General features: G+C 44.0%; 2 protein-coding genes and 1 long non-coding RNA gene across 4 annotated transcripts in view; 2 read left to right on the top strand and 1 right to left on the bottom strand.

Annotated features, from left to right (window-relative positions):
- LOC116461233 (uncharacterized) overlaps positions 1-4,882 on the top strand; it is a 15,061-nt gene extending 10,179 nt beyond the window's left edge. The window contains exons 3-4 of the long non-coding RNA XR_004246017.2: positions 3,750-3,867; positions 4,462-4,882. This is a non-coding gene — a long non-coding RNA (uncharacterized LOC116461233). The remainder of the gene's footprint in view (positions 1-3,749; positions 3,868-4,461) is intronic.
- An 8,920-nt stretch (positions 4,883-13,802) lies between these two features.
- On the top strand, positions 13,803-26,633 carry WFDC2 (WAP four-disulfide core domain 2). Of its 2 annotated transcripts, XM_058433089.1 has the most exons (6): positions 13,803-13,843; positions 13,989-14,124; positions 14,699-14,758; positions 15,287-15,430; positions 25,078-25,230; positions 26,472-26,633. In XM_058433089.1, the coding sequence occupies exons 1-5, from the start codon at positions 13,823-13,825 to the stop codon at positions 25,227-25,229; spliced, it is 513 nt and encodes a 170-aa protein (XP_058289072.1). In that variant the 5' UTR covers positions 13,803-13,822; the 3' UTR covers position 25,230; positions 26,472-26,633. The 2 variants fall into 2 exon arrangements, with proteins under 2 accessions (XP_058289072.1, XP_031998566.1); XM_032142675.2 differs by lacking the exons at positions 13,803-13,843; positions 13,989-14,124 and having other exon boundaries at positions 14,650-14,758.
- A 30,825-nt stretch (positions 26,634-57,458) lies between these two features.
- Positions 57,459-60,631, bottom strand: SPINT3 (serine peptidase inhibitor, Kunitz type 3). The gene is made up of 2 exons (XM_032143286.2): positions 60,542-60,631; positions 57,459-57,860 (listed from the first exon to the last, which is right to left on the bottom strand). The coding sequence occupies exons 1-2, from the start codon at positions 60,615-60,617 to the stop codon at positions 57,667-57,669; spliced, it is 270 nt and encodes an 89-aa protein (XP_031999177.1). The 5' UTR covers positions 60,618-60,631; the 3' UTR covers positions 57,459-57,666.
- Positions 60,632-71,167: the final 10,536 nt, after the last annotated feature.

The raw sequence follows: 71,167 nt of genomic DNA, 5'->3' as shown, positions 1-71,167 counted from the left end.
GTTTTTAAAAATTAAACTATCATGGAAACTGGTTTACCCACAATTTTGGTCCATAGCCTGCATTGGATTACCTATTGGGGAAAACAAAGTTTAGCCATGTAAACAGGTTCCAATTTGTCAAAAATATAATTTAGATTCAACCATCTTTTGTAAACTGGTAAGTTTGTGTTGCTGTCTCATGGCTAGAGTTCCAAGGTAAAAAAGATAGGGCCTTTGTGCATGTACCCATGTGTTTTGTTTTTGTTTTTGTTTTTTTGTTTGTTTTTTTTGTTTTTTTTTTTGAGATGGAGTCTCGCTCTGTTGCCCAGGCTGGAGTACAGCGGCACAATCTTGGCTCACTGCAAGCTCCACCTCCTGGGTTCATGCCATTCTCCTGCCTCAGCCTCCTGAGTAGCTGGGACTACAGGCGCCCGCCACCACACCTGGCTAATTTTTTGTATTTTTAGTAGAGACGGGGTTTCACCATGTTAGCCAGGATGATCTCAATCTCCTGACCTCATGATCCGCCCTCCTCGGCCTCCCAAAGTGCTGGGATTACAGGCGTGAGCCACCATGCCCAGCCACATGTACCCATGTGTTTAACTGAAGGTTCTTACCTAGGTGAACAGGCTATTAAAATGGTTAACAAGGAAATAACTTGAAATGATGACTAGTTTTGTCTAATATCTCAGTTCTCATAGTCATCTAGATAAACTCCTAAAAATAAATACAGTAAATATAAATGGGATAAATGCTTGAAGGTAAACTTTTTGTTTAGTTTAGAAATCTGACAGTCATTTAAAATTGGACATAGATGTCATTGGACATCTGGGTGATGTCCAATTAAGAAAGGGTTATGATATGGGGAAACATTTCTAAGAATTGTGGAGTTGTTCTCATCTATAAAATGCTGCTGTCTAAGTACAAAGCCCTAGCTGATAACTCTTTCTTTCAACTTTAATGTCAGCTCCTGTAATTATTTTTTCCCTTCAGTTTCTAACCACTGTTGTGGCCTGATGCTAAAACATTTTATTTCAAAGGTCTAGAAAATCAATGATTTTCTCCAGGATAACTTGATTCTGTACTCAGACTCAGTTCAGCATTGCTTGCATCCCAGTTTTTTGCTAAAATTTAAGGTTACTAAGAATAAAAATTCTAGCTAATATATAATCGCTTTTTTTTTTTTCAGAGCAGGTGTGGAAGTTTATTTTTAAAGGTTTTTGAACAGTAAAGAAAGGAAAACACACTTGGAAGAGCCCCAAGTGGGCACCAAGGTCAAGTGCCTATAATTTTGTATATAAAAAATGTGCCAAAGATGATGTTCCTTTTTCTCCCCCAAGATGGAGTCTTGCTCTGTCATGCAGTCTGGAGTGGAGAGGCATGATCTCGGCTCACTGCAACCTCCACCTCCCAGGTTCAAGAGATTCTCCTGTCTCAGCCTCCTGAGTAACTGGGATTACAGGTGCCCACCACCACGCCCGGCTAATTTTTGTATTTTTAGTAAAGATGAGGTTTCACCATGTTGGCCACGCTGGTTTCGAATTCCTTACCTTGTGATCCACCTGCCTCGGCCTCCTAAAGTGCTGGGATTACAGGTGTGAGCCACCAAGCCCAACCAGATGTGTCTTTTTTTAAAAAAGGAATTATAAGAAAGACATAAAATATGTTCTTTTTTGAAAAAAATAAATGTCTAATTCGGAGGTTATTTAAAGGTTATTTATAAAACAAGATAGGAACCAGTAAGTAGGAGAGAGAGATGTGAAGAAAGTTATGAATATGAAGGTGAATTTTTGGTAAAAAAGTTATAAAGAAAGGAGAATAATTTTGTATGAGAAAGGACCTTGTATGGCAAATTTTTGTCCTAAAGTGAAATGACTGGTTAAAAAAGAGAAAGTATTGGGCAAATCAGAAAGTCCAAGTTGCAAATGGTCTGTGTAAGTCATGATAATGTTCATGAAAGGGAGTTTATGAAAGGAATTTTGTACATGATTATGTTGGCTATAATTAAAGGGAAATTATTTATGATAGTCTCTCTAATAATTGAGCTTTAATATTAAAAGTACAATACTGCAAAACTAAAAAGTATTGGTTAAAAGAAGGTTTTCTTAAAATATTAATTTGCTCTTAATAAAATTAAAAGAGGTTTTGACTTTTAATTCCATAACCTGTTTCTTTTTGAAAACTTCTCGGATTTATACCTCAGAGGTTCAACTTTTGCTGTGTCTTGCTGCTTTCAACTTTTTCTTCCCTTTCAGCCTGAGTTGATAACTTTTTTCCTCAACTTTTTCATAAGCTCCTGTAACTTTTTTTACTCCAGGTCTAAATGCTATTATGGCCTGGTGCTAAAATATTTTATTTTGAAGGCCTAGAAAAGCAATGTTTTTATCCAGGATAATTTCATTCTGTAACTCTTGGCTTTTCTTGAGATGTCTGAATTGTTCCATGTAACCAGGAAACTTCTAGTTTCTAGTTTCCTCTATAATATAACTTATGTTCATAACCCTGGCCATGTTCTTCCTGTGTCTGATTAATTCAAATACCCTTTGCATTAGGTTTGACTTCCAGGTTATCTAAATGGGTTTCCCATAAGGAAAAGCAATCACACTACAGAAGGTTTTTCTTTGCCTTTTGGTGACTGGCCTAAGAAATAAAGATTTTACTTTTTTTTTTTTTTTTTTTTGAGACAGAGTCTTGCTCTGTCACCCAGGCTGGAGTGTAGTGGCATGATCTTGGCTCACTGTAGCCTCCACCCGCTAAGTTCAAGTGATTCTCCTGCCTCAGCCTCACGAGTAGCTGGGATTACAAGCTTCGCCACCACGCCTGGCTAATTTTTGTATTTTTAGTAGAGATGAGGTTTCACCATGTTGGCCAGGCTGGTCTTGAACTCCTGAACTCAGGTGGTCCGCCTGCCTCAGCCTCCCAAAGTGCTGGGATTACAGGCGTGAGCCACTGTGCCTGGCCGATTTTAAATTTTTATGAAGATAATTCTTATGACGGAAAAACGAAGCAGGCAAGAAAAGGAAAAAAGAAGAGAATTCCTGTGTTGTCTTTATTAGGTTTTTCATTACTTAGGAAAACTGAGCTTTACAAGGGATAAGGTTTTTATACCCATGTAACTTTTTTGTTGCTCCTTTTGCTTTTACAGTCTTTTGCTTATCACTCTTTGGTTAAATGAATGACTATTATTTCACAACGACCTGTGATTCTGTTTTGATCAAATTGAGGTTTTAACATCTTTAATAAATGTCCTCAAAATCAAAATCCTAAATTAAGTCTCTGACTTAAGACTTATTACTGGGGACTTGTCAAAGCTATACACATTAATTTTTGCAAGGTTTTACAGCTTCTGATCAGGCTATGAACTCTAGTATCGCCACCTCCATCCCCATTAAAAGGGTCCTTATCAGGTGCTGTTAGCTACTTTGTGCTTTTAAGTTACAGGGCTTTGACTCCTGAGTACAAATATCTCATTTAAAGAAGGCACCAACTTCTGCCAATATCTCACACCAAACTCACGTTAACCAAAGCCTTGCTTTCAGACTCAGGAGAAGGTGACAATCAAAGTAAACTGCTTTCATGAGACACAGGGCCAGGCCTGTATTCAAAGATTCACTTGATAATTTTGCCTCTATCTGAATCCTTGATAGTAAATAATTTAAATATTTAGCTACCTGTGAGCTTCCTTTTTCTGTCATTCTCAGAACTAGGCAACACTTATGACCTTTGTATTTGAAATGTTGCTAATTCTTTATGTTTTGTTTTGTCTCCAGAATTTGAAAACTATTCAATCCCACTAGGTAGATCTGTTTTCCACCGCCAACAGACTGCTGCTAAAGCTATCCAATATCAAGCACCATGCCTCTAGGCCCAGGGACCATTGCAGAAGAGGTGAGCGTCTGAGATTGTAAGAGGCAGTTTCAAGGGATAAAATTAATTCAGACGCTCCAAACCAAAGACAGGCACAAGGATGCCTAAATAGGGAATGGCTCAATACATAACACTTATAGATAAGTCGATTTTGTAATCTTGCATTTTGGCTTAGGTTTTTTTGCTCTTACCTTGTTTAAAAGGTTTTAACGGTTAATGAATGCCTGCCCACCTCCATTCCCATCTGGCCTAGAATGTTTAATTGACTATAAGTTGTTGGACTCAAGCATCTTAGCCATTGGGGACCCACTGAGGGACGTGATGGACTGGGCTGCTATTAACTAATCCAGAATCCAAAATAGAGATCATAAGACAGACAGAATGGACTCTGTGGCAATAAGGTACCAAATTATAAACAGGACCAAAGGCCATGCCAAGCAAAGGTTAAGTCACACCCCTTCACACTTCAAGAATAAGCTATATTCTAACTGCTGCAAGATTTTTCTTTTTTTTCTAGTAGTAGAACAAGCACTAGCCTTGAGATTGGCAATATTAAAACAATTAGAGCTCATCTAATTCATAGACACTAACTGACCCCCTCTTCCATAACTACAGCTTTGATTGGACAAGAGACTGACTTCAATAACTTTCTCCGGATAAGAAAACCACTGACCACGGGCTGGTTCTGGCTGGTTTACAGAGATTACGCATTTGCATGCCTCTGTGTCCTGAAAAGACCTTTCAATATATAGGGCCTGACTGTAATACATTTAAATGTTGTCTCCATCTCAGAGTGAACCTGGGTCTTATATTACGTGCATGTTTGTTCAATACGCATGTGTCAAAAGCACCTTCATGAATGTTCATGGTCTTCCTGTAACCTGTTGAATATGTATGTTTAGCCAAGCTGTTCAGCATAAAGCTCCTACCCCAACCCCTCCTCTTTCAAAGTGTCTATTTCCCATCTTTGCCGGAGACATGCTTCCAGCCTGCGAGATGACCACCTGCCAGGCTGTAACCCTTTACAAAAAATAAAGTTTCCTCTCCTTTTCTAAATTTCTAAATTGCATGTGTGTGTGTGTGTGTGTTTACGTGTGTGTGTGTTTAGGTAACAGTGTGCAGTCTATCTCTTTCCCTATGTGACGCACAAGAACTTTATTGTCATTGTGTTTACTTGTCGCTTTATAAGATGACAAGCTCCTAGAGGGTGGCGCCTCTGTTTGGCAGTGTATGGGTATGCAGTAGGTACTCACAAACGCTGGTTAGACACCTGCAGGCTTGTACTAAGGACCAGGCTTGGCAAACGTCAGTGTTTGAGGGAGTCTGATTTGAGAGTCTAGAAGTTGAGAATCATGGCAGGAGATGGACTCTGCTATTCAGCTACTGTGAATCAACCTTGGTCCCTGTTCTTGGGGGAGACCACAGGCCAGTGGAAAAAACAGAGATGTAACTGTAATTGCTGGTAGAGTTATGAGTAACTCTGTTGGGTAGGCCATTTGGTAGGAGGCAGAGAGCTGGAGACAAGGCCTGTGTACTTGCAGAGAACATTGTTAGCAGGACTGGCCTAAGGGCACCTTTCTCCATTCATCAGAAAGGATCAAAGCTGCTGCTAGGAGAGGAAAAGGGAGCTGGACCAGCCCTGGCTGTAACCCTTTACAAGAAATAAAGCTGTGAGAGAACCTGTGGAATCATTTTCAGCTCAGAACACGGAGCACTATTTTTACTCTCTCTTATGGGTGGAATTGTGTCCCCTCAAATTCATATGTTGAAATCCAGTACCTTGGAATGTGGCCTTATTTGGAGATAGAGTCTAAATAAGCAATCAAGTTGAAATGAGGTTATAGGGTGATCCCTAATCAAATATAACTGATGCACTCAGAGAGACTATCTTATTTTATGTATTTAAAAAAATTTTTTAAATTTAAATCGTTTTTGGGGAGCAGGGGTTTTTTTGTTACATGGATAAGTTCTTTGGTGGTAATTTCTGAGATTTTTGGAGCACCCATCACCCGAGCAGTGTACACTGTACCCAATGTGTAGTCTTTTATCCCTCACCCCCTTGCCCCTTCCCCCCAAGTCCCTGAGTCCATTATATCATTCTTATACCTTTGTATTATCTTAGCTTAGCTCCCACTTATTAGTAAGAACATACGATATTTGGTTTTCCATTCCTAAATTACTTCACTTAGAATAATAGTCTCTAACTCCATCCAGGTTGCTGCAAATGCCATTATTTTGTTCCTTTTTATGGCTGAGTCGTATTACATTGTGTATATATACCACATATTTTCTTTATCCACTCATTGGTCAATGGGCATTTAGGCTGGTTCCATACTTTCGCAATTGCTAATTGTGCTGCCTTAAACGTGTGTGTCCAAGTGTCTCAGAAAAAGAGAAAATTTAAAGAGACACACATAGAGGCAGAAAATTGTGGGAAGATGAAGGCAGAAATCGGGGTGATGCTCCTACAGGCTAAGGAACAGCAAGGATTGCCAGAGAAACTTCCAGAAGCTAAGGGAGGGGCATGGAACAGATTCTTCATCACAGCCCTCAGGAGTCACCCATCCTGCTGACACTCTAATCTTGGACTTCTGACCCCTCAAACTGTGAGAGAATAAATTTCTGTTGTCTAAGCCACCCAGTTGGTGGTATTTTGTTACAGAAATCCTAGGATTGCTTTGCAAAATATTCTCTCTTAATCTATGTTGAGCTAATGAGGCAAGAAATATCTTCATGTTGTAAATAAAAAAACCTGAGGCTTAGAGAGGTTAAATAACTTGCCCAGGGTCTCAGAACTAGGAAGTGACAGAATTGGGACTCAAACAATGTCTTCTCGACTCCAAATCTCAGGCTCTTGCCAGTTCTTATGGGATGGGTAGTAGGGGCAATTTGACAAATAATGAAACTACTTTTTTGTTTCTTCTTCATGTCTGTTACAGATTGATTTCTGTGGGTTAACCTCAGTAATTTACAGCCTATTCTAATTCTGTATAGTCTCCCCACAGGTCCAACAGGGTTATAAAGAACCTCACCAACAATCTTCGCCTGCTGCAGTTACCTATTGCTGCATGGCAGCAAAGCATCCTAAAGCTGGTGTAAAATAGCAATCATTTCATTAGACTCATGGATTCTATGGGTCAGAATTTTAAACAGGACACAAACATGAGAATGGTTCATTTCTGTTCCATGATGCCTCAGGTCTCAGCTAGGGAGACTCAAACAGCTGGGGTGACTCGATGACTGGGAGCTGGATCAGCTGGTGCCTTCTTCATTCACATGGCTAGCACCTGGGATGGGATGACTGAAAGCCTGGGCTCAGCTGGAATTGCTAACCGTAGCGCCTACATGTGGCCTCTCTATGTGCCTTGGGCTTCCTTATGACAAGGCAGTCTCAGGATAGTCAGGCTTCTTCCATGGCAGCTCAGGGCTCCAGGAGCTAGTGTTTCAGTTAAAAGGGTAGAAACTGCACCATCATTTATGATCTAGCCTTGGAAACCATATAGCATTACATCTACTAGACTTTCTTGGTTGAAGCAATCACAGACCTACTCAGAGTCAAGGAATGAGATATAAACCCCACTTCTCTATAGGAAGGTGATATGGTTTAGCTTTGTGTCTCTATCCAAATCTCATCTTGAATTGTAATCCCCAGGTGTTAAGGGATGAACCTGGTGGGAAGTGATTTAATCATGTGGGTGGTTTCCCCCATGCTGTTCTCATGATAGTAAGTGAGTTCTCACAAGATCTGATGTTTTTATAAGTATTTGGAAGTTCCTCCTTCGTCCACTCTTCTCTTTCCTGCTGCCTTGTGAAGAAGGTGTCTGATTCCCCTTCTGCCATGATTGTAAGTTTCCATGATTGTAAGTTTCTGCTATGATTGTAAGTTTCCTCCCCAGCCATGCAGAACCATGAGTCAATTAAACCTCTGTCTCCATAAATTACGCAGTCTCAGATATTTATAGCAGTGTGAGAAGTGACGAATATAGAGGGGTATAAAACAATTGTTGTCATGTTTAAAAACTGCCACAACACTCTTGGCCTCAGGGTAGGAAAATCTCATGGGTCTCATGCTTCCCTTTGGGATGAATATGGCTTTCATGGCAGTTGTGGGTACCCATCCTTTCCATCCTAGGAAGGACCAGAAAAATTGGGTTGTCATCCTGCTAGTAGATGAATTAGTAACCATGGAAATGAGTCCAAGCTCATACTACTCACTGCATGACATCCAATAAGTTGAGAGAGAAGTTACTGGGGTACAGAAGACAACTTTATTTCAGAAAGCCAACAAACTGAGAAGATGGTGAACTAATGTCCTAAAGAAACATCCCAAGTTAATAGAATTGTAGGTTCTTTTTATGTTGGGAAGGGGAAGAGAAAGGAGGTTGAGATCAAGAGGTGATCAAGGATCACAGACGTCTGGGTGGCAGTGAGGGTCCAAGGGGGTGTGATGAAACTTCTTTGTCCTTTGTCAGGTCACAGTGCTCCTATAAATCATCTTTAACACAATATTGTTACTTGTGTATACACCCTCCTTATCTCCTCAGGGGTTAATTTGGGGAAGGGACTATTAGCAACCTTGCTTTAAACTATAAACTAAATTTCTCCCATAGTTAGCTCAGCCTATGTGTAGAAATGAGCAAAAGCAGTTAACCTAAAATATATCACCACAGGAGTGGGGTAGGAGTTTGGGGCAAAATAGAGCTAGTTTTTGCTAAGCCTCATTTTTCACTGCTACAACCTCACAGCTTCTCCCTGTGACTTTATCTTAGGGTGGCAAGTCTAATAAATCAGACCTGTCTCCCGATGTGATGGACTGACCAGTACCCAGTAATTCATGATCTTTTGCCTAATAAAAGGAACCACTACTGTCAATCCTTTGCTAAGACAACTGCAAAAATCCTCTTACTACTGGTCCAGTTTCCATAGCTGTCCTCTTACAATGCATTCTTCAGAGCTGCCAGAGGGATTTTCAAAGATTATAAATCAGATTATTTTGTCCCCCAGTCTCCCAGCTTTTACTGGCTTATGACTTCCCATTGCACATAAAAGATATGTTGCTTTTCATAGCCTTCAGGGCCCTTGATGATCTTGTTCTTGCCTAGCTCTTTGATTTCATCTCCCTTGATTTTAACTCTGCTCCAGCTATGCTGGTTCTCTTACTCTTCTTGGCATTCATCAGGCTTGTTCCTGCCTTAGGATCTTTGGACTTGCTTTAACCTTTTTCTGTAATGCTTAGCCCCAGATGATGTTGTAGATAGATGTTACACATCATTCAAGTCTCAGCTCAAATGTCACTTCCTCATAAAGCCCTTTCCTGTGCTCCCCAACTCCTGACTTATAATTTTATGACCTTGCTTTATTTTCTTTATTGCATTTATCCATATCTGCAATTATATTTTCTATTTACTAACTTATTTGCTTATTTTCTTTACTCAAGAGTATGGTCCATGAGAGTAGATAGTCTTCTTCATCTGATTGATCACTGTTCTGGTTATCTATTGCATGTGTAATGCAGTACCCCAAAACTTAGTGGCATAAAACAAAAAGTTATTATCTTTCATGGTCTTATGGGTTGACGTGGATCAGCTGGTGGTTCTTGCTTGGGTTGTCTTATGAGATTGCATCAGCTGGTGGCTGGGGCTGCTGTCATCTGAAGGCTTGATTGGGATGGATGTCCAAGATGTTTCCCTCCAAGACTAGCATCCTGAGGCTGGCTGTTGGCTGAAAGCTCAGCTGGGGCTATCAACAGGAGCACACATATGGCTTGAGCATCTCACAGACTAGTGGCTGGATTCTAAGAGGGAATGCTCCGAGAGGCAGGAAATGGAAGCTGCCAGGTCAGTTAAGGCTGCCCCCTGCAACTGGCACCATGTTACTTCTGCCATATTCTATTGATCAAAGCAGTCAGAAGACTTGCCCAGATTCAACTGAGTAGAGAAATAAGCCCTGCCTCTTGATGGGGGTAGCTAGGTCATATTACAGAAAAGCTGTGGGTTCGGAGATATTGTCATGACCATCTTTAGGAAATACAATCTGCCACATGGTCTCTCCAACATCCTCAACAGTGTCAAATGTGTTATAGGACACAATAAATATTTGTTGAAGGAGTAAATTACTCCTTGAGGCAGGAGGGAAAAAACTTTCTGCAGAAGAAAATTTCCAGTACATAGGTTGAAGCCATTTAATCTTTTTTAACCCTAGCCCTCAAAGTTAGATAATAAAAAATAGAACTTAACTGTTGCATCTTGCAGATTCTGCTCCAAAACAGACTTTTCCTATACATTCTGGGGGGAACCTGACTGTCAGCATCTATGTACTGGCCACTAGCGGCTGTTGAGAAAGAAGACTCTTGGGGTGAGCTTGATCAAGGAATGTTTGACAAGACAATGAGCCCAGGGAAGGTTTGTGCAGCATGAAGTAAGGAATGTAGCTGGAAATAAAAGTTGGGATCAGTCAAAAAGGCAGGCTAAGGAGTTCAGCCTTTATCCTGAAGGCAGTGAAGATCCAGTAGAATTTACAGTCAAGGAATTAACTCGACAAAGTGCACTGTTCTAGGAAGATTATTTGGTTTGGGGCTGGACCTGAGCCACTTCAAATAGAGAAGCTCTGCTTTTCATGGGTTTTTGTGCAGAGACCATGTGTATTTTTTTTTTTTAATGAGGATTTGGTTTGAACATTATTGCGTGTATGCCACAAGGACCTTAATTGTGAATTAGAAGAGAATGAGAGCTAAGAGAAGGCCACTGGATTTGGAAATGAGGAACCTGGTGGTTACATTGGTATAGGGAGTAAGATCTCTTTGGTTACTAGCAACAGAAACCAACTCTGGCTATTGTAAACAGAGAATAAATTTACAAAAATTGTGTGAGGGATGTAGTGAGCATCCATTCTCCTTTCCTAATAATATCTTTAAGTTAACCAGAGTCGAAGTCTACTGCTTGCACCCAATAGCACTAATTGACTTAGTTTAGCTCTCAGAACTGAAGGGAAGGCTAAAAGAACATAGCTTGGAAAGAATGGTAAAGTCAGAACTGAGTTCTTCCCAGGACATCTCTGAGTTAGCTCCATAAATTTGCAGGTCTTTTATCATTCATTGCTCAAGATTACAGTTCTAGGAACAGTATCTGATTGGCCACTCTGCCTGGGGGTGGGGCAGACACATTAATTGACAGTCTCCCTGGCCCCACCTGTCTTGGTCTGGAGGAAGTTATTTCCTCCAAAGCAAACTCAGGGTGATTTATCAGAAAAAGGACAAATGGATGCTAGGTGACAAAACAAAATAGTCAATATATCAAAGAGAGAGGTTTCCATGAAATGAAAGGAAGTTTGACTGGGTCCAAAAGTCTAGCAGGAGAGGCCCATTGCATGGTTAAAGACACCTTTTTTGTTCCTGGAAATTTCTTAAATCTTCACTGTTAACTTGTTTACAGTCATTTTAGAGTGGGCATGTCTACAGCTAACTGACATCATCTACCACTATAAACTTTTCCTTCTTTCAGCTTCTTTTCTTCCTCCTCTTCCCTGATATATATTTTTTTACACTCATAAAGTCATGTCCAAAACTTTGGATGCATCATCTATGTTAATCTCAGATAGATCTGTGTGAATGTGTATAATATTGAGATAACTGGGACAACACAAGTAATTTGGCAAGAGTCTTCCCTCTGATTTACTGGCTGTGTTTCCTCCAGCAAGTCACTTTGCTTAGCTGAATCTCAGTTTCTTAACCTGTAAAATGGGAGTAACAATACTTAATCCATAAGATTGTTAAATAAATATAAGCTACCTTTCACCAAACACTTACTATGTGCCCATCCCAGAGGTCACAAATTTAAATGCCCTCCTGGGGTCAGGTGAGCACTGTGAATGGAAGTAGTTGCGGAGAGGGAGGATGGTGGTGGGAGGGATTATGGGAAACTGGAGGGACCGCTTCCCTCATAGAAAAGGAGTAGCTCTACTCAGGTTCTGGTTTTCAAAGTATGGTCCCTAGCCCTGCAGCATTGGCATCACCTGGAAACCTGTTAGAAACGCAAATTCTCAGGTTCCAGACCTACTAATCAAAACTCTGCAGACAGGGATCCTGCAATCTGTATTTTAACAAGCCTTCCAAGTGATTCTGATGTGTGCTTAGGCTGGGTGCGGTGGCTCACGGCTGTAATCCCAGCACTTTGAGAGGCCGAGGCGGGCAGATCACCTGAGGTCAGGAGTTCGAGACCAACCTGGCCAACATGGTGAAACCCCGTCCCTACTAAAAATACAAAAATTAGCTGGGTGTAGTGGTGCCTGTAATCGCAGCTACTCGGGAGACTGAGGCAGGAGAATCGCTTGAACCCAGGAGGCAGGGGAAGGGAAGGGGAGGAGAGGGGAGGAGAGGGGAAGGAAGCCTGGGGGGACAGAGCAAAACTCAGTCTCACAAAAGCAAAAACAACAACAAAAAAATGATTCTGGCGCATGCTCAATTTTGAGACCCGCTGCTCTAGCTGATGGTTGTTAGATGTAAGATTGCAGGACTGTGTTGCCAGATCTTTTACTTTTTCCAAGAGAAGCTAGAGGTTTATTTTTATATGAAATTCCCTACTTTTAAATCTTGGCAACTAATTTAAAATTGTAAAACATACTGCATAGTTAATAATGTATGTGCTCTAGCCAGATTTGCAACCTCTGATTTATGCTTTTTCCTTTAGCCCTTACAATAATCTTATAAAACCCTTATAATAATCATCCAAGACTGTTAAGATGATACACAGTTTATGCAGGAAGAAGATGCAGGCCCAAAAAGTGAAGTGTTTCTCTAAGTCACGTAGCCAAAAAGTGGCCATGGATGCATTGTCCCTGATTGGGCGTGGATGCATTTGGTTCTAAAGCCTCTGCCCTTTTAAATGATGTAAAGAGAATATATATAACTATACCTAGCACAGAACCTGACACCACAAAAGCTAAACTTCTGATGCCATTGACTGATGAAGATTCCTTCCCCATCCTTCTGCCTGGCCCTGCCACCCTCCCTCAGTCTGCATTCCTGTAAGAGAGAGTCAATCAACAGGGCGCTCATAAGGGCCTGGGAGGGGCAAGGCTGGGCAGTTTCCTGGCCCAGGAAGCTGAATAGGGCCCAGAAGAAAGCTGTTGGCAGCAGTGCCTGGGGCTGAATGTACAGTAGCCAGCTGGGTCCACGGGCTAGAAACCGGCTGCTCACCCCAGTGTTTTCTTTGTGCACTAGACTGGATTTCACTAGCCTGTTATGGGCTGTGTCCCCACCTGGCTCCTGCCCTCATTGTTGACTGAGCTCAGAGTAAATAGCCCTGGCCCCTCTCGATAACAGCATGTCCCCAGTCCCCAAGTTGAGCATGAGAAGCTGGGGGAGGTGTTCTCAGCATCCATTTTGGGGACAGTGGCCAGAGGTACTCACATCACCAAACCCTACTCACCTGTCACTGTCATCCCAGTGTTCACTGCCCCAGGCCTCCTCTAGCCTCCAGCAGCAAAGACCTCCTGGGGCTTCTAGAACCTCAAATCATTGGAGCAGGAAAGATGTTTGAAGGCACTTCTTGTCTAACTCCCTGGGTAACTCTGTTTTGGCACTTAACCCCCTGGATTCTAAAGCTTGATTTATACTTATTCGTCTCCTTCGTCACAGGAGACATTTATGGAGCACTCATGGCCATGTATCAAGTACCTATCATGGGTCAGGCCTGGAGTCCCTGTGTCAATCAGTGTGGATCTACTCTCAGTGCTCCCAGTGAGTACATGGTTGTTCCGTGGCAGGAACATTGCATTTGTGTTCTCACTGAAGTCCCATGTAGGTGTCATTGTCACTGATGACGTGGCAGCTCAGATCCAGGAAAGGATTCATTCCAGAGCCCTCAGGTGGGAAGTGGTGGAGGTGGGAGTCAGACCCCAGACCCTGTCACCCCTTCAAGACCAGTGCTGGAGGGCCCCTTTTGACGACTTTCTCTTCACCAAGCGTCTTGCCCTGCATATGTCACACAGCAGGCACCCAGTGAATATTTACGATGGAATGGAAAAACCAAGGGCCTGGAGGGAGAGACCAGGGTTAAAACCTTATTTGTACAGCTTTGCAGGGGAACTTGTGGTGGAGGTGCGGTCCTAAATCCCTAAACACCCAGTTCCTTTGTCATATACAGCTGATAACAGTAACTCCCTGGTCAGAGGACCGGCGACAATTCCTTGAGACAAGGAGCACAGAGCCTGGCACAGTCAGCCCGGTAGGACAAAGAGAGGGAGACAGAAACACACACCCAAACCGCTTGAGACTGCTAGGTGCTTCACCTTCCTGGGCCTGTTTCTGATGAGGAGGGTTTGTTTATCAATAATAAGTGCTATTTCTGTAGCCCCTACTATGTGCTCTGTATCACTACCCTAGCCCTCCATCAAGGGGGATCTGCCCTCTCATCTGGCTGACCCCAAATCGAACCCTTTAACCCGCATGCTCTACTGCCTCCCTGCCTTATCCTCCTCAACCGCCGACTGGGGACACTCTGGAGAAACCTCGGAGTCTTGGAATAGAAACCCAGGAGCCCTGAGCCTTGGCCCTCAGGCCCCGGGAGGGAGGCGTGGACAAGGGTCCGGCCGCAGCTGGTCCCATCCTGGAAGCTGCTTAAGTTCCTGGTTCCCACCGGGGCCAAGAGTGATACCTGATCCTGGGGAATTGTGAAATGACCTCATGTGGCAGCCCGCCCGCGGTGCCCGCAAAGCCCTCCACCCTCCCCTTCCCCGCTCGGCTCCACCCCTACCCCACGCCCCCTCCCGCGCGCGCGGTTAAATCCCCGCACCTGAGCAGCGGCTCGCACCTGCACCCCGCCCGGGCATAGCACCATGCCTGCCTGTCGCCTAGGCCCGCTAGCCGCCGCCCTCCTCCTCGGCCTGCTGCTATTTGGCTTTACCCTAGTCCCAGGTGAGTGGGGCGAGGAGAGGCCTGGCGCCCAGAGGGGCCGAGCCACGAGCGCCAGGATGGAGCCAGACGGAGGCGTAGCGTCTGGAGGCTGGGGAAGTGGGAATTCCCGGGGCGGAAGTGGCGGGGACCCTTGGAGCCTAGGGTGTGGGGTCCAATGTGCTGGAGGTGGAGAGACCACTGATGGCTGAAATTTGGGATGATTCTGTGCTGAACGCGGACACTCCGTGGCTGCAGTGGGCTGGGGGTGGGGGCTGCTCTGCCTCGACCTCGGAAGCTCCTAGACACTCAGCTGTGCGGGGTGCCCTAGGGCTGAGATCTGAGGGCCCCGACGCCAAGGGTTAGGGAGCTCTCGTACTCCCAGGGGTCAGGGACTCCTAGTCTGGAAGTAGGAGTCTCTGGGGGCTGTAAGGGGACTCCTAGGGCCAGAGACTGAGAATTCCTTGGGGTTAAGGTTTGGAGCAGGAGGTGGGCATCCTCTGGGGCTGGCGCTACGCCCCACCCTCGACTGTCCCGGGCCTCCCCTCCCAGGCACAGGAGCAGAGAAGACTGGCATGTGCCCCGAGCTCCAGGCTGACCAGAACTGCACGCAGGAGTGCGTCTCGGACAGCGAATGCGCCGACAACCTCAAGTGCTGCAGCGCGGGCTGTGCCACCTTCTGCTCTCTGCCCAATGGTAACCCCACGGCGGCCGAGCGGGAACGGGGCGGGGCCGCGCTGGGCTGGGAGGAGGCGGGAGGGCCCGGGTTCCGGGAACAGGGGCGCCCCCGGACCCGGGGACCCCCGGGAAAGTCAAGGCGGATGAAACCAGATCCGCCAGTGCTATCCCTCGCACGGCCCCGAGGGAGACAAAGGCGTCGTTGAAGCGCAGCCAAGGGGGGTCCCCACCCCTAGCTGGATTCGAGTCTCTGGTGCATGACGGGCTTCCGGGCACGCACAGCCGGGACATTGTTCCCCGCGGCCTGGGGACCCGGGGCCGCAGTTTCCTTCTCGGACCCGCCGGAGCCTGCCCTGCGGGAAAGCCGGGAGCCTGGGGCGCTCACCTCTCCTCTTGGAGTCCCTCCCTGGGGGCCTCCCCCAGCCCTGAGGAAAGACTGGGAGAGCCTGGCCTGGCAAGATTTTCCCCAATTCCTCTGTCCAGGCGGAAAGGAACTTTACAGATTTAGGAAAATGCCCCGCTCATCTTAAAGATGTGGAAGGGAGCATCGGTGAGAAAAAAATGTTCTTGCCCAAGGTCACACCGCCATCCCATGGCTGCCGGAGTCATAGTGAGGGTTCAGCTTTTGCCTTTCAGGCCAACTGGCTAAGTGATTCGAAGAAAGTGAGGAATCCTCCCTGGACACTGTATCGCCCTTCGTTGTCTTTCAGTCAATCTCTTCCACTCTAAGGATTGAGTGAGCGCGAGCTGGGGACTCTCTCAAAGGTGCTTACTGGAGCTGCAGTCTCCACCAGGCTGATCAGAGCAGGGGGTGGCTTAGACAGCATGGAACCTCAGCTTTTCGTTCTCCAGAGGAAAATGCTGAGGATTAGAGGCAGGGATAGGACCTGGAGAGAACCGAGGTACTGTAATGATGGTCTTTATCCAGAATACAGCCCCTGTGACTGTTATTTCCTTGAATATCTTTGTTATTTCCTTGAAGATGCCAGCACAGGCTGGGAAGGTTTGTAATACGGTGACCCAAGACACCGATCAGCAGGGAAGTGGTAAGTGGAGGGGGACTGGCAGCCCACCAAGGGCAGCTTCAAGGTCACGAGTCCCCTCCTCTGGGCCAGGGAGAGGAGAACCAGAAGGAGAGAGGAAGATTTGGAGAGAAAGCAGGCAGCAGGCAGATGAGAGAGGTGGAGGAGCAAAGGAGGGAGTCTTTGCTGTTTGATGGATGAAGAATTTGTTCCCTTATCTCATATGGACAGACTGAGGCAGGAAGAGGGACAAGGTCAGATGGCCTCCTGAGCCAGGGAGGGAGCCTGGAGGTTTGAATCCTAGTTCTGCCATTTTCTAGTTGTGTGATCCTGAGCATGTTGCTTTACCTCTCTGAGCCTCTGCTGTAAAATGGGAATAATTCCAAACCCTATAGGATTGGCATGAGGACTAAATGAAATAATGCATGTAAAGTGTCTATTAGTGAGAAGATACTCCATACGCAGTGGCTTGTTTTGATCATAAATGGTTCCCTATTTATTTCCAGGGCAGCCCAATATTAGAGGTTCCTACTCCTTTCAAGAGAATGAATTTCTTTGTATTAGGGAGTCAAGACTGTTGGCAACTGTAAAAAAAAAATTTTTTTTTTGTATTATACTTTAAGTTCTGGGGTACAAGTACAGAACGTGCAGGTTTGTTACATAGGTATACATGTGCCATGGTGGTTTGCTGCACCCATCAACCTGTCATCTACATTAGGTATTTCTCCTAATGCTATCCCTCCCCTAACCCCCAACCCCCCGACAGGCCCCGGTGTGTGATGTTCCCCTCCCTATGTCCATGTGTTCTCATTGTTCAACTCCCACTTATGAGTGAGAACATGCAGTATTTGGTTTTCTGTTCTTGTGTTAGTTTGCTGAGAATGATGGTTTCCAGCTCCATCCATGTCTCTGCAAAGGACATGAACTCATCATTTGTTATGGTTGCATACTATTCCATGGTGCATACATGCCACATTTCCTTTATCCAGTCCATCACTGATGGGCATTTGGGTTGGTTCCAAGTCTTTGCTATTGTGAACAGTGCTGCAATAAACCTATGTGTGCATGTGTCTTTATTGTAGAATGATTTATAATCCTTTGGGTATATACCCAGTAATGGGATTGCTGGGTCAAATGGTATTTCGTGTTCTAGATCCTTGAGCAATGGCCACACTTTCTTCCACAATGGTTGAACTAATTTACACTCCCACGAACAGTGTAAAAGCATTCCTATTTCTCCACATCCTCTCCAGCATCTGTTGTTTCCTGACTTTTTAAAGATCTCCATTCTAACTGGTGTGAGATGTTATCTCATTGTGGTTTTGATTTGCATTTCTCTAATACCAGTGATGATGAGCATTTTTCATGTTTGTTGGCTGCATAAATGTCTTCTTTTGAGAAGCATCTGTTCATATCCTTCACCCACGTTTTGATGGGGTTTTTTTCTCATAAATTTGTTTGAGTTCCTTGTAGATTCTGTATATTAGCCCTTTGTCAGATGGATAGAGTGCAAAAATTTTCTCCCATTCTGTAGGCTGCCTGTTCACTCTGATGATAGTTTCTTTTGCTGTGCAGAAGCTCTTTAGTTTAATTGGATCCCATTTGTCAATTTTGGCTTTTGTTGCCTTTGCTTTTGGTGTTTTAGTCATGAAGTCTTTGCCCATGCCTATGTCCTGAATGGTATTGCCTAGGTTTTCTTCTAGGGTTTTTATGGTTTTAGGTCTTACGTTTAAGTCTTTAATCCATCTTGAGTTAATTTTTGTATAAGGTGTAAGGAAAGGGGTCCAGTTTCAGTTTTCTGCGTATGGCTAGCCAGTTTTCCCAACACCATTTATTAAATAGGGAATCCTTTCCCCATTGCTTGTTTTTGTCACGTTTGTCAAAGATCAGATAGTTGTAGATGTGTAGTGTTATTTCTGAGGCCTCTGTTCTGTTCTATTGGTCTATATATCTGTTTTGGTACCAGTACCATGCTGTTTTGGTTACTATAGCCTTGTAGTATAGCTTTAAGTCAGTTAGGGTGATGCCTCCAGCTTTGTTCTTTTTGCTTAGGATTGTCTTGGCTATGTGGGCTTTTATTTGGTTCCATATGAAATTTGAAGTCGTTTTTTCTAATTCTGTGATGAAAGTCAGTGGTAGCTTGATGGGGATAGCATTGAATCTATAAATTACTTTTGGGCAGTATAGCCATTTTCGCGATATTGATTCTTTTTATCCATGAGCATGGATTGTTTTTCCATTTGTTTGTATCCTCTCTTATTCCGTTGAGCAGTGATTTGTAGTTCTCCTTGAAGAGGTCCTTCACCTCCCTTGTAAGTTGTATTCGTAGGTATTTTATTCTCTTTGTAGCAATTGCGAATGGGAATTCACTCATGATTTGGCTCTCTATTATTGGTGTATAGGAATGCTTGTGATTTTTGTACATTGATTTTGTATCCTGAGACTTTACTGAAGTTGCTTATCAGCTTAAGGAGATTTTGGGCTGAAATAATGGAGTTTTCTAAATATACAATCATTTCATCTGCAAACAGGGACAATTTGACTTCCTCTTTTCCTAATTGAATACCCTTTATTTCTTTGTCTTGACTGATTGCCCTGGCCGGAATTTCTAATGCTATGTTGAATAGGGGTGGTGAGAGAGAGCATGCTTGTCTTGTGCCGGTTTTCAAAGGGAATTCTTCCAGCTTTTGCCCATTCAGTATGATATTGGCTGTGGGTTTGTCATAAATAGCTCTTATTACTTTGAGATACCTTCCATCAATACCTAGTTTATTGAGTGTTTTAGCATGCAGGGTGTTGAATTTTATCAAAGGCCTTTTCTGCCTCTATTGAGATAATCATGTGGTTTCTGTCATTGGTTTTGCTTATGTGATGGATTACGTTTATTGATTTGTATATGTTGAACCAGCCTTGCATCCCAGGGATGAAGCCAACTTGATCATGGTGGATAAGCTTTTTGATGTGCTGCTGGATTTGGTTTGCCAGTATTTTATTGAGGATTTTCACATTGATATTCATCAGGGATATTAACCTGAAATGTTTCTTTTTTGTTTTTTTTGGATGGAGTCTCGCTTTGCCGCCCAGGCTGAGGTCAGTGCAGCGATCTCAGCTCACTGCAAGCTCCGCCTCCTCCTCAGCCTCCCGAGTAGCTGGGACTTCAGGTGCCTGCCACCACGCCTGGCTAATTTTTTCTATTTTTAGTAGAGACGGGGTTTCACCGTGTTAGTCAGGATGGTCTCGATCTCCTGACCTCGTGATCCGCCTGCCTCGGCTTTCCAAAGTGCTGGGATTACAGGCATGAGCCACTGCGCCCGGCCCTAACCTGAAATTTTTTTGTTGTTGTGTCTCTGCTAGGTTTTGGTATCAGGATGATGCTGGCCTCATAAAATGAATTAGGGAGGAGTCTCTCTTTTTCTGTTGTTTGGAATAGTTTCAGAAGGAATGGTACCAGCAACTCCTCTTTGTACCTCTGGTAGAATTTGGCTGTGAATCCGTCTGGTCCCGGACTTTTTTTGGTTGGTAGGCTATTAATTACTGCCTCAATTTTTTATTGGTTGATTCAGGGATTTGACTTCTTCCTGGTTTAGACTTGGGAGGGTGTATGTGTCCAGGAATTTATCCATTTCTTCTAGGTTTTCTAGTTTATTTGCATAGAGGTGTTTATAGTATTCTCTGATGGTAGATTGTATTTCTGTGGGATCAGTGGTGATATCCCCTTTGTCATTTTTTATTGTGTCTATTTGATTCTTCTCTCTTTTCTTTATTAGTCTGGCTAGCAGTCAGACTATTTTGTTGATGTTTTTCAAAAACTCAGCTCGTGAATTCATTGATTTTTTTTTTTGAAGGGTTTTTCATGCCTCTATCTCCTTTAGTTCTGCTCTGATCTTAGTTATTTCTTGTCTTCTGCTAGCTTTTGAATTTGTTTGTTCTTGTTTCTCTAGTTCTTTTAATTGTGATGTTAGGGTGTCAATTTTGGATCTTTCCTGCTTTCCCTTGTGGGCATTTAGTGCTATAAATTTCCTTCTAAGCACTGCTTTAGCTGTGTCTCAGAGATTCTGGTATGTTGTATCTTTGTTCTCATTGGTTTCAAAGAACTTATTTATTTCTGCCTTGATTTTGTTATGTACCCAGTAGTTTTTCAGGAGCAGGTTGTTCAGTTTCCATGTAAGGTTATGCGGTTTTGAGTGAGTTTCTTAATCCTGAGTTCTAATTTGATGGCACTGTGGTCTGAGAGACTGTTAGGATTTCTGTTCTTTTGCATTTGCTAAGTAGTGTTTTACTTCCAATTATGTGGTCAGTTTTAGAATAAGTGTGATGTGGTGCTGAGGAGAATGTATATTCTGTTGATTTGGTGGAGAGTTCTGTAGATGTCTATTAGGTCTGCTTGGTCCAGAGCTGAGTTCAAGTCTTGGATATCTTTGTTAATTTTCTGTCTCATTGATCTGTCTAATATTGACAGTGGGGGTTAAAGTTTCCACTATTATTATGTGGGAATCTAAGTCTCTTTGTAGGTCTCTAAGAACTTGCTTTATGAATCAGGGTGCTCCTGTATTAGGTGCATATATATTTAGGATAATTAGCTCTTCTTGTTGCATTGATCCCTTTACCATTGTGTAATGCCCTTCTTTGTCTCTTCTTTTGATCTTTGTTGGTTTAAAGTCTGTTTTATCAGAGAATAGGATTGCAGCCCCTGCTTTTTTTTTGCTTTCCATTTCCTTGGTAAATATTCCTCCATCCCCTTATTTTGAGCCTATGTGTCTTTGCATGTGAGATGGGTCTCCTGAATACAGCACACCGATGGGTCTTGACTCTTTATCCAATTTGCCAGTCTTTGTCTTTTAATTGAGGCATTTAGCCTGTTTACATTTAAGGTTAATATTGTCATGTGTGAGTTTGATCCTGTCATTATGATGCTAGCTGGTTATTTTGTCTATTAGTTGATGCAGTTTCTTCATAGTGTCGATGGTCTTTACAATTTGGTATGTTTTTGCAGTTGCTGATACCAGTTGTTCCTTTCTATGTTTAGTGCTCCTTTCAGGAGACCTTGTAAGGTGGCCTGTTGGTAACAAAAATCCCTCAGCATTTGTTTGTCTATAAAGGATTTTATTTCTCCTTCATGTATGAAGCTTACTTTGGCTGGATATGAAATTCTGGATTGAAAATTCTTTAAGAATATTGAATATTGGCCCTCACTCTCTTCTGGTTTGTAGGGTTTCTGCAGAGAGATCTGCTGTTAGTCTGATGGGCCTCCCATAGTGGGTAACCTGACCTTTCTCTCTGGGTGCCCTTAACATTTTTTTTCTTCATTTCAACCTTGGCGAATCTGATGATTATGTGCCTTGGGGTTATTCTTCTCAAGGAGTATCTTTGAGGTGTTCTCTGTATTTCCTGAATTTGAATGTTGGCCTGTCTTGCTAGGTTGGGGAAGTTCTCCTGTATAATATCCTGAAGAGTGTTTTCCAACTTGCTTCCATTCTCCCGATCACTTTCAGGTACATTAATCAAACATAGGTTTGGTCTTTTCACATAGTCCCATATTTCTTGGAGGCTTTGTTCATTCCTTTTCATTATTTTTTCTCTAATCTTGTCTTCATGATTTATTTCATTAAGTTGATCTTCAATCTCTGATATCCTTCTTCTGCTTGATCAATTCAGCTATTGGTGCTTGTTTAGGCTTCATGAAGTTCTCGTGCTGTGTTTTTCAGCTCCATCAGGTCATTTATGTTCTTCTCTAAACTGGTTAATCTAGTTAGCAATTCCTCTAACCTTTTTTCAAGGTTCTTAGCTTTCTTGCATTGGGGTTAGAACATGCTCCTTTAGCTTGGAGGAGTTTGTTATTACCCACCTTCTGAAGCCTACTTCTGTCAATTTGTCAAACTCATTCTCCATCCAGTTTTGTTCCCTTGCTGGTGAGGAATTGTGATCGTTTGGAGGAGAAGAGGTGTTCTGGTTTTTGGAATTTTCAGCCTTTTTGTGCTGGTTTCTCCCCATCTTCGTGGATTTATCTACCTTTGGTCTTTGATGTTGATGATCTTTGGATGGGGTTTCTGAGTGGACATCCTTTTCGTTGATGTTGATGCTATTCCTTTCTGTTAGTTTTCCTTCTAACAGTCAGGGCTCTTGGCTGCAGGTCTGTTGGAGTTTGCTGGAGGTCCACTCCAGACCCTGTTTGCCTGGCTATCACCAGCAGAGGCTGCAGAACAGCAAAGATTGCTGCCTGTCCCTTCCTCTGGAAGCTTTGTCCCAGAGGGGCACCTGCCAGATGCCAGCCAGAGCTCTCCTGTATGAGATGTCTGTCAGCCCCTGCTGGAAGGTGTCTCCCAGTCAGGAGACACGGAAGTCAGGGACTTACTTGAGGAGACAGTCTGACCCTTAGCAGAACTCGAATGCTGTGCTGGGAGATCTGCTGCTCTCTTCAGAACCGGCAGGCAGGCTGAAGCCACACCCACAGCTGCCCCTTCCCTCAGATGCTCTGTCCCAGGGAGATGGGAGTTTTACCTATAAGCCCCGACTAGGGCTGCTGCCTTTTTTTTCAGAGATGCCCTGCCCAGAGAGGAGGAATCTAGAGAGGCAGTCTGGCTACAGCAGCTTTGCCGAGCTGTGTTGGGCTCTGCCCAGTTTGAACTTCCTGGTGGCTTTGTTTACTCTGTGAGGGGAAAACTGCCTACTCAAGCCTCAGTAATGGCAGACGCCCTTCCCCCTACCAAGTTTGAGAGTTCCAGGTCAACTTCAGACTGCTGTGCTGGCAGCGAGAATTTCAAGCCAGTGGATGTTAGCTTGCTGGGCTCCATGGGGGGTGGGATCCTCTGAGCTAGACCACTTGGCTCCCTGGCTTCAGCCCCCTTTCCAGGGGCGTGAATGGTTCTGTCTCACTGGCATTCCAGGAGCCACTGGGGTATGAAAAAAAAAAATCCTGCAGCTAGCTCAGTGTCTGCCCAAATGGCCACCCAGTTTTGTGCTTGAAACCCAGGGCCCTGGTGGTGTAGGCACCCGAGGGAATCTCTTGGTCTGTGGGTTGCAAAGACCATGGGAAAAGTGTAGTATCTGCTCCAGAGTGCACTGTTCCTCATGGCACAGTCCCTCATGGCTTCTCTTGGCTAGGGGAGGGAGTTCCCTGACCTCTTGTGCTTCCCAGGTGAGGTGATGCCCTACCCTACTTCTGCTCGCCCTCCGTGGGCTGCACCCACTGTCTAACCAGTCCCAATGAGACGAGCCACGTACCTCAGTTGAAAATGCAGAAATCAATGCCTTCTGCATTGATTCACTAGGAGCTGCAGACTGGAGCTGTTACTATTCGGCCATCTTGAAAGCTGAACCTAAATCTTTCTTTTTTTTTTGAGATGGAGTCTTGCTCTGTCACCCAGGCTGCAGTGCAGTGGCATGATCTCAGCTTACTACAATCTCCGTCTCCCAGGTGCAAGCAATTCTCCCGCCTCAGCCTTCCAAGTAGCTGGGATTACCGGCGCATGCCACCATGCCCAGCTAACTTTTTTGTATTTTTAGTAGAGAGGGGGGTCTCGAGTCCTGACCTCCGATGATCCCACCTGCCTCAGCCTCCCAAAGTGTGGGGATTACAGGCATGAGCCACTGCACCCGGTGATCTGTCAGCCACTTTCCTTGTCCTCTACAGCTAATTACCCAGTTCTGTGCCTGTGTTTTACACACAAAACCTGCACATATTTATAGCAGCTTTATTTATAATTGCTGAAAGTTGGAAGCAACCATGATGTACCTCAGTTGATGAATGGATTTGGCTGGGCCTGGCTCCCCTCTATCCAACCCGGGAAGTGGAGTGTGGTTGTGTGTGTGTGTGTGTGTGTTAGTGGAAGGATGTGTGGTTTCTCTCTGCATGGATGAATGAGTGTATTTGGAGGGTCACGGTGCTGAGAGACTGCAACTGGGATTCGGTCTGTGGGTATGAGTGAAGATTATAAGTGTGTAACCCCTCACATGAGTACTGTACTTTACACTTTAGGTGGCAGCATAGTGCTTAAACATGGCAGCAGCAGTTAACAGATAGACTCTGGAGCTAGATTTCTTGGGGTTCAAATTCTACTTCAATTCTGTGTGACCTTAGGCAAATTACTTAACTTCTCAGTGCCTCAGTTTCTTCATTTGTAACACAAGGAAATATTAACAGATCCCTCCCACTCTTTTAGGATTATTATGAGAATTAGAAGAGTTAATATATGTTAGAGGCTTAATACCTGGCATGTAGTAAGAGCTAATTAAGTATTCACTGTTATAATTTCTCATTATAACTACAGAGTAGTTTGATATTTCAGGGAGAAATAATATATGTTTGTTTCCACTGCTTTCACAACAACCCTATGTTGTAATTAGCACTGTTCCACTGACACCTAAAGACACGGAGGCTCTGGGAGATTTCTGGCCCTAGGCCACGAAGGCCCACTTGGGACTCAAGCTGAGGTCCTGTGATTCCATTTGGGAGCGGGAGGAGGGATTTGCAGGTGATCTTCCTGGGCCTCCTGAGAGCAGCTCAGGAGCCCAAGATGGACTCGGGCAGGCAGCTCTGCTGTATGTGAAGCCCAGTGAGGGGCAGTGGGGGGGCCACGCTGCAGGTACAAGTTAATCTCCCTGTATCCCCTCTGCCCACTTACCCTTACTCCTTTTTCTACCCAGATAAGGAGGGTTCCTGCCCCCAGGTGAACATTAACTTTCCCCAGCTCGGCCTCTGTCGGGACCAGTGCCAGGTGGACAGCCAGTGTCCTGGCCAGATGAAATGCTGCCGCAATGGCTGTGGGAAGGTGTCCTGTGTCACTCCCAATTTCTGAGGTAGGTGAACGGGAAAGAGAAAGTGTATTGATGGCCAGGCGTTGTGGGAAACAGGAGAAAACATCACCCAGGCGGAGGTGAAGGGAGGTTAGTTTGCAGGGACAGTTGGGATAGGTGTACCAGAGGGGTGACCCTCAGCCTGTTCTAAAAGAAGAGTGAAAGGTGGGTAGTCTGATGAGCTGCAGTAGGGAGGCTGTCTCAGGCAGAGGGAACAGAATAAGCAAGAGCTTGGCTGGGTGTGGTGGCTCACTCCTATAATCCCAGCACTTTGGGAGGCTGAGGTGTGCGGATCACCTGAGGTCGAGAGTTCAAGACCAACCTGACCAACATGGAGAAACTCCGTCTCTACTAAAAATACAAAAAAAAAAAAAAAAATTAACGGGCGTGGTGGTGGGTGCCACCCACCCGCTACTCAGGAGGCTGAGGCAGGAGGATCGCTTGAACCTGGGAGACAGAGGTTGTGGTGAGCTGAGATCACACCATTGCACTCCAGCCTGGGCAACAAGAGCGACACTCCATGTCAAATTTAAAACAAACAAACAAAAAACAGCTTGGTGGTACCCTTGGGTTGAAATCTCGTGGTTGTCATGTGCTACTTTTAACAATTTCTCAGCAAAGGAACCTGAAGATAACTGATAGAATCCAATAGTGCAGAGATGAGCAACTGAAGTCTAGAGAGAGGGGCTGTGCTCTTGGTGCCCCAGAGGAAACTATGGTTTCTGTAAACTAAGCTATGGTCTCCCTGGAGCCAGGGCTCTCAGATGCCAACTGCATGGATAGGCTTTGCAGTCAAGAAGACCTGGGTTCAAATGTTAGCTCTGACACTTACCTAGCCTTCTCACCTCCCTGAGTCACAGTTATCTTGCTTATAAAATGTAGCTAAATAAGATCTAATTGATCAGATAATCCCATTTTAACCTAAGGAAGAAGGCATGGCAGAACTTCCTAAGAGTAGAGGGATTCTTAAGGAGAGAAATGGCCATGGCCCCTCAGGAAGGCCACAGTGGACATTTGGGACCACAGTATACCCAGGTGCCTGCTAGGGATGGTCTGAAGGAGAAGAGTATGTCTAGAACCTGTAGAAAATGCAAGCAGAGCCCCCAGAAGGTGAGGCTCTGCTGCGTGGGTGTGTGGGGATGGGGTGGGGTCAAGGAGCTGGTCTAGGATTTAAGCTGCAGGTACTCTTGCCTAGTCTAATGGATATTGTTGTTGATGGTACTGTTATGATTTTCTTCGTCCAGCTCCAGCCACCACCAGGCTGAGCAGTGGGGAGAGAAAGTTTCTGCTTGGCCCTGCATCTGGTTCCAGCCCACCTGCCCTCCCTTTTTTTGGGCCTCTGTATTCCCTCTTGGGCGGACCACAGCTTCTCCCTTTCCCAACCAATAAAGTAACCACTTTCAGCACGTTCTGTCTCTGTCTCCCCTGACTTGGGTTGAGGTGGGTGGGTAAGTGTTAAGGGTGTGACCAGATCATCCAGGCATGAAGTCCAGAGAAGGATCATCTGGTAGGTGTTACACTCTCCTGGTGGATCCTTACATCAACCCTATGAATCTGGTCATTATTCCTCCAGGGGGATGGATGAGAAAACTGAGGCTCAGACGGGTGGTGGGATGCTTCCAAAGTCACTCAGATTCATTGCTGGGGGTGCTGATAATAGCAGCAGCATGCACCAGGTGCCAGACATGGTGCTGGGAGGTTTGCCTATGAGATCCTCTGGCTCCTCAAAACAGTCCCCAGAGTAGTTAACAACATACCCCTGTCACAGACCTGACCTCCATGAGGTTACTTGCCAGTGGCCACACAGAAAGATGGCAAAGCCAGGATCCTCTCTTGTTGATACTTTAAGTCAAAGTTTTATTTTATATAAGTAATATAGTCATATGCATCCAAACTCAAAAGATTAAAAAAAGATATACAATGAAAAGTGTCTTTCACCCTTTACCCCGTCTCCACCTTCCACCCCAGCCACCAAGTTGTTTTCTATGAAGACAACAAATGTTCTCGGTTTCTTGGGTTTCTTTTCAGATATGTATCCCCAACTCTCAATCCTTTCTCTCTCCCTTCCCTATTTCTTCCTCTTTTCCTTTCTATTCCCCCTCTATGCCTCTATTCTCTTTCTCTCTCCTCTATTCCTACCTCTCCATCCTCCTCTCTCTCCATACTCCCTCTCTTAATGCCCCTCTCTCTATGTACATTCCTCTCTCTCCATAGTATCCCCTTCTACTTCTCTCCCCACTCCCTATCTCTATTATCTCTTTCCATCTGTTAGAATAGGTAGTTAGACATGAGCAGGACAGGAGAGGGCTCCCCCCTCACACGCCCAGGAATGTCAGGTGACCATCAGGTGATGGTCAGGTAATGGTTAAACTGTCTCTCTAAAATGATCATTGGGCTGGGTGCAGTGGCTCACACCTGTAATCCCAGCACTTTGGGAGGCCGAGGTGGGTGGATCACCTATCAGGAGTTTGAGACCAGCCTGGCCAACATGGCCAAACCCCATCTCTACTAAAAATACAAAAATTAGCCAGGCATGGTGGCATACACCTGTAATCCCAGCTACTCGGGAGGCTGAGGCAAGAGAACTACTTGAACCCGGAAGGTGGAGGTGGAGTGAGCTCAGATACACCACTGCACTCCAGCCTGGGCAACAGAGAGAGACTCCATCTTTTTTTTTTTTAAAGCTACAAATAAAAGTTTTCTTGGCTCTGAAAAACAAAGATCAGCAACGTTTTAAGTAAAAAGTCATAAAAGGTTTATTTTAGTCTTCTATTAGTTCAGTCTATGCAGTTAACACCTGTTCTGCTTGATATTCATAAACATTTCAGCTCTCCATGAGAGTCCTGAAAGTTTTTTCCTCGATTCTAATGTCACAATCTCCAAAGTTATCAGAAACCTGCATTCAAGAGCACCTGTTAAAGTCCTATAGCTGATTATAAACACCTTTTGAAGAGAATCAAAACAAGACAATAATTGTCTGTGGGTGACAAAAAGTCTTAGGACAGCCACTACTAAAGCCACAGTTGACAGTTTTGGTTACTTCTGTGGCATACAACAATTTTACACAACAATTATAATAATTACATACACTAAGCCATATCACAATTACAGGACTTTCCAGTAATTTTGGAACATATACTAATAACATATTTATACAAATACAGCCCAAAGAAAGCCAAACACCATTTCATATTTGACAATGCTTCCCATATGATTTTTATACCAAATAAGCCAAATATGTCATTTTTGGACTTCAGGGGACCTAATAGCTATAAGATAATTAGGTCAGAAAAAGACGTAATTTATAATTTTGTTTTGGAAAGTTTGTTACTATCAAAGGTTTAAAACACTTGATATTATAGAAGAGAATTGTAGGCCACCATAAGTCATCTAGCCAAAATAACTCAAAAATTTTAAAAAGGCAAAAAACTTTATTCATGGAAAATCTTGTTCGAGAGAAAGCCAAATTTCACCTTTGCATTAGTGTACTATTAATATCAAACCCAATTCTTAGTAGAACTTTAGACAAATCTCTTCAATTTTAATGTTTGACCCTAAGGTAAGATTCTCATAAATCTTATGACCCTTTACAAATTTTTGTTAAAGAGCAGATCAGTGCTCCAAAGAAACCCTTTTGTGCTTTTATTCCAATGTTCACTTTACAGAAAAACCGAATAATATCACTTTAGCTTTAGCCAATATGTTCACATATAGAATTTCTTTTACAAGATTAATCTTTCACAAACCTGTCACAACTTGCTCAAACCTTCAGCTTTATCCTATCTTACTTAAAACCTTTAACCCTCTAAACTAGTGTAGCCAAAAAACTTCCACATTTCCATGCCTTCTTATAATCTTTTACCGAAAACACATTTCACTTTCCTGACACACTTTGCAGGTAAAACGTTTCTGTAGTAGTCTCAATTGCATGTTACACTGTTAACTCTTACCAACTTTTGTTTTTGCTGAAAAACCTGATAAGTGAGTGATTTTTAATTATGTAGCAGGTGTGGAGCCTAAGATACGAGACAAAAATGCAGATTAGGTATCTTTCCATCATAGTGAGGGGGCATCCCTAACTCCACATGTCCACAGGCCTTACCTAGAATCTAATAGCTCAAAGAATAGCTCTTCTTTGACTTTTCAAAAGTCAAAGAAGCAGTTCATGATCTTAAAGCGTTTAGCAAACCTAATTATCTGACCTAATTTAGACCAAACGTCTTTATTTTACTAATAATTGTTTAAATGATCCTTATCTTCCAAAGCTTACTAAAGTCACATGAACTAAAAGGCATTAGTTTTTATTTTCCTGACAAAATATTTAAGAGCTTATTTTTAAGCCAATTAATCAGAGCTCGTTCATATACAAATGTCACACACACAACACATGTAAATATACAGACAGCAGAAGATAGTAGTTGTAAGATTTTTCATTTGGCAGTTTTTTTATTAATTGGATTACTGGCTTCAGGGTGCGGTCCTTTGAGGATCAGGGTTAGGAGAATATGCCATTTCTAGGGCCTAATAAGCAGATATAGATGGAAAGCAAAACAGATCCCCTAAAATTCAGGGTCCTATTTTTATATCGGATCCTGAATTCCCAAAAAAGAAACACTACAGAACAAGACAATGAATGATCTTACTGTGAGTTTCATTGCAAGACAACCCAGAGTCAATCAGCCCATGCTGTGATCAGCCTATCCCCCATGGAAGCCTTATTTCAGTGGTGGGGTGGGGGGTGAGGACGTCTCCATACCTTCCAGGTGGCCGAGAGCACGCCTCTCTGATCCAAACGTGCAGAGGGCCAAGTATCCACCCATAACTGCCACTGGCCATGCCCAAAAGTATATTTGCTACCTAGTTATTACACACCAAAGCTCGCTCATAATGTGAAGTAATTTCTGATACTCTAAAAAGTAAAAAACGTCAGATAGTGCAATGCAAAACAGAACAGAGCCTTAGCTTTTGAGAGAGATCTATCTATCTGCTTCCAATTCCTGGGGTTTAATGAGGAAAACAGATGTTTTCCCTAAAACGGGGTCTGCGGCACCTCCTCTGTTTTTCTCAAGCAGTCCAAGGCTGTTAGAAATTATCTTAGGTCTTCTCATGTGTGCATTAAGAGTGGCAAGAAGACAAAACAGAGAAAAAAACAATTCAGTCGACTGAGAAAAAAAAATACCTGTTTTTCCCCTTGTCTTGTTTTTCCCTTGTAAAAAATACTTTTTTCTTCAGAAAAACAAGATCCAAGAGAAAAAAGCATAAAGTCCTTTTAAATATACGTATCGCTTGGATATCTGCTTTTAATTAAGCTAACTTTTAACAAAATCTCTTATTACCAGACTGTAGCCGGGACAAACAGCCAATATTTATGGCCTTTAAACTTTAGCAAAGGTAATCTCCCAGGTGAAACCAATAAGCCTTAACTAAGGTTACGACTTAACCACAGGTGTACGAAGTATTTTCAAACAGGTGGTAAGCAGTTTTTACAAGATTTCGAATCTACAAAGGTAGCTTAGAGAAGGGAAAATTCAAAAAGGGAAGCCAGGTGTTGTTCAAGGAGGGGCAGAGAATCAACAAATGGCAAAGCTCACATAGATATCAAACCAGAAAGGACTAATTCCCTGAGCTGGGAATTGAACCCTGAATCTGGGCTGCCATTGTGAAAAGACAAATCCTTAGCTACTAAGCTTCAGCATTGGGCAGTTTCCATTTCTTTTCTTAGAAGGACCCTAGAGGCAGCCAATTTTGAGCTTGCAAAGGCTTTTAACTGCTCAAGACAATTTTTAGGGCTATGACGTGAACCTCAAAATTCCTGTCCTCTGGATGCTGGAGACTAAAAGGGTGTACCACCACATGGTTACAAGATCAAGCTCCCAAGGACATAAGACAAGGGGAAAACTTCACTCAGTTTTTTGTTTGTTTCAGGGACCTGCAGCAAAGTTTGTACTGACCAGTGTGCTGGACTGGCTTGAACAGCAAGCTTACCGGGTCCTAAGCCCATGTTCTATCCTAAGGTACCTCTCTTTATGACAGAAAAATACAGAAAGACAAATTCATAGCACAAAGTACACCAGATTTGCTACAGCTTAAGACTAGCCTCATGAAGGCTTTTGTTTCATTAATTGAAACTTTGCAGAGGAGACAGTGATTTTTACCATTCCTACAATCGGCACGCACAGGGAGAGGCCAGAAGTCTGACTGGTAAGAAATTCCTACCCTTTTGCCGGCATGCCAGGTTTCTGGGTTCCCTTTCCCTGAGTGGCCCTAGCGAATCTACTCGCTGCATCATAGCCCTGGGGGCCAAGCTGCAACACAAAATTAAAAAAAAAAAAAATCTCAATTTTGTAAGATGCTGCCCAGTGGGTTGCATGAGGTAACCAAGTTAACATTTTCCATTCCAGCCAGAGCAAAATACGTGTGACAAAACATACACAGTAGCCGCTCTGCTTAGCACCCAATATCTAACTGGCAAGGCTCAAACTTGGCCCCGGTTGGGCCTTGTCATCTTTAATCCATTCAAAGTGGGGTGGAGTGACCTCCGACCCGGAATTTCAACATGTGGTCTCTGGGCAAGATGGAAGAGCAGATAGTCTCCTTAAGTAACAGAAACGATAGGAAAAGAAAAGGAGAGAAAGAGAGACTGAGAGAGAGAAGCCTTGTCTGAGGCAGGGTGGAGAAGCGGGGAGCTCAGGGAGGCCAGAGAAATACCCACCCATTGCAGCAACACTGAATCAAAAGTTCAGGCAGGTACTTGTCAGTCACAAAGGGATCTTTTCCAGCAGTCCCATCAGCTCTCAAGTTTCCCCCTCTGGGAAGAAAAAAAGTTGCCCATGTTCCATGATCCTGTACATGCCTAATCCTGTCACCTGTAGCCATCAGCAAAGAGTGCAAGGCAGATTAATCCAAAAAGAATAGCAGTTAACATTTCATAGTGCCAAATCCATTTCTAACCAACAGGGATGTTACTGAGGGGAACCTCTAACCCACTGTCTTTCTCTTTTCTTTCTTTCTTTTCTAACCACTGTCTTTCTCTTTTCTTTCTTTCTTTCTCTTTCTTCTTTTTGAGACGGAGTGTTTTGCTCTGTTGCCCAGGCTAGAGTTGTTTCATCCTAAGGTACCCCTCTTTATGACAGAAAAATACAGAAAGAAAAATTTACAAAATACAGAAAGAGCCCCCGCTGCTGGAGGAAAAACCTCCATCCACTCCACCTCCTGCCCCGACTCCTCAGCCTCCGCCACCCGCTCCGCCGCCACAGCCAGCCCTGCCCTCACCACCCCCGCTGGTGGCCCCCACGGCCAGCTCACCACCGCCACTGCCGCTGCCACCTCCACTAGCTATGCCCTCGCCTCCACTGCCACCCCCGCCAGCCGCTGCCCCTCCCGAGGAACCCGCCCGCCCCTCCCCCGAGGACCCTGAGCTGCCGGACACCTGGCCTCTGCACCTGGCCAAGAAGCAGGAGACGGCGGCCTTGTGTAGGGAGACGGACTAGGAGGCGGGCGAGAGTGGCGGAGAGGGCATCTTCCGTGAGCGGGACGAGTTCGTCATCCGCGCAGAGGACATCCTTTCCCTCAAGGTGAGTCCCAGCCTTCTCCAAAAACTGGGCTTCATGTGTTACTTGAGTGTTTGTTGAGCGCCGGCTGGATGAGAGGCTTGTGTTGGGACCTGCAGATCCAGTCATGGCTGAGGGAGAATGGCTGGGCCCACTGGAATTCACAGTCCAATGGAGCCGATAGAGGTGGCAGTGACCTGCGGGCCTCAGAGGTGTTATTTGCGTATGTGTCTACACATGCATTACCTGTATATAAGGTAAATAATTTTTTTTTTTTTTTTTTTGAGACAGAGTCTCGCTCTGTCTCCCAGGCTGGAGTGCAGTGGCGCAATCTCGGCTTACTTCAACCTCCGCCTCTCGGGTTCACGCCATTCTCCTGCCTCAGCCTCCAGAGTAGTTGGGAGTACAGGCGCCCACCACCACGCCTGGCTAATTTTTTGTATTTTTAGTAGAGACGGGGTTTCACCGTGTTAGCCAGGATGGTCTTGATCTCCTGACCCACCGCCTTGGCCTGCCAAAGTGCTGGGACTACAGGCGTGAGCCACCGCGCCGGCCGGGATTTTTGTTTGTTTGTTTGAGATGGAGTCTCACTCTGTCGCCCAGGCTGGAGTGCAGTGGCACAATCTCGGCTCCCTACAACCTCTGCCTCCCAGGTTCAAGCAATTCTCCTGCCTCAGCCTCCGGAGTAGCTGGGATTACAGGCACATACCATCACGCCTGGCTAATTTTGTATTTTTCGTAGAGGTGGGGTTATCATGTTGGCCAGGCTGGTCTCAAACTCCTGACCTCAGGTGATCCACCCGCCTTGGCCTCCCAAAGTGCTGGGATTACAGGCATGAGCCACCGTGCCCAGCCACCCCCTGTGGCTTAGAAGGGACTCTAATTTTTCTAAGTTAAGCCTTTAACCCAAGTTTGGTCAAGCATCCTTGCTTTTTATTAACAGGGGCCTTTAAGCCTCTTTGTCTTAGGAGGGACTCTAACTCTCCTAAGTTGGGCTTCTAACCCAATCCCATCCTTTACCCAGGTAAAATGTACCCCACCACGTATCCAGATTTGGCCAATTGGTGCTGCAGTCTTTTTCTGTGGGTCAGGAGTCTCTTCAGTATAGTCCCTTCACAGTGGCCAGGAAGATGTTACCGGAAAGGAGTCCGGATCCAGACCCCAAGAGAGGGTTCTCAGATCTCACACAAGAAAGAAATCAAAGCAAGTCCATAGAGTAAAGTGGGAAAGCAAGTTTATTAAGAAAGTAAAGGAAAGGGAAAAAGAGTGGCTACTCCACGGGCAGAGCAGCCCCAAGGGTTGCTGGTTCAAGATTTTTATGGTTATTTCTTGATTATATGCTAAAACAGGGGTGGATTATTCAAGAGTTTTCATGGAGAGGGGAAGAGATTTCCCAGAACTGAGGATCCCTCCCCTTTTTAGTCTATATAGGATAACTTCTGAGTGTTGGCACGGTGTTTGTCAAGTGTCATGGCACTGATAGGAATATCTTTTAGCATGCTAATGCATTATGATTAGCATACAATGAGCATTGAGGATGACCAGAGGTCACTTTCATTGCCATCTTGGTTTCAGTGGGTTTCGGCTGGGTTCTTTACTACATCCTGATTTATTAGCAGGGTCTGTGACCTGTATCTTGTGCCAACCTCCTATCTCATCCTGTGACTAAGAATGCCTAACCTTCTGGGAATGTAGCCAAGCAGGTCTCACCCTTATTTTATCCAGCCCCTATTCAAGATGGAGTCACTCTGGTTGGAAGGCCTCTGACACAATGATTTCTTACTTTAATCCTGGGGTGCACGCTTACCCTTTGGGGTGAGGGAGAAGGAGAATAAGGGAGTAATGTCAGTGACTCTGGCCCCCCAGGTACAGCCTTCATGTCCTTCCCTTCTTCTCTACCCACCGTGGAACATGAGAGATCTGGAAAGTTTCAGTGACATTGTCTGGAATGTCTGGCCAGCCTGGCTTGGTGTTTATCAGGCCTTATCTTCCTCATCTTCTTGTGGGACCAGGGACCAGGGACCAGACAAGGCCCCAGGGCATCTCCATTCACCCCCAGGGCACAAACTGATAGAGGCTCCTGGTGGGAGTGGGGATGCTTTGTGCATATGATAGCCCCTTGGCCAGAGATGGCAGTGTAGATTTCCTTCTAGCTCCTCACTTTCTGATTTCTATCTTTGTCCATGCTTGAGGCTCCCCAACCTTTTGGGCAGAAACAGAGGCATCCAGTGATGGGTTGGGAAGAGTTGCTGGGAACTCAGTGTGTGACTACCACTAGCTCCACTTTCTCCTGTCCTTCTACAGGTTTGCATTCTGAAAGAGTGGCCCAGGGAGGGTGAAGTCTAACCCAGGGATGGCAAAGGTGTTGTCCACATGCCACCATTTCTTCCACCAGCACCCACATCACATGATTGCTGCTCCTTTCCATTAGCCCATGTGTGGCCACAGAGCCCTCAGCACAGGGCTCCAGGCAGCTGCTACAGCTGCCCATTGATTGGGGTTGACAGGTAGATTTGCTACCCCTGATTTAACTCAAGAAATAAAACGCTAATGGTGAAAAGTCAGACCTGGTGGTTGAGGTTTTACTGAGTAAGAAGACTGCACAGGGGACCCTGAGCAGGGCTCCAAAGGAGATGGGACCTCAGGCCCTCCACCAGAAGCTTAAGAGGGAGTAAAGCTTTTTCAAGGGGTCCCTAGCCCAGAGGCCTCCTGCAGAAGATGAGGTGGAGGTTGCCAGGGATCTCAGTAATGGACAGGAAGAACCTACCAGGGAAGGAGGACTGAGAGGTGGGATGGGGCAGGTAAGAAAGCAGGTGTGGGTTAGACCAGGCAGAACCTCTGGCTGAGACCCTTCCTTTAATATTCTTTTTTAAGCTGCTTGGTCAATAAATTTATTGTTTTTATCTGAATAATATTATAGAAAATGACAATTTGCCAGGCATGGTGGAACATGCCTATATTCCCAGGTGCTTGGAAGGCCAAGGGGGGAGGATTGCTTGAGCCCAGGAGTTGGAGGCTACAGTGAGCTATGATTGTGCCACTGCACTCCGACCTGGGTGACAGAGCGAGACTCTGTCTCTGAAAAAAAAAAAGAAAAGAAAAGAAAAAGGAAAAAGACAAGACAAGAAAATAGTTGTTTGGCTTAGCTCTCAGCAGCCTGCTCCTGAGCTCTTAGAAAATTTGCCTTATGAGCTACTCAATCTTTCTTCTGGACAGGGGACGTCTTGGGATGGTTCCACCTTTTCTTAACTTCTTCCCCAGGCTTCCTCTCGTGAACTGGATTCTCTCGTTCAGCATCATGAGCTTTCTTATACATCTCCCCATCATGACTGGAGTTACGTTGTTCTTTATGTATTGAGAGAATTGTTTCTTGTAAACATCTTCATCTTCTTGCATTGGGTAATGCAGATAATCTGCGATCTTCTGATCCAGGATGTGCTTCTGGATTAAATTCCCTGCTTTCTGAATCGGAACCAGGGAATTGTTTGGTAACTGTGAAGGACAGACAACCTCAATCCGCAACTCCCTTCAGGGCCCCCCTAACTTTATTTCCATTGGTGGTTCTGGCAAGTAGCAGGTGAAGGCACCAAGTAACCATCAATGCTTCCCATGTGATACCCATCTCTGCCCACCTCCACTTGACCTTTGTAGGTCTTGTCCATGCCCAGCCTATTGAGGAGCCTTCAGGTCAGCACAGGCCAGTACAATGTGCTGCAGTATAATCTGGCCGGCCAACCTTCACGCTGCACTTTGGATGTTCATGAATATATGCTGTGCAGATGATCATATCCCTTCCGTATGGGCAAAAACCATATGACAAATGATCTCTCTGTTAGTTACATGAACTATCCTGAATTTGGGTGTGTTCTACTTATTTTCATCCAGGATTACCAAGTGTGTCTGAGCATAGCAATCAGTTTAACCCTCTTGTCTTCTAAATGTCATCTGTATCTCTTAAAGTAGGCCTTACTCTTAACAATTTTAACACACTCCACCCTGCAGAACAGAGAGCTGTGTCCACGGCTTGACACAGACCTGCAGCAGTGCAAGGGGGCAAGGCAAGGCAGAAGCCCTATGATCATTCTTTGATCAACTTTTGCAGCCAAGTGAATGCTGTAGGTTGGGGACTCTGGGGGTTTATGATTGGAAAGGGGGAAGGAAAAAGGAGAGAGTCCCAGACTGGTCTCTTCCCCCTCTTCCAGGCCTTGATGGGCCACACTTGATATAGGCAGACCACAGCAAAGCTTAGTTTTGGCCAGGAGGACGGCTCCCAGGGCCCAGGAATCCTGGTAAACAGGTGGATCAAGATGGGAGAGCCAACCTCAAGGCCCCTCACAGAACTACTCAGCCCAGCTGCCCCTCCAGACGTCAGGGCAGGGCTTCTTCCCGCACTTATTTTCTCCCATTTCCAATGGCAAACTTCTTTGCAGATGCCCCTAAAGCCCATCCCCAGCCCAGGGAGCCATGTATGGTAATACCTACATGGAAACAGACATCTTCTCTGCAGGAAAATGCAGGTTTGGGGTTGGAGCGATAGTAAGAAGTTACATGAGTGAGCTGGAGCTTAGAAAATAATGTTCTAAAGACAGACCAGTCAGGGATGGGATGGTCTTGCCCCAGAAACAGCACCAGCAGAGGCATTCACTCATTCAATATTTATCAAGCACTTACTATGTGTTCTATTCTAGGTGATGGGGATTTGATATGAAGGAGAAGTATGTGTGTGTGTGTGTGTGTGTGGTGGAGAGGATAGCCAATAAATAAGTGAACTAACACATATATAACACGTTAGGTGGAGGAAAAGTTATGGAGAAATACACAGTTAGGTAAGAGGAATAGTGAGTCCGGGGGTGGGGTAGAAATGGGAGTGATTACTTTGCAGAGTAGTCAGGGAAGGTCTTAAAGTGTTATTCAAGAAGTGAACTCAATAAAGGAGGACATGAGCTACATGACAACCCATGAGAAGAGCAATTTAGAGAGAAGAGAGTTCCAGAACAAAGGACCTGAGGTCAGAGTGTGCTCAGGGTGTTGGGGATCATCCAGGAGGCTGGCATGGCTGGGGTGAATGAGTGGTCAGGAGCCTGAGGCGAGTTGAAGTCACAGAGGTAGCATGGGCGCAGAGAATGAGAACCTTGTGGGTCATTGCAAGGACTTTGCCTTTTATTTGGAGCAAATTTGGGAGTCACTGGAGGATTTTGAGCAGAAGAATGACATATGATGTCAGTTGGAAAAGGATCCTTCTGGCTGCTGTGTTGTGAATACTACAGGGGAGATGCAGAACCAGGGAGGGCAGGTAGGTCACTGCAACAGGGCAGGCAAAAGCTGGCTTAAAAAAAAATGCTTCAGGCTGAGCATGGGGGCTGACACCTGTAATCCTAGCACTTTGGGAGGCCAAGGCAGGCAGATCACGAGGTCAGGAGTTCAAGACCAGCCTGGCCAACATGGTGAAACCCTGTCTCTACTAAAAATACAAAAAAAATTAGCCAGGTGTGGTGGTGCGTGCCTGTAATCCCAGCTATTTGGGAGGCTGAGGCAGGAGAATTGCTTGAACCTGGGAGGCAGAGGTTGCAGTGAGCTAGAAATCTTGGCTTCCTTAAACAAACCTTTATTGTTTCCCTTATTGGAAGTATTCCTTCCTTGGTTTCTAAAACATTACAGAGCCCTGAGACACAACACTTAAGAGGGTCATCATATCTATTAGCTATAGTCATAGTAATGCTGAATTACAAGCCAACTCAAAATTCAGTGACTTAAGGCAACAATCATTTGCTCTCACTCCCATATCTGTGGGTCAACTGGGGTTCAGCTGATCTAGGCTGGGTTCAGCTGGTTCTTCTTGAAACAGCAGGTTCCATAAAATGTATTCCGTGGGTCACCTGAGGTCAGGAGTTCTAGACCAGCCTGGCCAACATGGTGAAACCCCGTCTCTACTAAAAATACGAAAAAGATTAGCCAAGAATGGTGGCAGCCACCTGTAATCCCAGCTACTCAGGAGGCTGAGGCAGGAGAATCACTTGAACCCAGGAGGCGGAAATTGCAGTGAGTGGAGATCAAGCCATTGCACTCCAGCCTGGGTGACAAGAGCGAAACTTGGTCTCAGGCCAGGCGCAGTGGCTCACGCCTGTAATCTCATCACTTGAGGAGGCCGAGGCGGGTGCATCACAAGGTCAGGAGTTCGAGACCAGCCTGGCCAAGATGGTGAAACCGCGTCTCTACTAAAAACACAAAAATTAGCCGGACACGGTGGTGGGCACCTGTAATGCCAGCTACTCGGGAGGCTGAGGCAGGAGAATCACTTGAAACCAGGAGGTGGAGTTTGCAGTGAGCCGAGATCATGCCACTGCACTCTAGCCTGGGTGACAGAGCAAGACTCTGTCTCAAAAAAAAAAAGCGAAACTCGGTCTCAAAACAAAACAAAAACACATTCTCATAGGGTTGGTAGAAGGATAAGCACAGATTCCAAGTCTGTGCTTTCATCATGTCTGTTAGCATCATTAGCCAAAACAAGTCACATACCAACCCTGAAGTTAAGAGGCAGAGAAATATACTCTGCCTCTAGTGGGAGAAAATGCAGACTCCTTGATTGTGGATATAGGCAGGGTGATGAATTGGAGCCAGTAACTCAATATACCACAGTTGTTTTGTTTAATAACAAGATATGCTTTGGTTGCTCTGATCCATTTATTCTGGCTGTGGGAGAAAAAGCACCATATGTCGGTTGCTGATTGAGAGCATGTACAGTATCCTGCGAGATAGAACCTTACCCACTCGAAGTTTTATTTCCGAGGTGATGATGTCACACCAGCAGGACATCCCACCATTCCACAAGTCCGGCTGCTTCTGGATGATGGAGAACATGATAAAACTGGTGAATCCCATGAATAACAGGCTCTTTCTTTCTCTATTTTACTGTAGCACTCTCCCTAGATGTCTGTATGGTTAACCTTCACTCACCTCATTCAAGTCTTTGCTCAACTGTAACCTTCTCAAAAAGGCCCACTATGACCATCCTCATTAAAATTGCAATCTCTGCATCCCCAGTTCCTCTCATTCTATTTACTTTTTCCCCATAGCACCTCGTACTATTAGTCTATATAATTAAATTATGTATTATGCTTATTGTTTATTTTCTGGGCCCCACCCTGAATATAATATTTATTATCTTTGCCCCACTCTGAATGTAAGGCATCAGAGTGTTTGTGATCAAGAAGGGGGAAGGAAAAGATTATTGTTTTGTCTATTTTGTGTTTGGCATGTAGTAGGCACTCAGTAAATTTATGTTAATCGAATGAATGAATGAGGAGTTCTTTGCTAGAAGCAATATCATATGGGATACAGTCACTGTGATTAAGAAATTCCACAAATCCATGGATACCAGTACTGGCACTGGCATGGAGGGCAAGGAAATAAAATTCAAATTCAGAATATCTATTCCAGTGAGGGCCAATCACCCCTGCCTCCATGCTTTTGAAGGGGTCTCATGTACCTGTCACCAGATAGCTGGTTCATTTTCTCTGGTTAATGGCACCATATCAGGGCTTAGAATGGCCACCACACTAGCAGGCTCATTGCTGGAGTACACTGCTGGTATACCGTAAGTGTCAATAGGCTGATCACACTTGCTAAGTGGGAAGTCCATGTTATTGGCCCCAGGCTTAGTCCCTACCACTGTCACATGGTGCTTTGTTCATGAGTCCCCTGAGTGAGCTCTAGGGTGGCCAGGGAGACAGGCTGATTGACATCTACAGGGGTGTCATCCTCTCTAAGGGATTACAAGGGCTTCTCTTGTAGCTTTTGTGAAGTGCCTGTGGGACATTGAGGGAGGTCTTGGCCCATCCCCTGGGCTCAGTTCCTCTTTGGCTTTGAGGACCAGGAAATAGCTAATTCTATGTGTTGTCATACTGGGTACTGGCCATTATTACATTGTCACAACGGGACTGTGCAAGTGTGCTGTCTCAGTTTCATATAGCTTCTGTAGGAAGATGGTACTAATGGTGCAGTAAGAAACTGTGTTTATAACCTGGATATTAGATCAAGATGGTGAAGATTGCTTGACATTTTTATACCATATCAGGGTGATATGTTGCGAATGTAAGAAACTTGGAACCCCCATGTGGGATTTCCTCTATCTAATAGGATTGCACCAACCCAAAATATTCCTTGTGAGGAAACTGGAAGGTTGGAGAAGCAACACTCATTGAAAATGCCCCCAATCTTATGTCCCCTGTAATGCTTTTCTGAAAATGCATCATCTGATCATATTGCAGTAAATGCAACTGCTATGTGGTTTAAACGTTCATTTCTCTAAGCCTCAAACCCGGTCCAATTCCATTTATGTAGTGTCCAACCTAGGGCTTGGTTTAAGTGAGGAGAGGTCAAGAGTGGAGACAAGATCTCTTCCAGATTTTGAAGTGTCCTAACACCCATTATTTGCAAATGAACTTAAGTCCTTACAGGGGCCATCCCAGCAGAACATGGTTTCCAGAAGAGTCAGAGGAGCTAATTATTGGATTCAATCTCAGCCCAGTGCAGGCATCTTGGAGCCCAAAATACACTCTTCTTGGGCAGGGAAGGGGAGAGGCTGCCTGCTACTGTAACTGGCAAAAGGGTTTGGCTGCTTGCCACTTGTGAAAAGAAGCCAGTATAATGAGAATGAGGTGTGATAAAAAGAGAGCAAGATTTTATTATCCATGCTAGATAGAGGAGAAGTAGATGTAATTTTTTCCAAAGATTTCCACTCTATGATTTGTAGAGGAAACACGGGGTCTTTTAAAGAGAGGGTTCAGAATGCAGAAGAGGCAGGTGGCTAGGAGGTGTCAGGTGGGATGACCCACTCCAGTGGCTTGTCTTGAATTATTGTTCCATCTGGTGAAGGGGCCAGCACCATTGTGGCTGGAAGTGTCTGGTCCATATCAGGATCTGGCTCCTGAAGCTTCTAAGGCAACATATTGACCAAATAAGTGAGTATGATGTGTGTTTCACAAGCATCTAGGTAAATAAATGTGCGAAAGGTGTGGGAGCACAGAGTGGGAAAAGAAAGGGAGTGGAGGTTTACAGCATATTACAAAGCTGTGTTTTAAGATGAAAGAAAACACATATGCAGTTTATCTCAAAGTTATGTCTTGAGATTGGGGAGAAAGGAGGCAAGAAAACAAAGTTTTAAAATGTGGTTTGAAGCCAAGCTGCTCGGTTACACTATTAAATGCAATCCATGCTATTAAGACAGAAATTGTGGTAGAGCTAGGATCTAGTAATGCTACCCTTTCCTGCCTACTGCCAGTCTTGGAAATTCTTGCCCCTAGCCTGGCCCTCACCCTTCACCCTAATACTACCATCATCCATCCGCCTCACTCTACCAGCCCCAGTGATTCCGCAGCACCGAGTCCCACAGCCACATACCAGTTGTAATGGCTCCAGCTTTCCCTTCTTCACTTTTGCTCCTGCTGGAGCTGTGACTGCTGCATGGTTCCACTTGTCCTGTCCATTGATGTAGACTTTGGAAACCCCTACTTGAAAAATAAGCAAATGGCAAACAAAAAAATATCCTCCTCCTTTCCCACCTCATCACTGTGTTTACCCAGTTCATAATTCTACCTTGAGGTCATGGCAAAGAGAGAGAGGGTGTGGAAAAAGTACAAATGGGGTGATGGCAGACAAAACAAACAAACAAACAAAACAAGCCCTCTAGTCATTGCTGCAGCCTGTTGGCCAGCAGATAGGGGTCTGCTTTGTTTAGCTAGTAAAGGTGGTGCTTGGAGGATCTATAGCATGCACCACCCCACCCCCCACAGACTTTTTTTTTTTTTTTTGAGACAGAGTCTGTCTCTGTTACCCAGGCTGGAGTGCAATAGTGTGATCTCGGCTCACTGCAACCTCTGCCTTTGGGTTCAGGCGATTCTTCTGCCTCAGCCTCCCGAATAGCTGGGATTACAGGCACCTGCCACCAAGCCTGGCAAATTTTTGTATTTTAGTAGAAATGGGGTTTCACCATGTTGGCCAGGCTGGTCTCGAACGCCTGACCTCAAGTGATCCACCTGCCTCGGCCTCTCAAAGTGCTGGGATTACAGGTGTGAGCCACCGCGCCTGGCAGCACACTGACTTTTTCCACAGAACAGCATAGCATTAGTAAATCGTGCCTGCAGAGCATACAAGTCTTAGACACGGAAGTTTCTGTATATCCCCCTCCCCAGCTGAGACATTAACCCCCAAATGTCCAGGGCCCAGCCACATCAGACATGTTGGGATGAGCTCATTACATAAAAACTTGGTGAATTTGCAAGAGATGGGACCCCTGGGGCTGCTCTGCCTTAGTGTTTATGGCCTTCACATCTTGAACACCCCTCAGAGGATTTCTCCCTGGATGAACAATCCGTAGCCTGTGGTTTATTATGGGTTAGGGTTAGGGCTTTTGCACCACCTGGGGGATAGACAATGAAGGCAACTACCCTCTTCCATCAATCTCAAAGTAAATACAAATGGGAAGGTTGGTGGTTTCCTCAGCAAGCAGAGCTCTGTGAAGCTAGGTGGCACCAGAGGACCTACTTCAAACAAGACCCCAATGGTTGGTTGGGCATGGTAGTTCATGCCTATAATCCCAGCACTTTGGGAGACGGAGGCAGGAGGATTGCTTGATCCAAGGAGTTTAAGACCAGCCTGAGCTGACTTCTACAAAAAATACAAAAATCAGCCAGGCATGGTGGCGCATGCTTGTAGTCCCAGCTACTCGGGAGGCTGAGGTGGGAGGACCACTGGAGCCCAGGAGGTCAAGGCTGCAGTGAGCCCTGATCGTGCTACTGCACTCCAGCCTCGGCGACAGAGCAAGATCTTGTCTCAAGAAAACAAAACAAAACAAAAAACCTGGGGAACTCTGCAGCCTCATGGTAGGTGCCTGGGTTGGTTGAGCAGTTGAAGCACAGAAAACCCTAGATTGGCTCATTCATGATCTATGTTGTAGGGCCAGAGACTGGTTTGAAATAATAGAAATCTCTCGACTTCTTAATATATGACTTAGGTGAGCACATGCTTATCAGAAGGACAGTTCTCCATCCATCCTGGGGGATTCCCATTCAGCTGTGGCAGATTAGCAGAGTCACTGTCATTTCTTATACTTTTCTCTGTGGTTTCATAGGATACCACTGTTTACCACTGTGGTGACTTCCCCTTCACCGTTTTCTTTATGTTTTATTCTTTTCTTTCAGTGTTTAATTTTGACATAATTTCAGACTTAAAGTTGCATGGCTGGGCACAGTGGCTCACACCTATAATCCCAGCACTTTGGAAGGCTGGGGCAAGAGGATCACTTGAGCTCAGGAGTTTGAGACCAGCTTGGGCAACGTGGAGAGACCCCCGTCACTACAAAAAAATAAAAAAATTTGTCCAGCATGGTGGTGCACACTTGGGATCTTCAGGAGGATGAGGCAGGAGGATCTCTTGAGCCCAGAAGTTTCAGGCTGCAGTGAACTGTGATCATGCCACTGTACTCCAGCCTGACAAACAGAGTGAGACCCTGTCTCATAAAAACGAAAAGAAAGAAAAATTGCAAAAATAGTACCAAGATTTCCTGTATACCCTTCACCCACATTCCTGAAATGCTAACATTTTACCACATTTTTCTTAATCCTCTCTCTGTCTGTCTTTCTCTGACACCCACACACATATACACACGTATACCTACATATTATGTTTGTTCATAGCATATGGGAATAAGTTGCAGACATCTTAAATACTTCAATGAATTTTCTAAAATAAAGGTATTCTTCAAAATAGCCTCAGTACAATAGTCACATTCAGGAAATGAGCATCAATACAGTACTATTTTCTAATCTACAGGCAAAACTGGCTACATAATTGTAGGGGTGCCCAGTGCAAAGTAAAAATGTAGAGCTCCTTGTTCAAAAAAACGGGAAAACATATCACTAAAGGCACTCAAATAAAAGGCTTTTTTCCTTCTTGCAGAGTCTCTCTCTCTCTAGACCTCTCATGGAGCTTCTTATTTATTGTTTCTGTCACTCTTCCTCAGGCACGGGGATAGTTGTGGAGCAGTGCAGACCCTCAGAACTACCTAGGGTCCCTGATCGCTACTTGGTGGTGTGTCCTGGAGGATTCCGCTTGCTGCCGGATTCCTCCTCATGCCAGCTGCCAGACTGAAGCTCTGTGACCCAGCTGGGGGTGGGAAATCAATCTTCCCTGTCCACAGGTCCATTGTACCAACCCATGGATGGGCAGTCCCTAAGCGATTGCAACCTCTGTGCTGAGACATACTCAGTACAGGATCGGAATAGGTGAGAGGCTGGCTCCTGCCAAGTTACCAGTTGAATGTACTGTGCTGCTGCCAGCCCAGGACTGGGACAGTAATTGGCATTTCCTGAAATGCCACAGGATGTGCACACCTAACTGTGACCCTTCCTGCACCCTTTCCCAAGCCCCCACTGGGAGTGGTTGGCAATGGTAGAACACGGACCTCCCCTTGCCAATGTGATTCGACTGCCATCTGCATAGCAGCAGTCAGGGGGCAAAGGTGGAAAGAGGCGGGCTGAGCAGAGCCATGGTGCCAGTTGGTGGAGGGCGAGCTGCTGAGAACCCATCCCGGGGAGGCAGCAAGAGGTGGGACTGCTCGAGTCCAGACGCCTAGCTCCCGGAGCATGCACCATTGTCTAATTGACCTTCACTTACAAACACAAATTTAAATATCTGAGAATTTTAAGACAATGACCACAGGGAATTACATCCTGGGTGCAGGGTCCTTCTGTGTCTAGGGCCCTGTGTGACTTGGGTGCATGCCTACAAAGCCCATCTCTAGACCTTATTCGGATTCTACAAATTGTCTCAATAATGTCCTTTACAACAAAAGAAAATCTTGGATCCTGCATTGCATTTAGCTGTCACACCTCTTTAATCTTCTTTCTTTTTCTTTTTTAAAATGACTTAGTTCAGGAGCAGATTAATCTTCTTTCATCTGGAAAAGTTTCTCAATCTTTTTTTGTCTTTCATGACGTTAACATTTTGGATGATTAAAGGCCATCTATTTTACAGACTGTCTTTCAATTGAGCTTATCTGATATTTCTTCACAATTAAATTCATGTTATGCGTTTCTGGCGGGAATACTGTAGAAAAGATACTGTGTTCTTTGTGGTGGATCATACCACGAGGCACATGTTGTTATTTGTTTTGTTGCTAATGGTGTTAACTTTGATTACTTGAGTAAGATGGTGGCTGCCTATTTTCCCATTTGCAATGAATAAGTATTTGTGGGAAGATACTTTGGGTCTATGCAAAAATCTTATTACTTCTCAAAATTTTACCCACTAGTTTTAGCATACATTGATGATTCTTGCCTTAATCAATGATTATTTAATGCTTGCTAGATGATGTTTTCATTTTATTTTTTTCTTTTATTTATGGTTTTTGTAGAGATGGTCTCGTTATATTGCTCAGGCTTGTCTTGAACTCCCGGCCTCAAGAGTTCCTCCCACCTCAGCATCCCGAAGTGCTGGGATTACATGTGTGAACCATCATGCCCATCTGTTAAATGATGATTTTCTAATTCTATCCTTGACCCCTTGTCTACCTTTATTGAACCCTTTTTGGCTTCCTATCCTTGCCTACAATGTGACATTTTGATGTTGTGTTCCATCTACTCTTCTGAGCCTACGGACACGATGCGGGTAGGGGAGGTTTGGGGCTCTGATGTCTCTGAGGTTTGGGTTAAATGTCTTAAGCCAGGGTTTACTCCATTAGTTAGTAGAGTGTCTTACTCCTGAGAGGGCGTTAAGCTTCACTTTCCCACCATCCTTCTTTCTCTTCTTCCTTCCTTCCATAATTCAGAGATTATGAGAATCATGGCTCTGACTCATAGCTTAACACTTTAACTCTAAAAAAGAAATCCCAGGTGCCTCTTTTCCTCCATGGTATCATGTCTACAAAACTAATCTACAAGTACTTGTTGAGTACTTATTCTGTGCATGCCATTTTGCTTGGCTCACTGTAGAGAAGAAATGTGTAAGTCAAAGTCACTGCTTTCAAGAACCCACAAGCTGTAAATATGAAGAGTAGAAGCAGGCAGGCCTGGAATATCTCTGTGTAGTCTACATGGAGAGGTCCAGGGGGTTTTATGGGACGGGGAGGTAAACAGGTCATGGCAGAGCTGAACTTTAATGATAGAAAACTGATTAAAAGCATTGGCTCTAGAATTAGGCTTTGATTCAAACATCTTCATTCCTTCCTAATTTGTTATTCTGGGCAAGTAATTTATCTTTCTGACCTTCAACTTTCTCATTTGTAAGATACAGATATTAATAGAATCTTCTTCTCAGGGCTGTTGGGAATATTAAATGAGACAATGTATGCAAAGCACTTAGGTTGGTTCCTGACATATCCTAAGTGTTTCATAAACAGTAGTTATTAAAATCGTAAAAGAAGGTATTATGTATCAAAAGCTTTTCAAATGCATGCCCACAGTTGACCCAGAAATTCCACTTAGAATCTATCACGAGTAAACAAGAAATGCCCATAGTGATTACTTATTATGTCGAGAAAACTTCAACAACCTTTAACATTTAATATTAACATGTAACCATTGAAACTTGTTTAAATAAATGATGATCTCTTTATGCAAATAAAGCTCTACACATATTAGCAATTATGTTACAGAATATTTAATGATATAAGAAAATCTTTACCTAATATTGTCAACTGGTAAAAACAGGCTATAAATCTGCATTAATATATATTCTTAAACTGTTCTCTATCCCTTATATTCTTTCATTCTTCCCAGAAACATTTTTAAAGGACTTGAGGAGCTTGCCACTGCCCCAAGGGGCATTTGGAAGATTTTTCTCTAGCAAGTGTGAATTAAAAAATTTAATGGGACCTCAATATTATGTCAGGAGCATTCTTCCCAGTGCCCGTGTAGCATATCTGGCACACACTAGCCTCTGGTACACTTTGTGAGAGTTAAGTTTATCTGTTTGTCTTTGCATGCCAGCAACTTTTATAACACAATAGCTCTCAGAATCCAGACATGGTGATGTAGAACTGCTGGGTATTTGTACTGATAGGGACCAGGCACTATGAGCCTTGAGTTTTCACCTGTGAATAAATCTCAGGGAAGAAGGAGAGGAGAGGGAAGAGACCTAAGAATTGAGATTTTCTCCCCACAATGTGGCCTTTTTATTGATTTAAAAGGAAGAGACGTGAAATTGTAAAACTTTTTTGGAAGCAAAGCAGGGCGTTTTTATTAGTTCTTATTTTTTTGCTTTGAATTCTCAATGCCACTACCTCTGTCCAAGCTTACAATCCATCATAACCAGATGATGGTAAAGCTGCCCACCCTGTTTCTCTAAACAAATCTTCCCAATTCTGGATCTGAGACTTTTTTTTTTTTTTTTTTTTTGAGACAGAGTCTCACTTTGTCTCTCAGGCTAGAGTGCAGTGGCGCGAATTTGGCTCACTGCAACCTCCGCTTCTGGGTTCAAGTGACTCTCATGCCTCAGCCACCCAAGTAGCTGGCATTAGAGGTGTGCACCACCACGCCTGGCTAACTTTTTTGTATTTTTACTAGGTTTCACCATGTTGGCCAGGCTGGTCTTGAACTCTTGGCCTCAGGTTATCTGCCCACCTTTGCCTCCCAAAGTGCTGAGATTACAGGTGTGAGCCACCACTCCCAGCCAAGAACTGAGACTTTAAGCTCTCACTGCATTTGACTCTGGGCAAGTTGCTCCTGGTGGCAGTCAGACTTCTAAGATGACTCCAGTGACCTCCACTTCCTGGTTTTTATGCCTTTGTGTTTTCTCCTCCTTGAGTGTGGACTGAACCTAGTGACTTGATTCTAATGAGTAGTGATGTCATGGAAAGTGTTGGGATGTCACTTCTGAGATTAGGTTACAAAAGACTATGACTACAATAACTTATTGTATATTTCAAAATAGCTAGAAGAGAAACTTTGGAATGTTCCCAACACAAAGAAATGATAACTGCCTTGGGTAATGGATATACCAATTATTCTGATTTGATTATTATACATTGTGTGCATGTACCAAAATATCATATGCCCCCCATAAACATGTATAACAATTATGAGTCAATGAAATAGACTGGCTGGGCTTGGTGGCTTACATCTGTAATCGCAGCACTTTGGGACGCCGAGGCGGGCGGATCACCTGAGGCAGGAGTTCGAGACCAGCCTGGTTAACATGGTGAAACCCCGTCTTTACTAAAAATACAAAAATTAACCAGGCGTGATGGCACACGCCTATAATTCCAGCTACTCGGGAGGCTGAGGCAGGAGAATTGCTTGAACCTGGAAGGTGGAGGTTGCAGTGAACCGAGATTGCACCACTGCACTCTAGCCTGGGCGACAGAGCGAGTGAGACTCTGTCTAAAAACAAAAGACTATGACTTCTACCTTCTATTCAGGCTCTCTGGAGCTTCTTGCTTCCTCACTCTGATAAAGCAATCTATAGGTTATGAGCTGCTCTCTGGAAGGGCCCACTGACCAACAAACTGGAAGTGACCTGCAAGCAAATGAATCCTGCCAGCAACCATCTAAGTGGGCTTGGAAGTGCAGCCTTCCCTAGTTGAGCCCCAGCCAGCCAACAATTAGACTTCATCCTTGTAGAAGACCCTGATCCACAGGACTAGCTCTGTAGTCCTTGTGTCCTGCCTCTTCCCTCACCTCCTGTGAGAGTTCCCCTGAATTCCTGCCCTGGTGATACAGAATGGTGTATCCAGTCTGCCCCCACTGCAGCAGAACTGCCTTCTCTTTGGGAATTTGTTTCTTCACAGAATCACAGGATGTTATTTTCAAAGGGTGTCTGTGCTTGTGTTTAACCTTGTGCTATTTTATAATAATGAACCATTGGAAACCAAGTAAACTAAGTAAATTACAATGCTTGGTAGGTCAGAATATTATGTAGCCATTAAAAATGACACCAGAGAATATTCACCCACCTGGGAAAAAGTTTATAATATAATGCTAAGTAAAAGTCTTGGTAGAAAAAGAAAACCCTGGTAGAAAATAGTGAAAATGGTATACACTCTCTCTCCCTCCTTCTCTCTCTCTCTCTCTCTCTCTCTCTATATATATATACATACACTATATAGAGAGAGTATATACTCTATTGTATATGAGTACTATTTTCACTATTTTCATATATATAAAAATTTATAAATAGCATATACAAATTTATACAAAAATATATAGCATTATATACTATATATGAAGTATATATACTTTATATACATATATAAAGTAATTAAAGGCATATGGAGAGGAATATAACTTTGAGATGCTAATTGGAGCTTTATTCCTGTAGATCTACTTCTCTTTGGTGTTTCCCTCACTCCTGGCACCTGGGCATTCTACTTCATGCCTGGGGAGGAGACAGGACAGCATTACATAGCTCACAGAATATTTAAATTCTTGGCTTGTAGAGTTCAAAAGAGAAGGTTCAGATCTAAGACAAAGGGCTTATTTGGAGATAACTGAGCAATTAAGGGTATCAGGGATCTTAGAGATCATTAGACCATCGGAGCTAGAACCTTAATTTTGGGGAGAAAGTGTGTTAATTATATCAGAGTGAATGCAGATCACGAGATGAAAGAATATATGAAAAACCAGAACCAGGTTTTAACAGCCCCTGCTTCCTTTCTGCTCCCCGCCCATGTATAAAATTCTCCCCATTGGAGGTTTAAGGAACAGAGTTAGGAGGGAACCAGAGGAAATGAATGGTGGTTTGGGATCCTGAGAAGGGGGTTCCTAGGCCAATAGGGTACCAGGTGTATTTGGGAATCAAGAGAAATGACCACAGCCAGGGTATACTTCCACAACTAGGAAGTATGAGTTGAGGACACTAGTTAGAACTGAGAACCGTTGCAGGGTAGATCAGAAATTGGAACATGGGAGGTCTATGTATAGGGTTTTTAGAGGGTCCCTTTGAGTTTCCTATAGTCCCAGGTGGTACAGAGCAGCGAGGTATTTCTTGAGCTCTAAGGAGCAGCAGTGAGGTATTTCTTGAGCTCTGTGGGGCATGTAAGTCACTGAGTGAGCTCTCATCAAATGAGGAGGATGCAACAGTTACTTGCCAGAAAAATATCCAGCAGGAATAAAACAGTGTGTGTATATGATAGTGACCAAGAATCAAGCACACTTCCCATTGGATGCCTTGGAATTAAGCCAATGCACTGGAATGTAGAAGCAACCCTCAGGGGTATGTGGCGGTCAAACTAATGAAATGACAGAAATTAATTTCCGTTACCTGGTTAAATGGAAGATCAAAATGAAAATTCAGGCCAATTACAATTTTTTTTTTTTTTTGAGACAGAGTTTCGCTCTTGTTGCCCAGGCTGGAGTGCAATGGCGCAATCTCCACTCACCTCAACCTCCGCCTCCCAGGTTCAAGCGCTTCTCCTGCCTCAGCCTCCCGAGTAGCTGGGATTACAGGTATGTGCCACCATGCCTGGCTAATTTTGTATTTTTAGTAGAGACGGGGTTTCTCCGTGTTGGTCAGGCTGGTCTCGAACTCCCGACCTCAGGTGATCCGCCCACCTCGGCCTCCCAAAGTGCTGGGATTACAGGCATGAGCCACGGTGCCTGGCTGCCAATTACAATTTTTTAAAAGACATTTGAGCATATCTGAGTTTGTAGTAGAGTTTCATTCTTGCTACAAATTGCACTTCACTGCCAGGTACTCAATGCTTTTTGACCTCCAGACTTTCACCACCTCCATCACAATTAGAAAAATTTTCTCAACAGTTGTTGGGTCTTTGCATCAGTCCCTCCAGATCCAAAGTCCAGGGCAGGAGCAACTGACTGGCTAAGTTCATGTCACACACTCGCACTTAAGCAGCCAATCAGAAGAGAGAGGTAGTATCTGGACTCTTTGGTTTCCATAGACGAGAGGAACTCAGCTGAGAACCATTAGCTACCAAACTCCCTGCTGGGGAAATAGGCACTTCATTCCTGAAAGGAAGTATGGATGCTGTCCACAGCACCTGCCAGAAACCTTTGGGTAGGAACCTGAGGCAAGTTCAGTAGTCCGCCCTTATCCGTGGGGCACATGTTCTGAGACCCTCAATGGATGCCTGAAACCACGAATAGTATTGAACCCTATATACACTATGTTGTTGTCCTATACATATATAGTTATAATAAAGTTTAATTTATAAATTAGGCATAGTAAGAGATTAACAACAATAATAACAAAACAGAACAATTATAACAATACTCTAGCATCACTTATCTTGCATTTTGTGGGCATTAAGTAAAATAAGGGTTACCTGAACACAAACACTACAATACTGTGACAGCCAATCTGATAACCGAGTTGGTTTCTAAATGACTAATGGGCTGGTAGCGTGTGCAGGGTGGATACACTGGACAAAGGGATGATTCACATTGTGAGCAGGATGGCACAAGATTTCACCCCAACAACAATGTGCAATTTAAAACTTATGAATTGTTTATTTCTGGAATTTTCCATTTAATATTTTTGGGCCAAGGGTAACTGAAACCACAGACAGTGAAACTGCAAATATGGGGGAACTACTGTACTCATATGAATTTTGGCTTTTGCTCTGAGTTAGATGAAAAGTCAATGAAGGATTGTTAATAGCGGAGTATCAGGACATAAAGAATCTTTCTGGCTGTTCTTTCAAGAATAAACTGTAGAGAGCAAGGACTGAAGCCCTGAGACCAGTTGGGAGGCCATTTCCGTTTTAAAAAATGGATGATAGATGGACCACTAAAGGGTGGGTGAACAGTGGTAAGTGTTGTGTGAGCGTGTGGACTAACTTGTCTATCTGCGCCTATGCTGAAGGTGTGTCTTGTCTGGAGCTGTTGAGTATTGATAGAATGATGCAATTTTAGTCATGAGACTGTAACCAGGCCCCTTGAGATTTCAGCGCCCCAGCATTTTTAGTGACTAAAATAATGAAAATGTTTTGCACTTGCTTTTTGCCCAATATTCCTTGTTTCCATGACAAAATTATTTGTTGCAAACAAACAGTTGCTGATGTGCTGTTTCTTTGTTAAACAAGGGGAGATAACTTCAGGGTCACGAAAAGGTTTGCAAGAAGAAATGAAGGCCTTTAAGGACGTTGCGACTAGCTGCTGCCTCCCAGAGGTCTAGTTGTTCCAGGTGTTACCTGAGACGGAAGAAACACAGGCTTTTCCCCTTGGTTCCCTGAAACTTCCCCTCCCCTACTCCCTAGCCACATTAAAAGCCCACTTTGTTGTTGTTGTTAAGGTAGAGTTGAGAGCTCTTACCCTTCTGCCTTCTTGCTTTGGTTACATTGAATAAACATTTCTCCATCTCCAAACACCCATGCATCAATGTTGGCATCAGCTGCCCATTGGGTACACAAGCATGAATCTGGGGTTCTATGACAATTCTGGTGACCATGGAAGAACCTTGTGCCCATGGCTGGGCAGTCCCAGCCAGGATCTGCATGCACAGGGAGTCCCCAAAGCTGCCCAGGCACCTTGCCTGGGGGACACCCCTCACTGGTTCCTTTCCTGCCAGTGGTGACCACTTTTGGTGCAATGATCGCTTGGAGTGAAGACATGTACCTGATTTTGGTGTACTTTTGGATTTGCATTTCCTGGGTGAGTCACCACAACCTTTGTGACCATTCTCACTGGATTTTGATCTGGATAGCACCCCATTTGACCCCAGTTTCATAGCACAGGAAGGACAATGGATAGGCCCAGGCTTACCTGAGTGTGGCAACTGTCTAAAAGATCCAGGGCTAGGGAATGTGGCTTTAATGACTGCCTCAACTACTGACACTGTGCCCTGTGCTCCTGAGGGATATGTTTCTTTTCCCCTTCCCTTCCCTTCCCTTCCCTTCCCTTCCCTTCCCTTCCCTTCCCTTCCCTTCCCTCCTTCCCTCCTTCCCTCCTTTCCTCCTTCCTTTCTTCCTTTCTTTCTTTCTTGACAGAGTTTCCCTCTGTCATCCAGGCTGGAGTGCAGAGGCACTGTCTCAGTTCACTGCAACCTCCGCCTCCTGGGTTCAAGCGATTCTCATGACTCAGCCTCCTGGGTAGCTGGGATTACAGGCATTCACCACCATAGCCAGCTAATTTTTGTATTTTTAGTAGAGACATGGTTTTGCTGTGTTGGCCAGGCTGGTCTTGAACTCCTGACCTCAACTGACCCACTCACCTTGGCCTCCCAAAGTGCTGGGATTACAGATGTGAGCCACCATACCTGGCCTGCTCCTGAGGGATGTGTTTCTATCTGCAGTCAGGAAAACCAACTCTGGGCCTGTAGGTGCATTAGGAGGGGAGATCATGGACAACGTTTATTACGATACTCAGTGACATCTTTCTCGGTACACAATGAAAGTGTTACCAAACACTGGACAAGTTCCCTAAAACTGTTGCCCAGGGTCTCCCAAGGAATTTTGGAAGGAGATTCTGTCTGTCGGGGACGGGGTGGTCTCTGAAGCGAATTTGCTAGGATTCCTGATGAAACAGGGTACTTCTTCAGATATGCTTTGCTCCCATGGTGGGGAGTGGCTGCTCATCACCACGTGCTTAGAAATGTGTCCATTACTTTAAGGATTAGAGCTAATGAAACGTGCTGCTATCACAGCACAGCAAGTCTTTGGATTCTCTAGCTAAAGTTGTTTAGATAATGGGATAGCATTAGATTACCTGCTGGCTGAACAAGGCCAACTCCTCCTGTTTCTCTTATATTAACACCTTGGCTGAAGTTGAAATGCATGTAGATAAAATAAGAGAGCAAACTTTATGGCGGCAACGGATAAAAGAAGATTAACTAGGATTAGGTGATTGGTATTCTGGATTGTTTCCTTGGATCTCACAAGGGATCCAATCTGTATTTTCTGGTATCGTTACATTTGGCTTACTTCTCTTAGCGTTATTGTAACTTATGTTTTCATTAATGTCATCATCAAATATAGATTAAGATGCTGTTCCAAGACTATAATAGGTAACAGTACCCAGATAATGGAATTGCAGTATGCAGGATATGGGCCTGGCCCCTGGAAATACTTTCAACTTCAGGTGGATAGGTTCCGCTCTTCAGTTTCCACACCTTTGCCCCTTTTTCAGCAGGAAGTAGCTAACAAAGAATGACACCCCTTTTCCTACATGAATGAGGAATGGAAAAATGCAGTGGGGATTTGTAACAGGGCCCCTTGAGATCTCAGCATCCAAGCGTTTTTAGTGACTGAAATAATGAAAATTCGGATCAGGCCCTTGTTTGCTTGCACTTGCTTTTTGCCCAATATTCCTTGTTCCCACAACATAATGATAAACTGCTGACGTACTGTTTCTCTGTCAAGCAGTGGGAGTTAACTTCAGGGTCACAAAAAAAGTATCCAAGAAGAAATAAATGTATTTAAGGATGTTGCAACAAGCTGCTGACTCCTAGAAGTCTGGTTGTTTCAGTTGTTATCTGAGAGTGAAGAAACAGACCTTTCCCCTTGGTTTCCTGAAACTCCCCCTCTCTTACTCTGTAGCCACATAACTCTCTGCTTCTTTTTCTTAAGGTAAATCGGAGAGATCTTGCCCTCCTGCCTTCTTGCTTTGACCAAATTAAATAAACCTTTCTCTATTTCCAAGCACCTGTGTATCAGTGTTGGCATCAGCTGTACGTTGGGTACATGAGCCTGAATTTCGGGTTCTATGACAAGATTGGGTGGTTAATGCAAATACAATTGAATTATAGAGACAATGATCACATTTTCTGAATCTCAAGGCCAGATAGTTCTGGTGTTTCATGAGTAAGAGAAAGAACTTAAAGCCAGTGATTTAGGTGTTGAGCAATTCAGGAATTTCTAGGACATTTTGGTAAGACAGAATATCTGGTTGGTGTTAGCCATGATTTAGGTGTTGAGCAATTCAGGAATTTCTAGGACATTTTGGTAAGACAATATCTGATTGGTGTTAGCCATGGAGAATGCTCCCTCTTGTGAAATGTTGAGAAGGGAAGAGAGAGTGAGGGTGGGTGGAATGGAGCCCAGGGGCTAGGAATGAGGCAATCTCTCTTTTGTGGAAGTCCTCAGTAGGTTGGTGTGACTGCTGCTCTCCAACCTGGAAAAAGAAGACAGCGGCCATGGGAGACACTTAGGATTTTGTCTCAGACTCTTCCCAGAGATGATCCAGGAATCCTGCTTCCCGGTGTTCTCCACAAAAGGGAGATGTGTTTGTTGCCTTGCCAGCATAACTTGGTGTTTTAAAATTTTTCTGATAAAACCTTTAACTGGAAATCAGCCCCATGGGGGAAATTCTGAGATCCATGACAGAGTGAAGCATAGCCATTATAACCAGGGACTCTGCAAATGTACTGACATGAGCTCAATGACCAGCTCTGCCACTTTCCAGCTGTGTGGCCCTGGAAACATTACTGCTCTGTTTTATCCTTGGTTCCTCATCTACCACTGCTTCCTAAACTTGAGGGTGCCCACAAATCACCCAGGAATCTTGTTACAAGGCTGGTCATGAGATTCCACATTTCTAACGAGTTCTCAGGTGACCTGGAAGCTGCCTGTTCCTGGAGCACGCTTTGAGTAGTAATGTGATTTTTAGGGTTACCTTGAGGTTTATGTGTATTATTTATGAAGAGCTTAGCATGGAGCCTGGCATAATGGCTTGGAGTTATTGTTCCTCGGGCAATGGGAAGCATTGACTTGGACTTTGGGGGAGGACCCTGAATCAGAGTGGTAAATAAGGGACAGTGCCCACATGAACACTCCCTCTTCAATTCTGCCCTCCATCCCAGAGGAAGTCTGGAAAAATTATGGATTGGGGGGATTACAATGCAATGGAAGAGGCCTTTTGGTGGGATCAAGGATGCCTCTGTTTTGTTCCCACCCTGTGATCTTAAAGAAGTCCCTCCGCATCTATGGGCCCTCTTGAAATAAATGAAAGAAATGATTCCTGTGTTTTTCTCCTCTCCCTCCAAGTTGTTGTAATTGGTGTTGCTTAAGGCAAACCAAAAGACTCTAGGACCAGGGCTCTTCACTCCTCTCCCCATGTAGCCCTTGGCAGGAAGATGTGGTTTAGCCTTAGTAGATAACAGCTTTCATAAAAATTCACTTTTTTTTTTTTTTTTGAGACCAAGTCTCACTCTGTCACCAGACTGAAGTGCAATGGCGCGATCTCGGCTTACTGCAACCTCTGCCTCCTGGGTTCAAGCGATTCTCCTGCCTCAGCCTCCCGAGTAGCTGGGACTATGTAGTATAGTAGCGTGCGCCACCACACCCAGCTAATTCTTGTGTTTTTAGTAGAGACGGGGTTTCACCATGTTGGCCAGGATGGTCTCGATCTCTTGACCTCGTGATCCACCCGCCTTACTCAGCCTCTCAAAGTTCTGGGATTACAGGTGCGAGCCACCATGCCTGGGCCACTGCTTTTTTTTTTTTAAATTAAAAGTGTCCTTAACATCTTCAGTTTCTCCCCAGTTCCCCTTTCTTCCCTGGTTTCTGATGTTTCCTTGTTTCTTATTTTACAAGACCAGAAATCTCCTTGTCCAATGTAGGCCCTTCCAATATCATACCCAAATTTCCAAATCCACCCCCTCTGTCCTTCAAAACCTTTATCTCCCAGTGGGTTAAGCAGTAATTCATACTAAGGTGTGAATGGTTGCTCTAAATTTCCCCAGTGTATTTGTAAGTACGTGTATGTTTTAAAAAGGAGGTCTTGAGATTTTAAACATGATTGCAACATTTATAGAATTTCAGGCACAGAGATGAAGCATTTTTAGGAGCACATCAGGGAGAATAAATGTGGGGGTAGAGGAATGAATCTCTTGTACACACACACACACACACACACACACACACACACACACACACACACATGCCTTCTATGGCCCTCAGAGCAATCCCAAATCCATGGAGGGCTGTGTTCTTGTTAGAAAATCAGGTGAACTTGCAGAATTTCTCACATTTTTCTTTCCTCGAAAAGTTGTTGCTGTTGCCTCCGCAGCCTCCGTAAGCAAATAACTCACATTCACCAGTTTCCAAGTTGAAAAACCATCGCGTCATGTAAGTTCGACAAGGGCCCTTTTCCATAGGAAAAGCGCATACATTTGGGAGGAGATCCTTGATAGTGTCTGAAGAGAGACAGTGGTTGAAGGAGACTAAGCCCATCACCTTCTCCTTGTTTGCCTCATATGCCAGGGGCTGTGACAGCCCTGGGCACAATTGTGAGGCCATCCACAATGGCTGTGCTCTGTACCTCTTTCTACCCAGCCATGGTCTGATCTGTCTACACAGAAGTTGACATTTTCACTTCTGAGAGTAGCCTGATGTGGTGAGAATCACAGGCTTGAGAATCCAACTCAAGTGGATTGAGATCCTATCGCAGCCACTTGCTACTGTGTGATGTTGTATAAACCTAACTTCTTCACGTCTCCATTTCTTCATTTGTAAAATCAAGTTGAACCACATCATCTCTGAGTTCCCTTCCAGACCTGCTTTTATAAGATTTGATAATAAAGATCCTCAGGTTCCTACCTCCTGTCTCATAATCAATTCTAGAATTGATATCCTATGAGAGAAGGAGGACAGACTTTGAATGTGAGAGCAAGATTGAATCTGAGAGGGTTCAAACTTGTCTCAATTATCTTCTAGCTATGTGATCTTGGACAAATGACTTATCTCCTTGACATTCAATTTCCTTCACTGCAAAAATGCAGGTGTAATATCCACATTTTTGGTTTATTGCAGGGTTAGAGCTTACCAGTGAAAAGCATTGATAAATAGAAAATAAATCAATAAATAGTAGCTGCTCTTAATCATTCTATTTCTTAACCAATAAGACTCTTGAGAAGAGGGACCTCATTGTACTCATTTCTGCAGCCTTAGTGCCTAACACAGGCCTAGTTCTCAGTTCTTAGCAAATATTTGTTAATAGAAAACCACCACCACCACCCCACTGAGCCCCTCTGGGGCAGGATTAAAAGTTTCTTTGTACCCTCCTTTTATGTTTCTGTCACCATGTGGGCAGTTTTACTCTTTGTGGTAGCTAGCAGAACTTCCAACATTATGTGAAGAAGCTAAGGCCAGATAGTGAAGTACCTGTCCTAATGTCAGGCTAGGAAGCAGTGGGACCAAGAATCAAACCCAGCATGGTTCGACTGCAAAGGCTTGCAGGTTCTCCATCCATCTTGGTTGTTGTAAAATGAGTGAATGGACGGATGAATGATCACACCTATGGTGGAACTTCAGGCAGCAGCCTAGGGTTTGGAAAGGTTCAGACTCTGTCTTATCCTCCTGTCTGCAAGGCTGACGCTAAGGGTGCAGGAGAATGGGGAAGAGGCAGAATAGCTTATCCAGTCAAGGTGGGAGGTGGAGGGGCATGTTCTTAAGACATCCTAGTCACAGCAGCATCGGCCCTTAGACCCTTACAGGTGACTCTGTAGGGGTTGGAGTCCCATCTGCTCTTAATTTTCTCAGTCTTGCTTCTCTGCTCTTCCATTCCATTAAACCAAAGGAAAATCACTTGACTTGTTTCTTTTTTCTGTAAAGTAGATAATGACACCATGTGTGTGTGTTTTGAGTGTGACAGAAGCTGTTCTAAGTGCTTTACAAGAATCTATTAAGAGGTAAGTTATACTGAGAGCTTGACATACATCAGACTATTTGATTAATAAAGCAGAAAAGATGGTTAATCTTTTTTTATAGAAGAAGAAACTGATGATCAGAGAGGCTATAAATGATGTTCCTGAGGCACAGAGTTTGTAAGTAGAAGAGCCCAGCCCAGAACCCAGGTGTGTCTGACTCCGGGAATGTTCATCCTGTAAACCACTACATTCTTCTTACTTATGGCAGACGTTTTCAAACTCGAGTATGCATCAGAATCATCTGGAAGGCTTGTTAGAGAGACCCACCTCCACAGTTTCTGATCAGGTGGGACTGGGAACTAGTATGTTTCCAGTTGATACTGCTGCTGCTATTGCTGTCGGACTAGGGGACAGACTCGAGAACCACTCATCTATAGGGTTATTGGGAGGTTTATTTATATTCCATTTATATCTAAGAATCTATCATTAATAGCTCCATGTACATACGTGCAGAGAACTATGCTTGCATGTGCAAGGATTTTCACTGGCACATTGACAGTGATAATCTCCAGAAGGTAAGATTTTGATAATTTTTTACTTTCTTACCCTTTTGTGTATTCTAATATGCATTTTTATACAGGGAATCCTACTGGCTGCTTAAAAATCTTGGAAACTGCTGCCTACTATCCCCATTTCCAGCAGATTATCTTAGCTATAACTGCACTTCATCTCCCCACTTCCATTTGCAGATTCCAAGCTTCCACAGAGAAAGTGGCCCAGGAAGGAGCCTTTTCTGACAAGTGCATCTAACTTGGCTAAGTCCCTCACTCTCAAATTCTGGCTCTGATCTCCTTTTCTCAACCTCTCCTTGCCTGCCACCAGCCCCACCCCAGACATTGAAGGCCCCTTTTCCTGCTTTACTTATTTCATTTTCTATAGCACTTTGATCATCTATCATGTATATTAGGTATTGTATGTCTCTCTCCCATTAGCATCTTAATTTCACAAAGGCAGGGTCTTAGGCTGTTTGCTTTAACCCCAGCACCTAGGACAGTGCCTGGCACATACTATGTGCCCAATATATATCTGATGCAGTGAATTGAACTGAATTGACTCTCAATCCGGTAAGGTAAGAAATGGGCTCTGTTTGTGCTGCATCACCTCCCCACCACCCCACCCCCCAGCCTGATTCCCAGTCTACTCTTTGAGATCCCACATTTCATACCAACCTCGTGCTAGTTCTGATCGAAGGTCTAGGCAGAGAGTGAGAATCAGGAGAAATGAGAGAGAGGCCTGAAGCTGCATGGTGCCACTCAGCCAGTGGCTCAGCCTGGGGTTGCCATTTTAGGGAGAAAAGGGACCAAGGGGAGGAGCCTGGCCCCACATCCAGCTCACTCACCCTTAACTCAGGCTTTTCATGGGGCTGGGCTGCCTCAGGAACAGAGTGTTCAGCCAAAGCACAGCTTCGCCTCTCTCCTCCTGGCCTTATCTGATCTGGCCACCCAGGCTACTTTAGTACCACTTCAGGGTGGAAGCCCTTTTCACAATAATAAAAAGACAGCAGCCATTTTTGAGTACCTTTTCTTTTCCAGGCACCATGCAAAATAGTTTTCACACATTGCTTCTCTTAAGTCTACACAGGAATCCCACAACACTTAAAACTCCCATTTTGTAGATGAGAGGAGGTTATGCTACTTTGACCATTGTTACATGGACAGCAAGTTTCAGAGACAAGACTGAGACCCCGGTCTGTCTGCTTCAATGCCCTCGTATCGCTCATTCATTCAAACATTCATCAAGTACCCACACTGCACCAGGCACAGTATTAGATGCTGCCTCCATCCCATCTGGGTGCTCCCAGGAAATTATGGGAACAATACTCACAAACACATTGGAAGTCAGAAACAGTCACCTACTTGGAGGGGGAGCAGATTCAGTATATTTTAATAGAAATATCAAAAGCACCATGTAGAAGGAGGGCCCAGCTTTGTTTGGTTCAGAGGGTCATGCTCTCTAGAGACACACCCCAGAATCCAGCACATTCTACCTGTCTTCTTTCCTTGATTCTCTAGAGATCCATTTTTCTGAAAGACAAAGCCAGCATGCTTTAGCGAGATTTAGTGAGCCTCAGATTTAAAATTTGAGGTTGTGATGGGTCCAGCTATTCTTTTTCAAGAAGCATTCTATCATATATTTATTATTATTTATTTTTAATTGAGAAATAAAAATTGTATAAAAGCAGTCCCCAATTTACAATGGTTTGATTTACAATGTTTGACTTTATGATGGTACAAACACAATGCACAGTCAGTAAAAACAGTATTTTGAATACCCATACAACCATTCTGTGTTCACTTTTAGAACAGTATTCAATAAATTACATGAGATATTCAACACTTCATTATGAAAAGGGCTTTGTGTTAGATGATTTTGCCCAACTGTAGACTAGTGTAAGTATTCTGAACAAGTTTAAGATAGGTAAGGCTAAGCTATGATGTTTGGTAGGTTAGGTGTATTAATCGCATTTCAACTTCTGATATCTTCAACTTAGGATAGGTTTATTAGGTTATAATCTCATCATAAGTTGAGGAACATTATATATTTATGATGTACAATATGATGTTTTGAAATATATGTGCGTGTATATATACAGAGAGAGAGAGAGCAATTTTCTCTCTTAGCAATTTTCAAGTGTACAATATGTTATTAACTACAGTCACCATGCTGTGCAATAGGTCTTCACAACTTATTCCTTCTGTCTAACTGAAATTTTGTACCCTTTGACCAGCATCTTCCCAATACTTCCTACCCCCAGCCCCTGGTATCCACCATTCTACTCTCTGCTTCTGTGACTTCAGCTTTTTTAGATTCCACATGTAAGTGAGATCACCTGGTATTTGTCTTTCTGTGCCTGGTTTATTTCATGTAACCTGCAGGTTCATCCACGTTGTCACAAATGGCAGGATTTCCTTTTCAAAGGCTGAGTAGTATTCCATTGCGTATATGTACCACATTTTCTTTATCCATCCAGTGATGGACACTTGGGTTGATTTAAGTCCAGCTACTCTTGACCTGGGCAAGTCATTTAACCTGTTCCAGCCTCAGTTTTCTCATCTATAAACTGGGGTTAATTATGTTGCTTTAGCATTCTTCCCAGAATTGGTGCAAGTGTTCAAAAAATATTCAAATGCCTCACACATGGTGAATACACACACAGGTACATGTCTTTTGCAAGGGACATGTGTGTGTGTGTGTGTGGCAATGACACCTTTTTGAAAATGGGGATGCTAACTGGATCAGCAACATACTTAGTTCCTACAGAAATGTTTTCCCCATCTTTGCACGTTAGTTATAGCTCTTCCTTTTCTTTAAATTCCCTGGAACCATGATACTCATTCCTTGGCCATTGCTTTCTCTAACTATAGCTTATACAATTGTTGGTCGACCCTCTCATTATCTGTTGATCTTTGCTGTTTACCCCACATTTACTTCCTTGAAGGCACTTCTGAAGCCTATATTGCAACATCTCTGTGGTACAACTTCTTTTGCACGTTGAGGGGTCCACCAGCATTATCCTTGATATCTCCTTTCGTAGCCCTCTTGGCTGATCAAATCTGTTCATCAGAAAACAAAATAATGATAGAAGGAAGAAATAAATAGACTGTCACTTGTTGTGCAGGCAGAGGAAAGGCGGGGGCACCTATTGGTGATCCTTGGCTGAGAGCTTCCTACAGTGTTGCCTCCTCTGGGGCAATGGATCAGGAAGTGAGAAGCTGCCTTTAAACGTACTATTTGGGAAAGCAGGGGAGGGAGTGATACTGCCCCCAAGGACACTCGGCAATGTCTAGAGACATTTTTGATTGGGGGCACCTACTGGCTTCTTGTGTGTTGAGGCAGAGATATTGCTAAACATCCTATACTCCTCAGGACAGCCCTCACATTTGGCATCAAATGTTAATCATGCCACGGTTAGGAAACCCTGCAGAAAAGCAATAGATATAAACACTTTTTTAAAAAATTATAATAATATTTCCAACATTAACAGCATGATAAGGATCCAGTGCAGTGAGGGACAGTGCCTGATGAGGTGTGTCTGTACTCATTTGGCCAAACAGGCCTTGTGGGAAGGTGCAACAGGACCTGGCCCTTGAAAAGCTCATTCTGTACTCAGGTTGCCCTGGGGATCTTTGGTCATGACTCAGTGAATTGGCTCTTTCTCAGGAGATCTGGGTGGCAGTGTTATCGTAATTCCAGAAAGGGGAGGGCAAGTGTAAGATTTATTAAAAACGCATTAGAGCAGCTAGAAGGCAGCCCTAGCTAGTTATCTAGCACTTATATTCATTACAGGAATCTTACTAACCCTATGTCAACCATATGTGTGTGCATGTATGTGAAAAATCATTACATTATTTTTTTAGAAACTTTAATAAATTCAGGAGCTACATGTGCAGGTTTGTTACATGGACATATTGCATAGTGGTGAAGCCTGGGCCCGAAGAGTGAGCACTGTACACCACAGTATTTCAACCCCGCTCCGTAATATTTCAACCCCGCTCCGTAATATTTCAACCCCGCTCTGCTTCCAATTCACTTACTTCTTTTTTTTTTCTTTTTTTTTTTTTTTTTGAGATGGAGTCTTGCTCTGTCACCCAGTCTGGAAGTCTGGAGTTCAGTGGCGTGATCTTGGCTCACTGCAGCCTCCACCTCCTGGGTTCAAGAGATTCTCCCGCCTCAGCCTCCCAAGTAGCTGGGATTACAGACGTGCGCCACCACGCCTGGCTAATTTTTGTATTTTTCGTAGAGACGGGCTTTCAGGCTGATCCCAAACTCCTGACCTCAAGTGATCCACCCAGCTAGGCCTCCCAAAGTGCTGGGATTACAGGCAAGCGCCCGGCCCCAATTAACTTACTTTTGATTGAGACCCATTACTTTGGCTGGTTTAAGGAAGGAGGAAGTAAATAAGGGTGGGATTTTGAAAGAATAAAGTTTCACCCTTCAGGTTCTAACCTCCAAATGACCTTTCTCTTTTCTAGAAGGAAGAAGGGGACTAACATCTTATGAGCACCATATGTCAGGCAATTCATTTAATTCTGGTAAAATATAGTAACTTTGCACCAGTATAGCTCTACTTCCTGCCCCTCCTTTGTGCTTTTGTTGTCATATATATTACATTTATGTCTATTATAGCAGTGTTATAATCAAGAGAAGACCACACACACACACACACACACACCCCCTTATACACACGTATACACACTTTTATATTTACCCGCATACTTACCATTTCTGGTGTTTTTCATTCCTTCCTGTGGATCCAAATTACCATCTGATCTCATATCCTTTCAGCCTTAAGGAAAAACTCTAGTCCGAGAGAAGCATCACCTCCTCTCAGTTTTTGTTTATATGGGAAAGTCTTCATTTTGCCTATATTTTCTTTAATTCAAATTTTTATTGAGATAATTATAAATTCAAGTACAGGTGTAAGAAATGATATGGTTTCCCCTAATGTTAACATTTTGAAATGTTTCCCTAGTTTCCCCTAATGGTAACATTTTGAAAATGGGATATATATATATATATGCACACACACACACACACACACATATATATTCTTTTTACTATAAGGAATTGGCTCACATGATTATGGAGGATGGTAAGTCTAAGATCTGCAGCCAGAAAGGTGGAGACCCAGGAAAACCAATGACACAGCACCAGTACAAGTCCATGGGATTAAGAACTGGGAGAGCCAATGATGCAAGCTCTAGTCTGAGTCTGAGGACCTGAGAACCAGGAGAGCCAATGGCATAAGTTCCAGTTCAAGTCTGAGTGTGGAGAAAACCAGTGTTTCAGCTTGAAGGCAGGTAGGCAGAAAAAATATATATTTCTTACTCAGACTTTTATTTCATTCAGGCCTGCAACAGACTGGTCAAGGCCCATCCACATTGGGGAGAGCAATCTGCTTTACTCAGTCTACCAATTCAAGTGTCAATGTCATCCAGAAACATCCTTACAGACAAACCCAGAGATAATGTTTAACCAAATATCTGGGCACCCCATGGGTTAGTCCAGATGATACATAAAATTAGGCATCTCAAGTCCATTACTTGTCAACCTGGCACCCATACATATCTCCTTAGACTATACTTAATCTTAAAATAAAGACTATTACAAGATTATAATCCCACCTAACATGATACAATTATCCTGCAGACAACGGAAATACACCAACCCCTTCCCCAAAGAGAACATAGTTTTTGAGTGACGTTTACTCCTCTTGATATCTCATAGCTTAAAATTCTATGGTGTAAAATGAACAATACTTAAGTACTATGAAATAAAGTCAATACATCTTATGTTGCATAATAAGGAAATAGGAGAGGGAAGAAAACAAAGATATTTGCTTAATACACACCCATATTCATAACAAAATAAGGAGGAATACTCATGACGATTACAGTTTTTGTTTCTGTAAGGGTCACGTGGTCATAGCTGGTATTTATAATTACTTTTCCCTGCTACCCATTCTGTATTGCCTTTGCCTTCAGCAAGCACCTCATCTGGTCATTGTTCTTTACCTGGGGAAGTGACCCAAACCTTCATTCCTGAAGGGTTTGGGCCATTTGCTAATGGTCTTGCCTGGGTTGTGTTGTAGTTTTCCATTGGCCTTAATCAAAGGGCATGGTAATATTAAGAGTTGCCCCAAGGAATCTTCCGTATTCCGGACACACTCTTCTTTTACCTCTATTATGCAGTACTTCAATTTCCCCTTTGGTAGTCTGGATCAATAACCCCAGCCAACATAGTAATGTCTTTCTTTGCTTATTGATTCAGAGGCAGGAGGAGCCCAAAGTGGCCAGATGACAGTCTTAACTTTCAGTTCAATGAAATCATTGTTGGTTCTCTTTGTGAAAGCAGGCCTCGTTTTGGAACTAAGACTTCTAGGGAAGTATAGGATAAGATCATGGGAATAGGAAGCAAAAATTTTGCTAGTGGGTCACCAGGGATAATAGTGAGTAATGCCCACTCCCATTTCCACTCTTTTATTCCTGGGCACATGAATCCTGACTATGGGAGAAAGGGTACCATATATTGGAGGCTGATTCAGAGCATATACAGCCTGCAGGAAAACCTTGCTCCCCGTCCTGCAAGGTACTATCAAACCAGCTGCTTCAGGATGCTGGGAAATACAATAAGATCAGTGAATTCCATGAGCACGGGCATATTGCTGTAATATTGCTGTAATTTTTTTTTTACTGTGACGTCAGTTCCTTGATAAGAAACAACACTGTGTGAAATACTATGACAGTGGATAAGGCATTCCATAAGTCTACAGTTGGTAGTTCTGGCAGAAGCATTCCATGCAGGGAGGGCAGATTAGTGTTCAGAGTAAGTATCTATTCTAGTAAGAACAAAACACTGACCCATCCCTGATGGAAGTGGTCCTTATCTGTTGTCTTACCTTCCTCTTTCTCTCCCTCCCCACCCCCTTTCCCATGCCTACACCCTGTCCATCAATATTTTTTAAAAGCTCCCCAAATGATTCTAATTTTAGCCCAGGATTAAGAGGGATTCTCCTCTGACTTTCACATCTAATAATAACCCACTAGAGGAATTTTTGCCTCTCATCCTCCCAATCCTGGGCTTAGTGGGATTGGTGGTCTTAGTGCTCAAGGGAGGAATGCTTCCATAGGAAAACACTGTCAGGATTTTGCAGAATTAACAGCAAACACTGCCCCTTGTATATTTTTGGCTCTTCATACCACTTAATCAAAGGAGAGAAAGGGGAGCGTGTCACTGCACCAGATGGGTGGTTAATCATGATAACCAAGGGGAAATTGGGTTCCTGCTGTACAGTGGAGGTAAGGAAGCTTGTCTGTATACTAGTTCTCCTGAGAAACAGAGCCAATATAAGATTGTGTGTGTGTGTGTTTGTGTGTGTGTGTAATTGGCTCATGCAATTATGGAGGCTAGAGATCAAAAAGTCCTATGATCTGTCATCTGCAAACTGGAGACCCAGGAAAGTTGGAAGTTGGTGGTGTAATTTAGTCTGAGTCCAAAGACCTGAGACCAGGGGAGTCGATGGTGTGAATCTTTGTTCAAGGGCAGGAGAAGATGGCATGAGATGTCCCAGTTCAAGAAATGAGGCAGAAAGATGGGACAAATTTTTCTTTCTTCCATCTTTTGCTTTATTCAGGCCTCAATGGATTGGATGATGCCCACCCACATTCAGGAGGGCCGTCTACTTTACTGAGTCCACCAATTCAAATGCTTATCTCATCCAGAAACACACTCACAGACAAACCCAGACAAGATGTTTAATCTGGATATTTTGTGGCCCAGTCAAGTTGATGCATAAGATTAACCATCACAACCTAGAAACCAAGGGATTCATTGGCACCTCTTAGAACTCCTTTGTACAATAGTCTTGATCAATGAAAAACTGTGGGAACCCCACAAAGGAAAGATCATGAAGGGCTCAGACTGCACAGGAATGAAAGTTTGGATCACCCCATCAGGTGAAGCACTCCATCTAACTGGCAGAAGGTAACGGAAACATAGAAAGGATGCCGGGAGAAGGCAGCTGTGGTTATCACCTTGAACTTCATGACCAGCCACACAGGTGGGGTCTGTAGTCGCTGTTTTATGTTAGTTGTTTCTTTCCTCCCTTCTTCCACAATTGAAGATGAGGAACATTGGTGATGGTTAGCATTTTAGCTTTTGGGTATGTGACCAAATGACACCTATCACAATGATTTGGTGACCAGGAGGACTCATGCAACCCTGTGATGGGACATGGACTTTTCATGCAGACAGAACCCAAGAGTGAATGTTGAGGGATGGACTTGAATTTCTTTCTTTCCCCTTTTGAACCTACTTACCCCTTCTTCTGTGCCCTGCTTTATACCTCAGAAAACCAAATGTATGGGTTGCATCAACGGTTATCTTGCTCTCTGGCTTCTTTTCATTCCAAGGCCATGGGGCACAGAAGGAGATTAGAGGAAAGACTGGGATTAAGGTTTGGATATTTATTCCCCAGCTTCCTCTGGTTGTGTCTCCACAGTCTGCATGGATGCCTCAACTTGCTCCTTTCAGGATACCCCTTCCATATAGATCTCTGTTCCAGTAACCAGCCCTTCCCCTTGGTCCTTCACATTAAGGGGAGTTTTATTATACGATGCATTTCCATTCATTCAACAAATATCCATTGAAGACCTCTCCTGTGTTAGGCACTAGTAAGAAAAAGGCACAACGCTTTTTCCTTATAGAGTCTAATGTCTAGAGGGGAGAGAAACATTGAATAATGTCACAATTAAATATATACCTACAGGTTATGATAAAAGCTATGACAGAGAAGTACAAGATCTGCGATGAAGATTTGAGGTGAAGGGAATCCACACATGTGGACCAGCACATGTGTGTGCTTTGCGGGCAGTAAGGAGCTCAGTGATTTAAGAAACTGAAATAAGACCAGCAAAGCTGACACAGTAGATGAGGGGAGAGAAGCTTGACTTGATAAGGTTTCTCAGTGAATTAGCTTTGGGGAGGGAGTTGTGGGAAAAAGAGGAGACTCCTTAGACATAAAAAATAAAGTACATTGGAGTTAAACGTACTTTTGGCACTTCATGTCCTCCTTTTACTTTACTGCTGAATTGAAAGAACACCGAAGATGTGCTCATTTTGCTTGATGAAGTAATATGCTAAAGTAGGCAGTAAAGAGGAAATCAGTAGCAGGGAGAGAAAATTGTGCAAAAGGACAGAAATGATGAATCAGGAATGATGCACTCTCTACTGGACAATACTTAGCAGAAATAGCAAATTAAGAAGGATGGGTCTTTAGAACAAAAGTTAATAGCAGAAGGAAGTAAGAATGTGCAAAAGTTAAGTATGATGAATCAGAAGTGATGTGACCTATATTTAATAATACTTTTCAGGAATGTGATATTAAATCAGGAGTATTAGACCAGTAGTTCCCAAACTTACACAGCATCAGAATTACCTTGGATCTTATGAAAGCATGTTGTATACTTTAAATATACACAGTAGAATTTTTTTTAAAAAAGGAACATTATATAGAATTTACAAAAAAGACTTACCTTGGGAGCTTTATTTATTTATAAAGTTTAGTTTTTTGGGAAGGCTCTAGAATCTGAATTCTTGGTGTACTGGTACTAGTGAGCTACTGCCTCCGGTGATTTGGCTAAAAAAAGAAATCTGTGGCTTATCAATGATAGAAAATGTATTAAACAAGTACTGAAATGCATGCCCATTTTCTTCAGCATCTGCTGTTGTTATATGACATCTGAGATATCTTAGGACAGCCCAGGTAGCAGTACTTGTTGATTTTGAAATGTAAAGCTCACTGAACAGGGGTGGAAATTTCCCTCCAAACACAAAACCCAGGTCTCAATGACAATTAGGTGGGCTCAATTCTCCCTTCCCCATGTTTCAGCTGTGGAGTGCAGCTGGTCTGACAAGAGGCAGGTGCTAGCAAGGAATTGGATCCTGAAAGGGGTGTGGTCCACAGTGTTTTGCTGGATCTTCTGTTCTTCTGGGTAAGACAACTTCCCCCAACCCTCATTGCTACCACCACTGATACCTTTATGAAAGTCCCTGGGGTTGGGGGAATGAGAGCCAAGGAAGTGCCACAGGCAAGTCTGTGGTGGGGGAAGCAGTTACACCTCCAGGCTCCGGATGCTTCTTGTTCTTCAAACCAGCTGCACGGTACCTCCTCAGAGATGCAGCTGGCCATGCCTCCCCACCTAGTGGACCAAGCACCATTTGATCCCTCAGAGGTCTCAACCCTGGCTGCAGAAATTTTAGAAGGCAGAGTGCCAGTCACACAGCTCCCACCTCTCTGTTCCCCCAGAGGTGTGAGCACTATGTGTGCCTGGGCCCCTTGTCTTAACTCCTGGGTTCTGGTAACCCCAAATCTTTTATATTCCCAAATCTAGGAGTGAGGGATTCTAATACTCATGTAACCAATTCTCAGTATTAAATCCTCTCTGAGTGAAAGCTTGGCTCTTTCAGTTCTTATACTGGGAATACTGGTTTTAACTCCCACCAAGACTTCCCTAGTAGGAAGTCCTAGTAGGAATTAGATTTAGATACTGAATATTAAAAATCAAAATCACAAATAGTCACTATATCCATCCTGATTTCCAACTAGTCTGTGGGATCTGGCAACACTTTGCCACCCTTCAGACCTGGTTAGCTCCAGTTTTGTTACTCATTTGCTGTGCGATTTTAGACAAGTACATTTCCCCTACTAGAAGCTTCCATTTGCACATGTGTTTTTAAAAAGAGAGGGATTGGGGCTGCTGGAGTTTTCTAGGCCCCTCGGCTTAGACACTCCCTGCATTTCTGAATGATTTAAGCTTCCTCTGGGCATTTCTGGCTCTGGAGACAGCTCCAAAGAGAGAATAAGAAGGAGAGGAAGACGAGAGGTCCTGGATATGCATGGTACCATGGGAAACACCTGAAGATTCCACTTGAGATGTCTCCTGGGATCTAATGGGCAGAGTCATGAGCAAACAGTCAGTGATAAAGAGACCCAACATACTCCAGCCCCACTGAGGTCTTGCAAGGCAGGGGTTCTCAGTGCTCAGCCCTGAGGGCTCTGAGTTCATTCTTGAGCAGAGCGGTGAGCAGATACTGTTCACCACACGGCACATTCTGAACATTTCCAAGGGCCTCTTTGGTTCATGGGTGTCGGGGACAGAATGATTCTGTTCCATTCATTCATGTATGTCAACCCCAATCAAGGATTGAAGAGTGCCAGTGAGAAGGACAAGCACTAGGTGCTTATCAGATTTGGCAGAGTCCTTGAGCTGCCATATTTTCTTAAATTTAGAAAT

This window comes from Hylobates moloch, unplaced genomic scaffold (assembly GCF_009828535.3).
Source record: "Hylobates moloch isolate HMO894 unplaced genomic scaffold, HMol_V3 SCAFFOLD_21, whole genome shotgun sequence".
Taxonomy (NCBI): Eukaryota; Metazoa; Chordata; class Mammalia; order Primates; family Hylobatidae; genus Hylobates; species Hylobates moloch.
The sequence above is the reverse complement of the archived record's forward strand: the minus strand, read 5'-3'. Positions and strand labels throughout refer to the sequence as shown.

Bases quoted from the DNA above. Each gene is read 5' to 3' on its own strand.
- SPINT3 (XM_032143286.2), bottom strand. From the start codon at position 60,617: ATGCAGCTTCAGGCCTCTCTCTCATTTCTCCTGATTCTCACTCTCTGC. The intron at 57,861-60,541 runs GTTGGTATGAAA...GTCTCTCTTCAG, and splicing joins TCGATCAGAACTAGCACGAG to ACACTATCAAGGATCTCCTC.
- WFDC2 (XM_058433089.1), top strand. From the start codon at position 13,823: ATGTCACACAGCAGGCACCCA. The intron at 14,759-15,286 runs GTGAGTGGGGCG...CTCCCCTCCCAG, and splicing joins TGGCTTTACCCTAGTCCCAG to GCACAGGAGCAGAGAAGACT. The intron at 15,431-25,077 runs GTAACCCCACGG...TTTTCTACCCAG, and splicing joins CTTCTGCTCTCTGCCCAATG to ATAAGGAGGGTTCCTGCCCC.